Raw genomic sequence first — 62,872 nt, forward strand, 5'->3', positions numbered from 1 at the left:
GTGGCTGATCTTGGTTTACTCTGGAAGAGTAGAGGACCTAAGCGGCAGAAGCAGTTTAGGATGGACATGGACCGAGCCACGAAAGGTAGATCAACCACGAGTAAGGTTGGGACACATTTTGTAGAGGACACCCAAAAGAGCCGTTGCTCTGGTTGCCATAAGACGGGCCACAATAAGAGAAAATGTCCTGAACTTCTTAGACAACAGGTATCCACCAAGCTAGCTACTTGAATTGCTTTGTGTAATAGTGCATTGGTTTACTTTTATTTTTTTTATTGTTATGTTACTTCATACCACATATACATGCTTTAACTTATACTAATGCTTTGGCATTCCTTATGTTGCAGGATGGATCGGTTCCCCCTTCTTGATCCAAGGTTCGATGAGCACCACCAGGCTCGAAGGATCGAGAACAGAGAGGTATATTCAATAATTCGTATGAAACAGTGCATTGTTCATCTTTTGCTCTATATTCCATGCTCTTTATAAAGTGACATGAACTAATACTTTTTCATGCTTGTCTTTTTTTTGCAGGTTTTGAATGTGCTGAGGCCAATGACACATGAGGCCTCTACGACCATGGTCTACGATGAGAGGTACACGCCCCTCCTAAAGCTGGCGAACCTTGCTACCGTTGCTTGTGTTTGTCGTCGAGGCACGCCACCTTTCAACCCAGCGGCGCTGACGGTGTTGATAGATCGGTGGCGTTCGGAGACACACATCTTTCACCTACCGTGCGGGGAGATGACGGTCACTCTCGAGGACGTTGCCATGATCCTTGGAGTCAAAATCCGAGGATTCCCAGTGACAGGAGACACGGAGTCTGAAGGATGGCAGCAGCAGGTTGAGCACTTCTTGGGACATCCCCTAGCGGTAGTTGAGGCTGGCAAGAAACGACGCAGTAGTAGAGTGTCCCTGAGGTGGCTTCGTCAGCAGTTTCGGGAGTGCCCACCCAACGTAGACGCCTAGACCGTGACATACTACTATCGGGCCTACGTCCTGCACATGTTTGGTACAGTTCTCTTCCCTGACGACACTGGAGACACGGCGTCCTGGATGTACATCCCGTGCCTTTGGAACTGGGAGGATGCCGGCAATAGGAGTTGGGGCTCGGCTATACTTGCTTTCTTGTACCGTCAGCTTTGCGAGGCTTGCCGCCGTCCTAGAGGCGCGCACGCTACAATGTTAGGGTGCATCACACTATTGTAGGTAATAAAGCAAAGTTGTACAAGTTTCCACTACAATTCAATGTTTTTTCTTAACAAAAGTGATTAACATTCAAGTTTCCACTCTTTTTTGCAGATTTGGATGTGGGAGAGGCTTCCAGTTGGGAGACCGCATCAGCTTGATCCCCCACAACCTTGGTTTCCTCAAGGAGATGCAGTTGTCGCCCCTACCATGGCACACCTCTACGAGCGAGCCCACGGAACTTACCACGTGTCACGCCACGTGTACATCAGCTTCACCAATGAGCTAGACACCCTTTTGCCACAGCATGTAAGTTTCCCACCCTTTTGGCCTAATTGAGGATATGTGCACAAATTGAGCGTCGACTAGTTGATGATGACGTTGTGTACAGGTTCAATGGCGCCCATATCGGTGGAGGCAAGTCACGGATCTCAACTTGAGCTCCTTGTGCATGGCAGACGAGGACGTCTGGACGATGAGGACCCCCCTTATTTGTTTCTATGCAGTGGAGTACCATCTCCCTCACCGTGTAGCATGGCAGTTTGGTAGGCTGCAGCCTTCTCCGCCCGACGATTTCTCCACCGGTTGGTAGCTCCACAAGTACGTTACATGCAATATTTTGTTCGTTTCACATGAATGAATCATTGAGTAGGCCTTCATATTGCCGCTATGGTGTAAAATTTGTAGGTTCAGCAGACAAAAAAATAAGAATATCACCAACTGGCAGCTGGAGCACCAACGCTACATTGATGATTGGATGTTGATGGAGCAGAACAACATGGGCATCCACGCCGTCCATCGTGACAAGGCATTCGATGATTACCTTGTTTGGTTTGGTCAACGAACAAGGCTTCAATTGAGGCCCGCTTGGATGGAGCAAGACATTGCTGACATTGCGAGCGAGGATGAGGGCAACAACCCATATGACCAAGCTACCCGAGAAGGCAGGCAAGTTGAGATCGCCCCTGCGTTAGCCAGAGCTATAAGTGATACAACTATTTCCATCTCTGAGGTCTTTACTATGATGGAGACTTAAATTCTTGTTTTTGTTGCATAGAGCACGGAGATAATGAGGACAGTGGCCGAGCAAGGAAGGGCATTGATGATTCCTGTGGGCGATTCTGATGAGGCCTCCATGTTACGACAGCACATTCAGGTAGTCTCCTCTCATTCAGTTGATGTTACATCTTTATATAGTTTTACGACCAACCCCACTTACTAATAGTGCTTTCAAAATGTAGCATGCCATGCATCGCCTTTGAAAGGTAGCTGCACGCCTTGGATGTAGACGTTCCCCAGATGTGGTAGTCCCACAACAGCTTGGTGCTGGACCTTCTACTGCACATGTTGGAGGGACTTCATCTTCACATGGTGCACATGTTGGCAGGACTTCTTCTTCACATGGTGCAGCAACTAGTGCAGAGGGTGGTCAAGGACATGGTCATTATGATGATGAAGATGATGAAGGACAGGGAGAGTACTATGATCATGAGTATGATGAGATTGGCATGTCCCAGCTTGGAGATGCACCCCAAGGAACTCAAGGCCCCTCTGGTGGACAGGTACACTCCTGGTACCTATCCGTTTGGGAGGGGAAAGCGTTACGCTCGCCGTCCATGTTAAGGTACAAGGAGCGAGCTAAAAGATCCAAAGACTTCATATTCTATATTTTGTGCATGGACTATGTATGCATTGGACCTTATGTAATGCACTATGTATGGACCTTGTACTATGTTTGGACTATGTTGGTTGATTGATGAAGCATATGTATGGACTATGTTGGATGTTGAATGTGTTGGACTATGTTGGATGTTGAATGTGTTGGACCTTATGTATGTATGGATGTTGAATGAATGTGTATGTCGGTGTGGTCATTTGTTATGTGAAATTCTGTATGCTCATGTATTATGTGTATTATGTGTTATGTGTATGCTCAGTTAACTGTTTTTTGGTGAACCCAGGAGCTCGGCGTCAATTGAACACACGCCGAGGGTGGGCACCTCGGCGTTTAGTCAATTGACGCCGACCCCTGGTGCATACTGGAATCCTTTGCCTCGAAGCGACGAGGTGCCTAAGCTCGGCGTTCTGTAAATTGACGCCGAGCCATTTATCTCGGCGTGGGCCGACTCAGCGCCAAGGTTCGGCCCAAACCTGGCGTGGGCCGTTGTGACCCCTAGGGTTGGCGTGGGCTGACTCTACGTCGAGCCTCAGCCCAACACTTCCCGTAAACGGCCGAGCCAAACCCTAGGGTTGGCGTGGGCCGAATCAACGCCATGGTCATCTACCTCGGCATCGTCCGACTTGACGCCGAGCCTATAAATCATGAAAAAGAAAGAATAAAGTATTAAAGACATGTCTTCTAAACCTTTGGTATAGGTTGAAATCCTATTTGCATGATTCAAATGAAAAATCTTTCTCAACGATTCCTCTTCTACTAACATGAGTTATACTAATAAGAGTAGACATGCTATATTTATGTTTGTATGTTTGTTCCTGTAGGAAAAACCTAAGGTTGGTTCGATTTCAATCCCCTATTTTTAGAGAGAGTCAAATCTTTTTTCAGTTTGGAAATCAACCATAGTACATGAAACTTAGAGATAGGTAAACTGCAATATATGAAATAGCAAATGCACAACGATTACACTCACATCAAAACTAACAATGGCATGTCGCAAACTAAACCTAGCATGCCTTAGGGGATTGAAAGAAACAAGTGATACAGACGTTGCAAAGTGTGGGGGTATTAACCCCTATACCCTTACGGCTAGGCTTGAGCCGGCCCGGATCAGGGGGTCCGGTCCACCAGAAGACGACGCGTGGCCTGGGCAACCTATTCGGAGTCCCGCGCAAGGAGTCAAGGCAGATTTGAAGATCAAGCAAGATCCTGGTCGGTTAGAATAGGAATCCTTATCCGGCTACCTATGGCAATTGTAACTGGCTAGGATTAGTTTCCAGATCTATAACCCTGCCCCCTGGACTATATAAGGTGGGTAGGGGACCCCTCTAAAAAACATCTCATTGACATACAGTAATACAATCAGACGCAGGACATAGGTATTACGCCTTCGTGGCGGCCGAACCTGGATAAAACCTCGTGTCTGTCTTGTGTCACCATCTTGTTTGTGGCTTGCGCATATGTCTACTGACAATCTACTACCTTGGGCATACCCCTAGGTAGACTGCCGACCATATTTCGTTGACAGAGCCAGACATGATGACCATCTTGTTCGCTTGGAGAGCAGTACGCACACCCTCTACCTGGCACCAAGCTGGTTCTCCTTGGAATTTGTAAGCCGTACTACAATCAAGTCTCAGGCACTCATCGATTTCATCGTCGAGTTGATAGACTTAAGCACGCCTACCTCTCAAGGCCCCGATGAGTATTGGAAGATGTACTTTGATGGCTCTCTCAACATCGACGGCGCAGGAGCAGGAGTCCTTTTCGTGTCACCATCCAAGGAGCTGCTCTGGTACATCCTCAGGGTTTATTTCCCAGCATCTAATAACGCCGCCGAGTACGAAGCATACCTACATGGTTTGCGCATTGCGATCGAGCTCGGTGTCAAACGTCTCTATGTCTACGGAGACTCGGCTCTGGTCATCAACCAGCTCAACAAGGACTGGGACACGACCAGCAAAAAGATGGATGCATACTGCAAATCGATCAGAAAGCTAGAAGGCAGGTTCTATGGCATCGAGTACACACACGTGGTCCGGGATAAAAATCAAGCAGCAGATGCACTGTCAAAGTTAGGATCATCCCGAGCTAAAGTCCCACATGGCGTATTCGTTCAAGACCTACTCACGCCTTCCATCGAAGAGGAAGATCCCACGGTCGACAAGCCTCTAGACCAACTATTGGTGGCTATGGTTCCGACGTCAAGCACCACCGAGCCACCTCTGACCACTCATGAGCCCGACTAGAGAGTACCTTTCATTAAGTACCTGACAGATGGCAGCGGTTACACTGATCGAACAAAAAACGAGCGCCTGATGCGTCGCAGTAAGCAGTATCTGCTCGTCGATGGTAAATTATGGCGCAAGAACGCCAAGGAGGAAATCTTGATAAAGTGTATAACCCAGGAGGATGGTGAACATCTCCTGGACCAAATCCACTCTGGCTCTTGTGGCAACCACGCGGCCTCGAGAACGCTGGTTGGCAAGGCTTTCCGAGCAGGGTTCTATTGGCCGTCAGCGGTCGCCGATGCAGAGAAGCTAGTCCGCCACTGTGAGGGTTGTCAGTTCTTCGCCAAGAGAATCCACGTACCAGCACACGAGATCCAGATAATACCAGCCTCTTGGCCCTTCGCATGCTGGGGACTGGATATGATCGGGCCCTTCAAACCGGCTCCTGGGAAATTTACACGTGTCTTTGTGCTGATCGACAAATTTTCTAAGTGGATAGAGTACATACCTCTGGTACAGGCATCCTCAGAAAAGGCTGTCACATTCTATGACCAGGTCATCCACTGCTTTGGCATACCCAACAGCATCATCACTGATCTGGGTACTCAGTTCATCGGGAACGCTTTTTGGGACTTCTACGATGAAAAGAGCATAGTAGTAAAATACATCTTGGTGGCGCACCCTAGAGCTAATGGACAGGTTGAGCAGGCAAACGGTATGATCTTGGACGCACTGAAGAAGAGGATGTACAGAGAAAATGACAAAGCTCTCGGAAGATGGCTCAAAGAGTTACCAGCTGTGGTCTGCGGCCTCAGAACCCAGCCCAGTCGCAATACTGGCGTATCACCATACTTTATGGTTTACGGTGCTGAGGCAGTCCTCCCAGCAGATATAGCTTTCAGATCAGCACGGGTAGAGAATTTTGACGAAGGCAAGATCAATGAAGTGCGGGAGCTAGAAGTGAATAGTGCCGAAGAGAAGCGGCTTGACTCTTGCATACGTACAGCCAAATATCTTGCTGTTTTGCGCAGGTACTACAACAAGAACGTTAAAGAGCGGTTCTTCATGGTCGGGGACCTGGTCCTGAAGTGGAAGACGAATCAGGCTGGTGTCCACAAACTCGCAACTCCATGGGAAGGGCCCTTCATGATCAAGGAAGTCACACGACCAATGTCTTACAAGTTAGCTCACTTGGATAGTACGGACGTACCCAATTCATGGCACATCGACAAGCTTAGGCGTTTCTATGCTTAACTACCAAGATATGTACTCCTCTTATACTTTTGATTTAATTCAATAAAGCTATTATGATTTCTCCGACCACTCTAATGTGTCACTTTGAAGTCTATGGTTATTTTAAATCAACCAGTCAAAAGCGACCATCATTTCTTCCTGGGTTTTCGGAGCAGGCCCTGTCTCCGGTTCCTCCCAACGCGTGCATGGGATTTGCTCTCTACGCTACGGGTGATCGACAGGTCCCCTCTAGTTTGACTTGTCTATGTCTATGTGTGCACAGGCCACGCACCTCACACTCCGACCACATGGCAAACCAGAGCCGTATAAACCTTTCACAATGACGTGTCGACTAAACTAGGACAACTATACAGAACGCTAACATGTTCTCACTTAGTTACACCAACACAAGTTCCAAGCTTAAATACGTTTTATACAAAACAAACAAGCTTATGATGATATACAGTTACGTTATTACAAGCTTGCCTGAAAAGGTACAAGTTTACAATAACACAACTACATCTTCTTCTACAGCTATAGCCTATCCTATTGGCTGGTCGGGGCACGTGGCACCTGCTGCTCGCTGCTCCTAACATCCTGCTCGAGTCTCGGGGACTCTTGTACTGGTCGAGCTGAAGAAGATGGCCTCGCCGATGCCTGGCTGGTCGAGACCGCAGGCTTCGCCGGTTGGCTTAAAACTGATGGTGCTTCCAGCTGACTTGTTGATGGCATACCCTGTATAGGTGCTGTCCTGCCTCCACATAGGTTAATGTCGCCAATTATTTTTGTCGACAAGTCCAGCTGGGTCATCCGAAGCTCCTCAGCCTTGTCTAGATCTACCTCCTTTGGGTATCCAGCCTACAGGCGTTTGAGATCGATCAAGGGGTAGTAAGCACACACCATGCTTAGTACATGTGTGCCTGTGTACTCATCCGCCTCCTTCACGAACTCTTAGAACCATCCCTATGCCTTTCGGCATCTATCGACCAGTTTGAGCTGTGGCATCCTTGGCACGTCCTTTGTAAGCGCTGGATCGATAAGGTTGAGGACGGGCATAATGCCCATTGCCACTTCCTAGCACCATTTCTTCCATGCGTCCTAATCTTTGGTGATCTCTTGGCATTGCGCTTTCTAGCCGTCACATTCTTTTATCACGGCTTCCAGATGTTTCTTGGCATTGACTTTTAAAACTGCAAATCGCATAAGACATTAACATGTCATGCCACGACAAGGTAAGGTGAGCAACAAAAGTGAGCAAGGTGGTCTGGAACACTTACTTTTTAGTTCCTCCTTCATCTTGGTTGTGTGGTCCCGGAGTTGCGACTGGTTGTGCGCCAGTTTCTTGTTGTTCTCCTTTAGGCGATCACACTCTACGACCACACGGCTATTCTCCTCTTGGAGACGGACTACTTCGGCTTCTAAGCCTGCACTACAACTATTACTACCAACAATGCAACAACACGTGTCATGCACTCGTTGTGATAAAGTGATAACTTACTTGTTCTTTCCTACTCTTTGTTACTGAGCTGGACGACCAGGTTCTGGTTCTACGCCTCTTGCTCCGTCCTCTCATGGTTGGCGGCTTCAAGTTGGTGGCGCAAGCGTTCCACTTCGGCCGCTAGCTCTTTATTGCTTGTTGTGATCCCTTCAATCTGGTCGAAGCACTTCTTTCGGTACCTTGCGGTCTTCATTAAGTCCTGCATGAAAAAAGCTAAGTAAGACAGTTTGACTAGATAGCAAGATTAGGTGGTCAAGCAAAGCATACCTGGACTTCCATCACCAGTCGTTTCACCGCTCGTTCAACTTTCATGGTCTCTTTGACCTCTGGGATTTCCTTATGAACAACCCATTGGTCGTTCCACCAGCGCGACACATATACATGTTGTCGTTTGTCCTGTGGACGGCCTAGGACTTCCTCTACTTCGTCCTCTTCAGCCTCTTCTTCGGGTTGCGGTGCTGGTCCGGAGTTTGTAGCTTTTGTGATCACTATGGCCTTCCCACAGGTCGTAGCATTGGCAAACATGCTCTGTGCTATCACCTCCGGCTGCTGCTCCTCGGTCTGGTCTGTTACCCTTGGTGCTGAAGTGTCGCCCTCAGCAGGGTTAGTGCTTAGAGCATTTTTGCTTGGCTTGGATCTTCCCTCGACCCCCTGCTCGGGGACTGTTGTCTGACCGTTTGTGGTCTGAGGCTCCGGTGGACCTTCTGCTATGTTTTCCTCCATGGCCGGTTGCTGGGCAGTCCTATCTACAATTGCCGGCGAAGCCATGCCGCTCTCGGCTAGTTGGTCCAGATTTTCAGTGGACGCCGACCTAGTATATCCGAGATATGGTTCAGAAGGCAACCATAATCAATGAAAATTGCCAGCTTACATCAAAGTTACTAATACTTACATAGTGGAAGCGTGAAATGATGTGGCAAAGGCACGTCTCTTCATCCGTGATTGCTCCACGTGCTGTGCGGGTGACACCTGGTCTCCCTCTACATCCAGCACCGATGCTGGGGCTTGGTGCTCGACCCTTCCACCGCTTGTCCTTTGCACCGCAGTGGTCGGCGATGTGGGTCCCACCAGCATGGAGGAGCCGCCTTGCTCCATCGACTCCAGTTGCCTCCTCTTTCGAGGGACAAGTCAGAAGATGTCTGCGTTCTCTCCCTCCTCTGTGTCATCATCTGATAGAGTGAAGATCACCTGGCGACACTTGCTGGCCACTGGCCGCTTACCAGCAGCCTTGGCCACTGCCTCCTCTCCAACTCCGAGCACCACCCAGTCGATGCCTTCGGTCCTGGTGCTGGTCTGGGCGGTTGGGCCACCAACTTGCGGCCAATCTACACTAGGGGGTGGCGATACGAACACTGTTGCTCTGTCATGACCATTAATCTAGGAAACACAAAGGAGATAACACAGTAAGTTTCTGTTACAACATAAAGCTACGGGTACAAGGCAGAATGATTTACCTTTGGGGGAGGTCGGGCAAGCTTGAAAGCATGCTCGATGTCGCTCAATCTGACATAATTTGGATCAGCTAAGTTAAATAGCTCTCCAATTCTGGCTTTGACTTTGATCTTGTCAAGTGCCTCTTGTCTAGTCCTCGTTGGGTCTACGCTACCTTGGTACTCGTAGCCGGGATGTACCCTCCTCTGGCAGGGCTGGATCCTTCGGCTGATGAAGTTTCCGACCACGCTCAGACCATCCAGTTTCCTCCACGGGATTGTCCCAAGTAGTTCTGGGATCTATTCCAGGTGCTCGGGCTTCTTTGACCAGCTGTTCTTCTTCTCCGGAATGAACCCCACATCATACAGTGTGATCGTGTTTGGCTCTTCATGGATGTAGAACCACTTCTTGTACCAGTCGTCTAGCGACGTGTTCCAAAGGCAGTGCAGGTACTGGGCCTTCATCCCATCACACAGATTGAGGTACACACCTCCGGCTATCTTCGAGCCGCTGCTTCCTTTCTTCCACAGACAGAAAAGATGGCGAAAGAAGTTGAAATGGGGCTGGAAGCCACCATATGCTTCACAAAGATGAATGAAGGTGGAGACAAGAAGAATCGAGTTGGGATGCAGATTGCAAATCCCAATCTCGTAATACAGACAGAGCCCCTGAAGGAAAGGGTGCACTGGAACCCCAAAACCCCGCTTGAAGAAATCTTCGAAAACCACAATCTCACTTGGTTGTGGATCGGGGTACCCCTCGCCCTCCGGCGCGCGCCATCCTGCGAGTTCCTTGTTGTGGAGTACTCCCATGATGACGAGGTCTTCGATGGTCTGCTCGTTGCTTCTTTACTTCCACCACTCCTTTACCATGACTCTGGCTTTCTTCTGGGCGTCACTTTTCACCATGAATCCGCCCTTGCTAATGAAGGTGGATACGGTGGAGGAGTGATTGGTGATGATTTCGGAGGTATTAGGGTTGGCAAGAGGAAGAAGAAGGCTGCGGCGGCAAATGGTAATGGGGTTTGGTAAAAAGTAACTTACCAGTTCTATATTATAAATAACCAAGAGTTCCGTCGTTTCGTCTGCCCGAGATTCTTGTGAGACGTGCGCACACGCCACAGACGGTTGTTTTCACAACCTCGAGATCTATGCCAATATATGCGCCTCTTTGTTATCAGTGTATGCGCCTCTTCGTTGCTAGTGTGAGAGGGCCCACACTGACGCACCTCCATATAGGTGCCAAGTGACTGTTTGCTTGAAAGGACAAGATGGCAGTATGATGTGCTATACCCGTCTACTTTTTTGACCAGACATATCAGATTGGACTTGACAGAGTAAGAAGATAAAAAAATACACCAAATAATAGTACAAGTGGCATTTGTTGCTTCGCCGCATGTCTCATGCTCAGGGATGGTCTAGACCACTATCGTGCTCGGGGACTGCCCAGACCACTATCGTGCTCAGGGACTACCCAGACCACTATCATGCTCAGAGACTGCCCAGACCACTACTGTGCTCAGGGACTGTCTAGACCACTACCGTGCTCGGGGACTATCCAGACCACTATCGTGCTCGGGGACTATCCAGACCACTATCGTGCTCGGGGACTGTTCCGACCACTGCTTGGCGACTGCTCTCCTCAGCTACATGTGATGTGTACACACATACAGTCGAGAGGCATTTTATTTGGACCTTGCTACAAGGCTTATACTTTGCCTTCCAGCAAGCTCGGGGACTACATCGGTACGATGCACCTGCCGATGCATCTCGTATTGCTTGTACGATGATTGGATTCTTAACTTCAGTGGAAATTCTTTTTAGACCCTGGCACCACATGCCTACGTCACCTACTACCAGGCTCGGAGACTAAGTGGGCACACTTCACCTTGCGGTGAATGTGTTTATTTTATCGACCCCTATGCTTTGACTGATTGCCAGGATTACTATTGTCCAAGGGTCACTTACATTTCTTATCAGAAATACAAGTGGGCACACTTGATAAGGAAAGAAATCTTTTTCTTTTTTCTTTAAAAGCACCATGCATTCTTTGGACAACCGGAATCTTCGGCTATAATCGTGGTTTACTGCTCTCTATTCTGACCAGAATACTGGCGCATTCGATTGGTCAATGTTTCAATCAGTTGGAGATGACATGAAGACGAATCACATTAGTCGAAGGAGATCGAATGGCATGTCGCAGCATAATACATGGTGCTCGGGGACTAGCTATGGGGGTATTAACCCCTATACCCTTACGGCTAGGTTTGAGCTGGCCCGGATCAGGGGGTCCGGTCCACCAGAAGACGACGCGCGGCCCAGGCAACCTGTTCGGAGTCTCGCACAAGGAGTCAAGGCAGATTTGGAGATCAAGCAAGATCCTGGTCGGTTAGAATAGGAATCCTTATCCGGCCACCTATGGCAATTGTAACTGGCTAGGATTAGTTTCCAGATCTGTAACCTTGCCCCTCGGACTATATAAGGCGGGCAGGGGACCCCTCTAAAACATCTCACATTGACATACAACAATACAATCAGACACAGGACATAGGTATTACGCCTTCACGGCGGCCAAACCTGGATAAAACCTCGTGTTTGTCTTGCGTCACCATCTTGTTTGTGGCTTGCGCATCTGTCTGCCGACAATCTACTACCTTGGGCATACCCCTAGGTAGACTACCGACCATATTTCGTTGACACAAAGGTACTACGATTACACACTCACATAAAAACTAACAATGGCATGTTGCAAACTAAACCTAGCATGCCTTTAGAGATTGAAAAGAACAACTCATACAAGCATTCCACATTCGGATTGACTAACAAAGGTTTGTCCTAATAATGCTCCCACATATTGAACTGAGTTGCGCCTTCCCCATAGTATCCTCTAGTTGACGGCGGCGGTGGCGGTGGCGGTGGAGAAGGAGGCCCGTCCTTCTTATGGTACGGGCACTCACAGTACGGATTATTGCATAGTGCCTCCTCTGCATCATTGCTGTTGTTGTCGTCCGACTTGTCCCTATTACCACTTCCAGGGCCATACTCTAGGTCAAAGATGCGTCCTTGTAGATATGTGATGTACTGTTGATGGGGATAGATAGGAGGAGGGTCGACCCATCTAGTGAAGCCACAGTTATCTGGATAGCTTGAATCCTGAAAACCCATCTACCAATAAGTACTACTAGAAACCAAATGCAAATCTAAAAAAGGAGAGAGTTCAAAGGAAATACAAATCCTCACGGGCATCTGAAGAAACGATGGCCTCCACCGTCACAGTCGTTGTACATCTGCACAACGCAATCCAAACCGTGGCGGCATTTTGGCCAATCTTCAATGCACTTGTCGTATGATCTAAGAGGTCTCTCACGGGTGAAGTCACTCTTCCTCTCCAAAGGAAATTCCTCTATTGGTTCTTCAAAAGAATCAGGACCCAGAGAACCCTCCCACACAATCGGAGGTCCCTTCCTCACCCCCTTTCCTCTCCCTCCGCTGAAACCCTTTCCACTCGAGGAACCTCCGCTCGACATTTGCTAAAACTAAACCAGAAAACAAGTTGTGTGGATGTGGAGCAAGACATGGACCACTATATATAGAGATGAAGGCAGGTTCACCATGAATGCTATTTGACAAAAAACTTGTGTGCTTACTCATTTATTGAATCTGCAAAGGCTAGATGCTTCATCTGAAAAGCCTACAACCATGACTGGTCATTTCATCTGAAAAGGCTACACCTGTGTTTTGTCACTTCATCTAAATGTAGTACATCACTCTGATATTAATTCATTGCGTATACGGATACAACAGTAAACGAATCTAGGCTTTTCAGCGAGTTTTCAAATAGACTTTTCATTGACTGCAACAGTACTTGTAGCCCTTTCAGTGACTGCAACAGCATAAGTAGCCTTTTTAGTGATACAAACAGTAGCACTACAGTCCTAGGATAGTTAACGAAGTACAGGGCATAAGACCATCTGAAATAAAAGCATAGTGCATTACAACATAATAAAAAAAGTCCAGGGAATAAATTCATTTGAAATAAAAGCAGAGTGCATTACAACATAGTAAAAAAAGTTCAGGGCTACAGGACATTGCTCATGAATAAACCAAATACATACTGAGTGCAACGATGCCACTTTCCCTTCCTCTGGGCATCGGGATTCTCCTCCATCGCTGCCTTCGCTCGGCGCACACGCTCAAGCTTCTTCTCCCTCTCCGCCCTATATGTAGCAACACGCCTCCTTTCCTCCTCTTCCTTATGCTCCTTTTCTATAGCCTCCTATCTGCGTCTCTGCTCAAACCTCTCCTTAACCTCCGCATCCCACTCCTTTAGGCCTTCTAGATGCTGCTTGTCCGACTCCTTGATCTCAGTGTCAATTCACTGCTCAAAGTCACACAGTGGTGGAACGGTCTGCAAGAAAAACAAATTGTTACAAAACAAATAAATAAGCAATACTTAATATCACAAGAAAATTAATTATCACACAATAAAAATTCCTCACAAACGATGCACGTCGCTGTTGCTTTGTAGGTTCCCATGCATAATTGGGACACATCCAGTACCTCTGTCTATATGTTTCCTCATCTTCAGAGATGTCTACCTTGTAAGGATCACCACAAAAGCACATTGGTCGAGGAACACCTTCAGGGAGAGGCTTTAGGTCGTAGGGATTTGCCCTCTAGCGACCATAGCTACAATTGAAAGAATTTAGTCATATTAACGGAGAACCAAACATAAACCTAGGGTTTTCTATTTGTTGCACAAATAATGAATAAACATTGGGATTACCTTAGAATACGAGCTTTACCACGCCTTGGCATCCTAACATTACGTAGAAAAAAAATCAATCCAAAGTACCTTGCAACGAATGTAAAGCTACTAACACTAAATCACCATACCTCCCAAATAAGCTTTTTATTACAAACCCTAAGCAAATTTGAATCCCAACAAACACAAAATTTAACTCAATGATTATAAACCAGAACATATACAACAACAACAACAATCATACATTTGGGTCATTCCATCATTTGAACCACCAAACATTGCACGAATGGCATGAACATGAACCAAACCTATAATGCCAAGTTAAAAAACAACCGAATCTAAATGGATGAAATCAAAGAGGGGAAAGAGGAGTACCTTGGCAAAACGCCTTGGTCATAAAAAATTAAAATCTAATGACCAAGAAATAACTAAAATACATACTAACCCTAATGACCAACAAATAACTAACCCTAATGACACCTACAATAAACAAAGAACCCTAATGACCAAAATAACTAGAAACCAAACTAACCTAACATGTTCAGCACATAACACAGTTAAACAACAATGCACTCAATCATCCTAAGTCATATATTTTGCAAATGCAAACACACATATACCAAAACACCATACACTCATGATTCCACATGATTAGAGACAATGCAAGCACATCTACGCGGATAGATTGGAGGAGAGGAGGGACCATTACCTCGAGGAAGCTTTGGGAGATGAGATCCGGGCACCTAGGGTCGCATTTGGGGGTTAGAGTTTCGTGGGGGCCGTGGGGAGATTTGGGAGACTGAGACCGACGGTCTTCAGAATGGAGGGAGGAAGAAGAAGGGGGCCGCAGCGCGGCTTCAAGGGACCAGACCTCGGCGTTGAGTCGGGCCGCGCCGAGCCTGGTGGCTCGGCGTTAAGTGACCCCGCGTCGAGCTATTGGGCCACGAAGGGTTGTTGGGCCGCCTGGGCCGCGCGCCGGGTGGTGCCAATAGCTCAGCGCGGCGTGACTACGCGCCGAGTTTCGGCCCGTGGCGTTGGCTGACACGACGCCGACGTGTCGGACCCCACGCGCCACCGTGTCTCCGTCGACCGGGGTCGTCCGTGACGTGGCAAGACCTCGGCGTCGTGTCAGTCGACGCCGACCCACATACCTCGGCGTCATGTCCTAAGACGCCTAAAAATGGTCTATTTTCAGCAAACGTTTTGCCGTAGGTCTTTTTATAAAAAATGTTTTCAAAAGGGGCCAAAATACAAAAAAATTCACATAGAACACTAGGAACAACTACAAATAGGACCTAAATAAATCCAAATCTAGCACCGATAGACACATTATATTTTTAGAAAGAAAAAAAATGACACCGGTTTCATATTTTTATGACTTAAAACGTGCTAGTTATGAATTTTTAGAAATAAGTTAGTTTTTGTAATTTCCAGATAATACAAAATCACCTTCCAAACTAGCTAGATGGCCAAACTTATCCAGTATTGATAGTTCAATGGTCAAAGATTTCTGATTTTAGAGTTGCATGGCCAAAATCAAACTTGGGCAATAGTTCAATGGTCAAAAATGGACTTTTCTCTTGAAAAAACTGAATATCGTGTAAGCTAGCTCAAAAAGCAGAGCTGCAGAGACACTAGTGGTATATGTGTATGATGGTTGAGGTAGTCTAATCTGTTCTTGATGAGTAAACCACTGCGGTCGATGTTGATGGGAAATTCACCGAGGGCCGTTTGCCTCCCTTCATTTTGGAGAAACTGAAATCTACTTAACGGTTTAAGCTATTTGGCTTGGAATTTGAGATTCCACAACTTCTCAAAGTTCACATATAAGGCTATATTAAATTTATAGGGTGGGAGATGGAAATGGATTCTACAGATCACTTATAATCTGCATCTTATAGCATGCTCTTCAACTCGCTTCCCTACAGAAGAAATGCAACTTATAAGCATCTTCCTTGCATAGCTAACAATTATACGCAAATATATTCTATATACAACAATATTAGCTTGACTAATATGTGCCTAAATTATAATTTATTAGAATGAAACGAGTAGGAATTATTTGTAAGTTGAAGAATTCTTTTCCATATATACTTTTATGACGGTACTGATGCTGTACGTGGAGAGAATCCATCTTCTGTTTCTCAGCTTCTAGCTGGACTTTCTGTAGCATACTCTCTCTGTCCCTAAATAACTGTCGGCGTTGGTGTACGTACCGTAAGTTTAACTCGATTTGTAGAAAATGCGTGCAACATTTGTATCTCCAAATAAATTTATTAAAAACTAGATTCAAAGATCTTTTCAATGATACTAATTATATACCATAAATATTAATATTTTTTAACATATATTTAGGGGGTGTTTGGTTCTTTAGTCGCTCCTAAAATTTATGTCACATCGAATGTTTAGATGCTAATAAGGAGCATTAAATATAGATTAATTATAAAACCAATTACATAGATGGAGGCTAATTTCCGAGATGATTTTTTTAAGCCTAATTAATCTATCATTAGCACATGTTTACTGTAGCATCACGTTGTCAAATCATGGCCTAATTAGGCTTAAAAGATTCGTCTCGCAAATTAGTCGCAAGTTGTGCAATTAGTTTCGTAATTAGTCTATATTTAATACTCCATGCATGTGTCCAAACATTCGATGTGACAGGAATTTTAGGAGGGAGGGAAGGAACCAAACGGGGCCTTAGTCAAAGTCGTTTCTCTGGAAGCGTCACATCTTTCAATGTTACTACCCAGGTAGACTCTGGCTCACTCTGTGTTGCTGTGCTGCCGACAGCCTTGTAATCTGTGTGTATATCCTGGAGCTCGGAGAGATCTCTTTTTACACCGGCTGGTTATGGCAGCAAACTCGGTGGCTAACAGTGCAACTAGCTTGTCACCTGCAACCTTCAACACTGAAGATGCTAAAGCAGCCTCCATCCCACTCATTATGTCAAAGAAACTCTTGCCTAAACCGCTGCGGATGAAATTGAAAAGCAAGCGGTTACATTGAGTTTCGCAATTCCAAAACTAGTTAGGTGGCAGCAGTAATGTATTTTTAGGAAAATATTTTTTTAGGAAAGCGGCAGAAATGTTCCAATAATAATTCTCAACTCTGGAATAAATTAACAGCCTACAAAATATCTGAGAATTACCGATTAACATGCGTCACAGCCCGTAATAGCCGTGACGGCCCCCTAAGATGTTGGGCCCAAAATGGGCCAAACGGGCCCATCATGAACAGTACCCATGGGTAGTGTAGCACGGGCTGTAGTGCATTGCAAAACGGAAATTGTTCGTCCATAAGAACAACCCTCCTCTAACGAATAAGAAAGAACCCTTTTCTATCGAGTCCACCATTGATAACTTCAAATTTTCACTTGTTCAACACTGGATTTCTATCCCTTATAATGGGAACATCAGCTCTCACAATCCCGTATCTGTCTAACAAAACAAGACAAAAAGTTTGAGGGTACGCACATGCATTCCCTTCTAAATCTCTCAAGATAGGATGTCCTAACCACCCGGACAACTATGAAATCTCCGTTGTCCATTGATCCCGCTCGGAAGAATCCTCCATTCACTGGATTATTAGCGATGCGAAAAAACTTGTTTCTCGGTTTAGAAGTTAGGATTACTTGTGAATCAAGTCAAGTCAGGCTAGGTCCTCCCTATAAATATAAGGGGATATGTATCCTTTAAGATTAAGCAACAATAGTTCGGAGCAAAACCCTAACTTGATTTGCGACTAAGGATCGGACATGCTTTGCTTTGTGAGTTGGGGTGGTGGACCCCGGTCCCCGGCGGCCACTGAGAGCATGATTGCTTTTAGAAATCGCGTGGCAAGAGCATCTACTACGGTGGATCCAGAAAATTCATCCTCTTTTCCTAGAAAGTGTTATAGATGGGATTAATCAAGGAAGAAAAATAAGCTCCAATAGATCCCCAAACTTTTTTTTCTCAATCTCCCAAAATCTTCCTCTCCCCTAAACAAAACAAAGTGGATTGCCCACCCATCCCCTCTCCTAGATTTTTTTATTTTTAACACTTTTTTAAAACTATTTTTAAAACTGACACCGTTTAATTTTTTCAAATCTAACACTTTTGGACGCGCCATTTAGCACGTCGCGGTGAAACAACTCTGCCGCACCATGCATGGCGGCGCGGCAGGGGTGCCAACGTGGCAGCGACCAGGGCCGCTGACCGGTGACGTGGCAGGCCTTGCCGCGCCACCGATCAGGGCGCGGCAGAGTCAAATATAGGCCCACGGCCCAGTCCCTTTCCTCCCTCTCTGTTTCACTCTGCGCCGCACAGCAGCCGCCTCCGTGCCGCCCAGCCCCCACCGTCGTGCCTCCCAGCCCGCACCGCCGCACCATTGCCTCCCAGCTCCCCACGGCCGCCCGCCGAATTTCCCTCCCTTGCCGTTTCCCTCCCTACCTTCCCTGAAGCTCCTCCTCGGCCTTGTCAAGGTAATGAAGCTCCTCCTCGGCCTCCACGGTGGATCGTAGGATTTGAATGAGTAGTTAGGGTATGGAGGAAAATATGAGTTCATTAGAACGTTGGATTGAAGGATTAGGATTAGGATTGCCAATGTTAAGGTTAATTGGTTAGTTAGAATTATGATTACCATGTATTTTGCTTGTTTGAGTTTGCATCTCAACTTTTATATGTGAATAAATATATGGACACACTGTTGATGTACCAAATTTTATTTTTTACTGACCAAAGTATAGTTTTTATTTAGTTTTCATGTTTGCATCTAAGATAAAGTTTGCACCAAAGTATAGGTTATATTTTATTTGTTGTAATGCAAATGGTTCTCATTGACATTAATTTGTGATGTTTTGATTTTTGTTTGTTAAATTACAGCCATTTTGTTAGATGCAAGAAATATATCGGGAGGAGTTTTAGCGAAAACGGGGTCGTCCTCGAGAATTATACCCCGACGCGTCTAGCAAAGATGCCCCCGTCCCTCCTTAGCTCCCTGTCCGTAACTATGATTGTGGTTTCCCGGCCGACGTGTTTCAATCGAGACATCCAGACACAGCGGCACGTTGCTTCTACACATGCAGTCTTTTTAATGTAAGTAATTGTTTTCACTATCTGTTTTTCTTTATTTGTGTAAGTAGGCTACTAATATTTTGTTGAAATCTTGTTGTGTAGGACCATGAGAGGTGCTTTTTCTTTCAGTGGATCGACGGTGCAGAAAAGTTTGACCCTAGGTACCTCCTTTTCGATGATTGGTGTAGAGGGAGACATCCACGTGAGCACTTCCAGCAGTAGGTTCCACCCCCCCGCCAATGATGGCTAAGGAGAAGCACCTAGCCGCAGTTAGACGACTCAAGTAACCTCCTCTGTGCGACAGGCAGATCAGAGCAATGCAGGTGAGCCTAGCCACAGCAACAAGGTTGTGGTAGAGGACTGGTACTCAGATGACGAGTTGCTTACTTAGTATGTTTCAGACTGAGGATTGGTACAGGTGTGCTAGTTCAATATTTTAGATTTGGTATTTGTATCGTAGTAGAACTTTCTCGGTGCTGCATTGTGTTTCATTTGAACTATTTATGTATTGTACCCATGTAACAAACACTGTTTAATTTTTGTAACGGACACTGTGTTATATCATAAAACTTTCGCCACAAAAAATGATATTACAATACTAACTTGTACATGTCCCAAGTTTATCATAAGTTCGACATAAGTTCAGCAAGTCATAACTACGACACAAGTTCATCAATACATAAGTTTGATATTACTCGACATACTACATGTTCCATCAGTATATGGGTGTTCGAGTACAAGTGCATCATGTCATCCTAAAGAACTCCTATGACCCAGGAGTATATGTGTACCGCAGACGTCACTGCCTCTTCGGACGTGAAGGCAGCACGTTAGGGGTGAACCCAACGTCGGTACGGTCCGACAGGCGGTGCACCCAACGGTACTACTAACTGTAACTAGGACCCTGCAATTACAATATAGGCATCATTACTTATAATATTTAAGTAAGTGTGACGTATATGGCGAAGGGTTGTTCCAAGTACATGTTCATCGAACTGTGTAGGAAATGATGCATCACCAAGCCGACACATCACAATCTCATCATAGTCCTCCTCCTCGTCCTCCTCCTCGTCCTCCTCATCCTCGTCCTCCACAACATCGCGCTCCACAGGACCCTTGCCTCGATTGCCGAGAGTACGAACATAAGAGGCCCCATCAGCCGTCATGTCGGAGGAACCTGCTCGTGTAGGCATAGTGCTCGAGCGTAAAGAACTAGACAGGTCCGGGTCATAGGGCATCTCCCATGGAGTATCCACGCAGCTGAGCTTCTATGCCAGCTTCTTGCAGCTCCTCCTCACTTTCTACAAAAAAAAGAAAACACGGATGAATGAGTCATGTAAACCATTTAACCACTGTCATGGCTTTGAGAATAGAACGTACATCGACAAAGACGTGTAGAATGTCGTGCGGCTCCCCTCTGGTCTCGTGAAGTCGCACGGTTGCTTCACTGGACAGACTTGTCAACTATGATGCCTGCATACACAAGCAAGCTAAGTTCGTATCACTACAATTCATAGGAACGCCGATGTGCAGTTGTATTGAAATTCAAATTTCTTACCACGTATCTCTGTAGCGGGGCTCTCTGAAGCTGTGTCTCCATCCTTGTCGCCTCGTCGTATGCATCAACGATGTCATCCTCGTCTTCGTCCTCATCAATTGGCCTGTTAGTGTAGGGGGGCCTGTATATGTGTGCGGGTACTCCTATGCAACCATTGGAGGTAGCTGTTGAAGTTGCGTTGGTCGTGCGACGGTATCTTAGCGATCAAGACCCTTTGCCGACTGGGCCATTTGTGGATGAACGGGGCATGCGTCACGACCCAATTCTTCTCCTTGTACCTGTTCCTTTGATTGTACCTACAAGTTTAACGTAAGTTAGTGGTTGTATGTATGCATATGACTGCTAAATTATTATGTTTTAGTTGTGTACAGCGGCGGTGGGCATGACTGCAATCTTTTGAACTGCCTATACACCCTTATAGGGTAGTGCATCTCGACCACGTGGAAGAAAATTAGTGGCCCGTTAAAAAGCCACTCATCTAACTCTTCCTCAGTGCGAGGACTCATGTACCCCTCTAGCTCGAATCTGGACCAAGGACATCAATTCACCTAAAAGTTAGGTAACTACAGTTAGGTTTTTTGAATAATAAAAAAGCAACAACACCGACTGGCCATCCTCATAGTTATACCCATGAACCCTGCAGGCCGTGATCATATGAGAGCAAGGGGCATGCATGATCTGAGGGACGTTGCAATTGCACTCTACTTTTTCAAGATCAACTCGATAGTTTCGTCCACCATAATGTTCGCCGCCCAAGCTTGTGCCACCCTTGCCCCGTACACTAAAGATATGGCGGCGGGGTCCATATGGCTCGGCGGTGTGCTGCTTGGCCAATTCCTCGGCATCCTTCAAACATTCTGCTCCGGCCTTTCCAAAACGCCCCTGCTCAGCTATATTTCTCTGTGCAAGTTTCCACCTCTTGATAAAATATTCGTTGCACTTATGAAAGGAGAACTCAACAATTCTAGACACAGGCAACGATCGAACTCTGGTGAATACACGGTTGAAATACTCCGAGGAGTTAGTGATCATGATGCCATACCTGAAACCCCCCTCGTCATGTGCTAACGCTCATTGAGTCTTCTGTTCCATCTACGCCTCTAACCAGGCATTTTCCGCTTCATTTACCATCTTGTCTAGTTCTCTCTTTGTCTCCTTGAACTGGTGTTCTGTACATACACAACATAAAGCCTTTACCTTGTCACATACCTCCTTCTTCCTCTGACGCCGCTAGAAATTAGTGGCAAAGTGTCTCATGCACCATCTGTGCACTAGAGGCGGGAACCCATCTATATGCTCAGCTGCAGCATTAAGAAGCCTTGGGTGACGGTCCGAGATCAAACATATAGTGCGAGATGGGCCAAGCACTTGTACGCGTAGAAGCCGCATGAACCATGACCACGATTCATTGTTCTCTCCCTCTGCCAAAGCAAAAGCCATGGGTACTATCTGGTCCTCAGGATCAACAACAACAGCCATCATCAAGGTGCCCCTATACTTTCCTGTCAGGAAAGTGCCATCAACAAGTACGACTGGATGACAAAACTGGAATGCATGTTTCGTTTATGCGAACGACCAGAACACCCTATAGAGGACATGCCTTAACGGGTCCTGAAAATACATCCCTCCGGTATCCACAAACCATTTCAAGCCAGGGTTGTAGTAATGCATTGCACATAAGATGTGGGGCACCCTGTTGTACGCTTCCTCCCAACTACCCCAACGAATTGCTAGGGCAATTTGCTTAGCACGCCAAGCCTTTCCGTACTTCACATCATACTTAACGAATCCAGATATAGACTGTTATAAAGAAGACACCGAAATGTCGTTATTGTCATCAATGAGCCCCAATATATGACGGGCAAGGTAACATGCAGTGAGCTGCTGATGATTTTTCTTCCCACTATTTGTTAGGCAAGTGTGGGGTTCGACTACTTTACTTATCCTCCACTTGCCATCACTCTGTCTCTTTCGTGCATTTAACCTCCACATACAACCGTTTTTGCATATCACGTGGTACCTCAACTCCTGGTCCGAATGAGTGACGTTGTACGGCCTATGATGATACACAGCATAGTCCTAAAGGAAGAGCTTCATCTCTGACATTGTATTGAATATCATCCCCTTCCTAAGGATTTCTTTCTCATGGTCATACAATGATTTCCTACACATCTAGAGACCGGTGTTACAAACTGCCATATCCGTCATGCTGACATCCCTATAGTTTGGAACGCCCCTGAAAGGTACGTTCATCGACCTTAGTTGCTCAAGCTCAGTCGTAGTGTAAGGTGGTGGTGTTACATACTGCTGTGCTTCGCTAATTCTGCCCCATTAATCATAGGGGATATCATATGCTTGCAAAACTGTGACTAGTCTACCCTGAGGCTGGATAGCATGCATACCATGAACAGGTACTGGCATGGCATCAACCGGTGTGGGCATATCATGTCTATCTCCCTGGTCATCATTTGAATCGTTTGAATCACTGCTAACTACATCACCGATCCTGTCCTCCTCCTCTTGCTCTTCTCTTTCAGTTCGAACTCGTTCACATCGAAGTCATTGCTTATGTAGCCTACTTGACTTGAATGAAACTGCTCCTGCATCAACTGACTGTCCAAATCCATGTTACCCTGAGTTGCTTCCCCTTCGACCCCCAATTCTTGCTCATTGCCTCCAACACCGTTAATGGACGGACTGTCCAAGACACCCTGTATCCTGTACCCATTTTCCACCACCACCTCAGCCATGGGCACATTGGAACCTTGGAGCACCCTAATATAGCGGGACCGGTGAGCAGGGTCGCGCAAGGGCATCAGGACAGAGTGTGTCATAGTCTTCCCAGTATCAAACCTCCCCTTCAGTGTGAAATCATCGCCAAACTTTGCATTCAAACGGACACAAAGGTCGTTGAAGCTTGGAGGTTCATCAAACCATTCCAATTCTTCTACCATATCCTCAAACATACCATCTTCTCTCCTAACACTTTCTCCGTAAAAAAACTCTAACACAACAATCCATCTATAAAAGCATTTCAAAAAACTTCATCAAGTCATTTATGTACTATCCATAATAATATTAATACCTATTATAACTATAACTATACTAACTAATCTAATATTAACACCTATACAAGACTAACTACAACAACTAATTATACTAAATACAATAACTAACTAGACTCACTAACTGTACTAACTAAACTAACTAACTTTACTAACTATACTAACTTTACTTATTGTACTAACTTACTATACTAACAATGTCGATTCAATCAACAAATACACAAGGGGAGTACCTTGCGGCAGCAGCGTGCTCTCGTCCTCGCAGCGGCGACGCTTGTCCTCGTGACAGCGGCGGCGCTTGTCCTCGTGGTAGCAGCGTGTGCTCGTCCTCGCGGCCGGCGGGCGTGACGCGGCGGCGCTCGTCCTCGCGGCAGCAGCGTGTGCTCGTCCTCGTCCTCGCGGCCGGCGGGCGTGGCGTGGCCGGCACAGCGGCGGCGCCGGGAGCGTGCCGGCGCGGCGGGCAGGGCGGTGGAGTGGTGCAGCGACGGGCAGGGCGGTAGAGTGGCGCGGCGGCAGCTCTGCTTGAAACGGCTCTCGTGAGAGAGAGATGGGAGCGAGGCCGGGGGGCCGCAGGCCTGAACAAGGGGTTGCCGCGCCATGATGCATGGCGCGGCAGTCCCGACGTGCCCTGATCGGCGGCGCGGCAAAGCTCGCCACGTCACCGGTCAGCGGCCCTGGTCGCTGCCACGTTGGCGCCCCTGCCGCGCCGCCATGCATGGCGCGGAAGAGTTGTTTCGCCGCGCCGTGCTAAATGGCGCGTCCAAAAGTGTTAGATTTAAAAAAAATTAAATAGTATCAGTTTTAAAAATAGTTTAAAAAAATATTAAAAATAAAAATAATTCCTCTCCTGCCTACCACAGGCCTTTTTTCTACCACACGTCGTTGGTCAGTCACCAGGCCTCAGCCACCGCCCGTTGCGCTCCAGTGCCAGCTGTTCGCCGTCTGCCGCGCTGCTTTCCTCTCACATCGCCTCGCTGTTGGCCGTGCTCGTCCTCCACGTACACGCATCGTCAGGCTGCACTCGCGCTGTCGCATCGTTGTCAGAGAAGAGTGGAGAGAAGGAAAAGAGAGAGACTACTAACCTGCTGACATGTAGGTCCCATGTTTCAGGAGAGGAATAAAGAGGAACTGATACAACACCCAATTCCTATATTTTGAGATTCCTTTATCTCAAAATTTTAGGAAAACGAGATGTTCAGTCTGTTGGAGATACTCTAACAAAGTAAAAGGTGTCAGTTATGTATATGTCGAACATATGGGTACGGTTTAGTTATAAATTAATTGGTTTTGAGTTGTAATTGAGAGTTAGGGATAGAGTTTAAGTCATACTTTTATATCCCTTGGTGGTAGGTTGCCATGGCCTCTGACAGTATCTACATAATAAATTTGGCCTATTTGTACCGTTGGGTTAATTTTTTATTCTGGACTAAATATCTAGGCTACAGTCAAGTTGTACTGCACCTTTTGAAAAACTGAATATCGTGTAAGCTAGGCTCGGAAAGCAGAGGTGCAGAGACACTGGTATGTGTGTGATGGTTGAGGTAGTCTAATCTGTTCTTAATGAGTAAACCACGGCAGTCGACTTGATGGGAAATTCACTTAGGAATTATTTGTAGGTTGAAGAATTTTTTTTCATATATATTTTTATGACGGTACTGATACTGTATTTGGAGAGAATCCTTCTGTTAATTAAACCATTAGTCTCTCTGCCTCTGCAAGTGAATCCAGAGAGCGAAACAAGGGGCGCAGACATAACCCGGACTATAAAAGCCTGAATATCTCACATTTAGTCTTTATTGAGTTTCTGGACATTTCTGTAGTCTGCATTCTACATTCAGTCATGATTGAATGACTGAAATGACGACAAAAATCTGATTTTGTTACTGAAGATTCACTTCATACTAGAAAACAGGCGCAGCTTTGCTGCGCCGCTGCTATAGTAAAGCAGCCTGTGGATGTCTGTAGCTGTCCAAAATGCTCACTGATGTCTTTTTGAGGCTATTATTGGTATGCGAAAAATATGGAGTAATTTTTGGAGCGAGGTACCATCTTTTGTTCTTGTAGTGATGACTACATAAATTGAAATGCTAGAGCTCAATAAAGTACTACATATAAAAATATTAGAATAGTTCATTTAGGAAAGGGTAACATGGATCACTGCTGCTAACTGCTATGAATATTCACTGTGGCAGTCCATGATGCGTGGCCCAGGGCGCTCACGTCCTTATGACCTTATCCCTTCGCTGGTGTTTGCCTCTCTCCTTTCTGTTTCGGATTTATAACTCCGTGGCGATCTGTATTGAGTATCAATTGAGCAAGACAAGGCAGTCATCTACTCATCTTAATAGACCAAATGTTCTGAGCCACCCTCATATTTTCCTACGACACAACGGTGCTATGATAAATGGCAATTTGAACAAAACTTTAAAAACATATAAACAGGAATGTTGGCTCCTTTCTAACCTGCACCATCTCCTATGAAGTTTATAATGTCCTACTGCAGGTAGCTTCATTGGCTGTGAGGCTACAGGGTATTGCCGTGCATCTTCACCCTGAGCCACACATATCAGACAAAGATATGTAATGGAACAGGTTAGACCTAAAGGAGGCATGAAACATTGTCTTGAGCTGAATTTCGGGCTCTGTAATCTGTTCTTTTAGCAAGCATCAATGTTTTGTTATTAACAAAGTATGTTAGACAGTAGCGTGTTATGCGTTTGTGTGGGTCCAGCGTTAGGCTGTTATAGCCGGCCGGCCCTTGATTGATTTGGTTAGAGATTTGAGGAGATCTTGATTGGTGTTGTTTCTATAAACCTCAAGATCTCCTCTCCCTATATATATGTAAAGCATCCCTCTCGATCAATCAATCTACTATTCCACGCAATCTTGTTTGCTTTCAAAGTAGAAAGGTTCAACATAATGATATAGGCTGTATGTACATATTGATGAAATGTAGATAAAAATAAATTTATTTATTTCAAAATTTAGATGTAACAGTTTGAACGCCTAAGTATATGGAAAAGTAAAAACAATATGTCCGTAGTTTCTTAGATCGATAGTTTAAACCATAAAATTTAGAGCTGGCATCAATGAAGAGGTTTGTTGATAGTAGTACAGAAGAACTAATATTATGGAAAGAACTAAAACTTACCTCATGCATTGAACAGGTACCATCAGGGAAAATATTCAATAGTCCATAACCTTTAATCATATCAGTATATTTCATGAAGCTGCTAAATGAATAAAATCTGAGGCCAATTTTGAAATAGGATAATTATAATAGCTTGATGGGAGCATAATGATTTATTTATTCACATAGATCAAACTGAGGGTCTGAGTTTTGGCTTTCATGAAAATACTGGAGCTTTGAGTTTGTGCTGTAGAGAAGAGTATTTGGAAGAACCATATAACCTTGGTTTTGTGACATTACCAAAAGCAGTAAATTCTTGTACACAAATAGGCAAGAGGATGGATCGTTTTTTACAAAAAAAAGAAATATTTAACTTTCTAATTGTTTGTTTCATTGATGACATAATCTTCCAACGGATTTGATCAACTATTTTATGAAAAAATGAGTAGCGGATGAGAAATATAATCTAGGATCAAAAGAGATTATTTTTCTGCTGCAATAAGCTTATAAGCATATGGCCATTTTAACTCCAAATTCAATCTTACAACATTTTCCATAGATATGGAGAGGGATGGATTAATTTGACTTTTACCATACCAATGCATGATAGCAAAGATGCTGAACAGGAGCAGTGCACAGCAGAATCATTGGCATTTGGTAAAGTAGTTGCTATCTGAGGCACTCGACAGCCTTATGTTTTGCCTCTTGCTGATTATCGACATATTTTACAAACAAATGTATTTAAACAAAGCATGCTAGATTTATGCTAGTATTGGAAAATAAGGAAGCTGATACTATGGGCTGTTGAGAGCACTAAAGCTAGGCATAAAAGGATTGCCAAATCCCACGCAAAATTTCTTTGAAGGGACCTGTTGTCCTGTTCTATTAACTGAATAAAGTGATGCCCAAGTTTTTTGCAATCATCCTATATCTTCAAAAGATACTTATAGTGTTGTGCAGACTCTAGAAACATCGTAAAAAGAAAACTGAGCTGCACTGCCACTATATATGGATTTTTTTCGTTCTGAAGCCATTGTAATATGATCTGACAGCACAAATAGTTGCAAAGTAAATGTGGAGACAAAGTGCTAGATTTCTCTGGATTAGCTAACTGATTGATTTAGCTATAAGAAAACTGAACCTTGCATTAAACAGTAAAATCTTTTTTTCTGAAAATTGTGCCCTCAGCTATTCCATTTGCAGTATACTTTTGGACAATGTGTTAGGGATCAGCTATGGCTGGGCCGTCACGTGGGCCTGGACTTGCTATGGTTAGGCCGTCGCATGAGCCCAGTTCAAACTCTGCCTGGATGGAAGCCTACAAAGGCAAGAGAGCAGGAGAAGGTAGAAGGAGGAAGCCTACAAAGGCAAGAGAGCAGGAGCAGAGTAGGCGTCGAAGAATTATTCAGAAGACTTCCATCTCCTTCTACCTTCTACTGTTCTTCTTCCTTTCGAAGCCTCTCACTCTTGTACCTGGATTTCCTACTTCCAGTACCTTCTAGAACCTTTTAGGATCTTCCTCCTAGCATCGATTCCCCTGTTTGCTACCTTCTCCCAGATTCTATCTCATATTGTATGGGATCATAGTACCTGTGCTTATTGTGATTGTGTTGGATCGATCTGTGTTCTATCATCCAGAGTGTGTGCTGCTAACAATTGGTATCAGAGACAGTCGATTCTCGGTCTAGCACCATGAATCCCCCTACCGAGATCTCTCCTTCTACCCAGTTCCTCCTCGACGCGATCTGCAGGAGGTTCGACGAGTCCGATGCTCGTTTCGACCGGCTATTCGCCAGGCTGCAGCAGCCCGCACGCGGACGCGCTCCCTCCTCCTGCGACGACGACTCGGGCGCCAGACCCGTGGACGCGCTCGTCACCCCGACCGACCCCGACGCGCCGCTCGACGCCCCGCCCGACGCCGTCCAGAAGGTCACCATCGCGCTACCCCGCGGCTCCAAGTCATCGAGCCTCGGTTCCGTGCGCGATTCCGACCTCGCCTGCCCGGAGCAGCTCGCCGTCGACGTTGGAGCATCCGTGTGCACCATCACCGACGATGCTGAAGTCGCCGACATCTCCCTCGAGCTCGCGTCCGACGCCGAGGTGGTCCCGGACAACTGGGGAGGGCTGTTCGAGCAGCCTGCCCACGACCCGGAGGAGCGCGACCTCGACCTCTCCGCCATCGATGTCTTCGGCTCCGCCCAGATCCGCAACGAACACGGCCTTACCTCCACCGTCCCCGTCGCGCTACTCGACATCGTCCACGAGCCCGCTCCAATGCTCGACGCCGCGGAGAGACCTCACCGCCTAGCCACCGCGCTCGATGACATCGTCGACCTCGACCGCCTCAGCCTCCTTCCAGATGTGCTCCTCCGCGACATTGTCTCTCGCCTCCCCATTAAGGATGCCGCGCGCACGGCGGTGTTGTCCCGCCGCTGGCGGCCTCTCTGCGCCTCCCTATCCGTGTCGCTGGTGCAGATGGAGACGCAGCCCTTCTTCCTTGTCGCATGCACCAAGCAGGAGCGGCGCCCCATCATCCGCGCCAAGGAGATGGGTGCCAGCAGCCGCGTCTTCGTCGGCGTGAACATACAGCGGCTCCACGATGACTTCGCGCCCTATGACCCCGGCCTTCTCCACTTTGTCTGCCTCGGCCCCGTCATGTGTGTGCTCCGTGCCACCCCACTCGGTGGCTATGATGGCTCCCTCGACGACGACCCGGAGTCCGGCGTCACCCACTTCGACGCGCCGTTCGACCGAGCCGTCGGTCGTGATGGCCAGGCACCCCCCGCGGCTGCCACGCTCCGTGCCGATGCTGTGGGGGCTGCAGGTGGTGGGCTGCTGGCTTGGGTGTTGGCTGCGAGGATAGCGCAGGCCATATGTTCGACGATTTACCCGACCGACGACAGCAGCTTCGTCGACGTCCCCATCGGAGCGCTCTGGGAGGAGGAGATGCTCCGCTGGAGCGACAACAACCATGGGAAGGGGAGAGTGCTTCGTCCCCTGGCAGAGCTCCAGAAGCCACGGCCTGCTGTTACCCAGGTTGTTCCTGGCGAGCTCGCACAAAAATCGCCCTCATGGTGTTCGACACCAGGTCACAACCATGCCGGGTGCGCCCCTGAGTCAGTGACAACTGCACCGGCTCCTTCGTCGATCCTTGCTGCGGCGCTGGCGTTCCCTTCCATACCTGAGCTAGTGGAAGCAGCAGAAGAGTTTACCTTTGTCATCGACTTACGCTCCACCCTTGGGCCTGCTATTGTGGTATTCCAGGACGTTGCAAAGCATAACCAGCCAAGGTATTTCATTGCTAATCTCGCCCATGCATACTCAGTTGATGGTGCTGCTGTTCCGCTTCATGTTGTTCAGAGGGTGTTTGGGAAATTGATCATTCAGTGCCCGGTGCCGTTCTCAGCTCCAGTGGTAGTCAAAGCGCCATGGTCGCCATTTATGTTGTTTGAGATCAAGGGTGATGCAGCCCATCTCAGTCCAATCCCTTGGCCATTTTTCTGTGGTTATGCAGCCCCTGTGCACTTGAAGACATCACTCTCAGTTAATACCATGCTTGCGGACTCCACACAGCTTTGTTTTGGTTTATGGTCGCCGTTCTATTTCTGTTGGTTTGCTGTGCAAAGTAGCGGAAGCGTGGTGCAAATCCTTGTGTGGCCAATCCTTATGCATGAGAATTCTGCTGCTGATATGGAGCATTTTCCGGTTTCAGTTCAGCATCAGGGCAAATTGTTAAATCCTCGTGCAGTTTTTCACATGCCGTTACGTGTCCTTTATGTGGTACCAAATTTCTATGGATGCAGCCAGGAGAAGGTGCTTTCTGTTTTGCTGGTGATGTCCAAGCGTACTCTATCATACATGGTCCATAATGAGCTATGGCTGCGAGATTATGTTTCTATCTTTGCTTCTGGTTGCATGTCTTTGTGGCCATCGTGGGTGCAGAGAGACTATCAACACCAACCATGGCCACCACCTGCAGAACTGAGGTTGACAATTTATGCTGTTGAGCTAGGGCATGTACAATGGCCGTTGTTTGATATGCTTGAGAGGTTCTCTGTCATGTGCCAGCCTGGTCAGATCTAGAAGCCCCCATGGCATGTACCACTTCAACAAGAAACCATGAAGCTGCAGCCCTCTCAGATAGTGGATGTCTTTGGTCAGAAGATACCTGAAACATCAGCCTGGCATCTGGAATCGGCATGGCTAGTATGCATATTCCCACTAGAGTCAAGGCAACAAAAATGGGCTGGTGCTTCCACAGAGCATATCTGCAGTTTAAGAGCTCTATGCATTGGTCAGAGTCTGTATACAGAACACGAGTTTCTGCAGTTTGCTTGGGATCCCAGTGCTTCCATACTTCTCCATCGGCTTGGGGGCAAGCCGAATCTCAAGTAGAGGGGAATGTTAGGGATCAGCTATGGCTGGGCCGTCACGTGGGCCTGGACTTGCTATGGTTAGGCCGTCGCATGAGCCCAGTTCAAACTCTGCCTGGATGGAAGCCTACAAAGGCAAGAGAGCAGGAGCAGAGTAGGCATCGAAGAATTATTCAGAAGACTTCCATCTCCTTCTACCTTCTACTGTTCTTCTTCCTTTCGAAGCCTCTCACTCTTGTACCTAGATTTCCTACTTCCAGTACCTTCTAGAACCTTTTAGGATCTTCCTCCTAGCATCGATTCCCCTGTTTGCTACCTTCTCCCAGATTCTATCTCATATTGTATGGGATCATAGTACCTGTGCTTATTGTGATTGTGTTGGATCGATCTGTGTTCTATCATCCAGAGTGTGTGCTGCTAACACAATGCATCTTGTCCAGTCCAAGCCTCTGAAAATCTGACCGTATAGCCTCCAAAAAGAGGTTATGTACTTATGTACATCTACTACTACTATCCAGCGTAAAGCAGTCAAGCATTAAACTAATAGCTAGATATAAATAAAGGAAAGGAAATAGAAACCCAGTAATTACGAACTTGCAAGTAAGAATCGGCAAAAGAAACAAAATGGTTATGTGCAATAGAAGTAAAGAACTATATAGAGCTTCTAAGATTCGTGCTTGGCACTCCATCGAGCACCTTGTGGGCGCATGAGGAGCTTGGGCTGCATCTACAAGACAGTGGCGTGGAGAAGCTCGGGCTTCATCACGTGTGTAGCTCAGGCTGCAGGGCCTTCATTCCGTTAAGGTCAGGCTGCAGCTCAGGGATGGGATTGTGCGCACCTCTTGAAAATGAGCCGGCGAAGGTCCACCGCAGCCGGGCATCTCACCAGAAAGGAGAGCGGAGGCGGTGGCACTGGAGCCCGCGCACTACTCCGCTCGCCATGCCAGTTGTCGTCGTGGTTGGTTGGAGCGGCCCTGTGCTTGGCTGCGCGCAGTGCTGCGTTGCCGGTGGATTGGACGGGAGGGAGCTGCGTCGTCTCGTCGCCTAGCTGCCTTGACGACTCTCACCGGTGAGCCGCGCCGCCTCGCTAGCGGATCGGGCATTTCCCGAGGGAGCGCAACGAGTCGATGCGGCGATGCCTGTGAAGGTTCGCGAGCTATCCATTCGACACCCGCACATACCCGCGATCGGACGGCTCACATGGCTTTGTCGCCGTATCGAACGGTCAACAGGTTATCGGGCGACGTCGCCCGATCCACGGGCCCGCTTTTGGAAGCCGGATTCCTATATAGATATATACACGCTAGTACTAGTTCCCAGCCTTGGGCCCGAGCCGGCTAAAAGGGTCCTTAATTACCTCAATGGATCTTACCGAAGACTCGCCTCAACTTTGAATTTAACCAATGCTATTTCAGAGTAATAGCAGTATTGTATTCCTGATGTTTACTGACAAGGAAATCATAGGCTTTCATTTTTTTTTGGCTACATTTTACTGGCAATCAGAGAAGAAATTGTTATGACAAAACTTCTTTTATTTCATTGCAGGGGATGTTTCAAAGCACAAGGTTGAGCATGCCGTAAGTCATATCTCCACAACCTTTGTATTCTGGCTTCAGACCCTTTTTCACTTGGATGTATCTTAAATATCACGGTCCATTGTCCAATCACCTAGGCATTGCCAGTTAGGTGATTCTACGCTTGCAGTTCCTAAATGTGGACCGCTAAATGTGGACCGTGATTTACTTGACATTCCAAAAACACATGCCATGGCTTATGAATACTGTGGATCTCTGGTCAGAGTCCCAATCCAGTGTACTGTCATCTCAGGAATTCTATGTTACTGGAAATGCTGAACTAAAACCCTGCACCTCTTTTGTGTCTTGCATCATGCTTGTGTATCCCTGAAAAATCAGTGAGCAACTTCTGGTTTATACATCAAACTGATACACTTTCTCAATATTAAAGGGATGGCTAAGGTTACAGTCAACAATGGGAAATCTTGCTTCTTCTGGAAAGACCTTTGGGGAGAGGATCTGTTAGAAAATAAAATGCCCGAACTTTCCTCATTTGCTAAGAAGAAACACATTACTTTTGCAGAGGGGAAAATGCAAATCCCCCTTCATGGCTGGTTCCATTTACCTCTATCCCAACAAGCTCATATACAGCTGTTGCAACTTCAGGAGGAGCTAGAGAGAGTTCAGCTGTCTGACTTGCCAGATAAATGGACACACATACGGAACTCAAACCAGTTTTCAGTAAGTAAGGCATACAAGCGCATGAGTGGGCATCTAGTGTTACATCCAGTCTACAAATGGATTTGGAGGAGCTCTTGTCAGAATAAACATAAAGTTTTCTTCTGGTTATTGATCAAGGACAGGCTAAGTACAAGAGAATTACTAAAGCGAAAGAACATGACGCTGCAGGATTACAGTTGCATCTTATGTCAAGGGACAAGGCAATATTGAAGAATCTCTGGCACATCTGTTCCTCACATGCCCCTTTGCTATACAATGCTGGGCCTGGCTGAACATTCAGGTTGACCCGAGCTTGGATCCCTTCCAGAACCTTAAGAGTTTCAAGGATCAGCTCCAAGTTCCTTTCTTCATGGAGATAACCATTCTGATGAGCTGGACAATTTGGAGGGCAAGAAATGACTTCATCTTTCGTCAGATTAACCCAACTTTTCAGCAGTCCAAAGAACATTTCAGTCAAGAGCTCCAGATGCTGCTTCTGAGAGCCAAGAAAAGTTACTCTCCTAGGTTAAATCAATGGATAGCCAATCTTATTTGGGTTGTTGTAGCTTTTCTTTTCTTTCTATCTTTCTTTGTCTCCTGAGCTCCCCCTTCCCTGATTTGTATTTGTACTCTTTCTTGCACTTTGATGCTTTTATTTAATTTCTAGTAGGGGCTTGCCCCTCCTGTTTCCCTCAAAAAAAATATGTATGCAGCTGAAGAAGATGTGCAAGGAGGGTGCATATTGGGGTAACTAATTGACCAATTTGTGCTTTTTTTTATTCAAACTCAAATAATTTGTGTTGGCTTCTCTCCCTTATTCATTTATACTCTGGCTAATTCAGATGTTTATTTGTCTAACATGCAGGTAATATTGCTGGAGTTTATGTGGGCATGGTGTATGGTGTGGAAAGGGTCCGTGGTCGCAGCGACTGGGTAAGAATTACATGAGTATAAATCTTTCAGTTTTATGGTTATTAATTGAACATCATCTCAGGGGAATTTTTTTTCTGCTTGCCTGTTGGTGAAAAGTAACATGACATTCGAAATCTAAACTTTTTACTGTTAGGACACATTTTTGTTCTAGGAATAGTATGAATAAAAGTTGAAGCCCTGTATGGCACTGGCACCTCATACATCAAGGTTCTTGTAACATCTTATCTTCCCCTCTTTGACTTTGTCCAAACATCAGATAATCCGTGCGTCAACTTAGATTGTTAGAAATCCTACTGATGCCCATCTATCTATAAGACTAGGACAAGATAGGTCTTCAGTCTTCATACAGTTCTGTTGTGGTCTGGAGCCATTAATCACTGCATCATGATTCATAAAAATTGTTGAATCTGTAACCAGTTCATTCCACCCATGTTTTGAGTCATCTTTCGGTGTTCATTAACACCCCCCCCCCCCCCCCCCCCCTTCTGTTCTCACGACCCTGCAGAAGAATGCGATGATCGGGGGCGCCTTATCTGGTGCCCTGATCTCCGGCGCCAGCAACAACCACAGAAACAAGATCGATCATCAAGGATGCCATTACCGCCGGCGCAGTCGCAACAGCCGTCGAGTTCATCAACTGTCTTACCTAGTTTAGCAAGAGCAACTGCATTTGCAGTGCCATTGTCGTACAATAAGAATAAGCACTTCTTCGGTGGAGCCATGTCCAGTTCATAAACCTGCATCTTCAGTCTTCGTTTCTGACCGGCTGTTTTTGCTTCATGTGGAAAATATGATATCAGATAAATTGGGCCATGTCAGTCAAGCGTAGTCTCCCGTGCTCCCCGAAGCCAGTGAAGCTGTGAATACCTGAAGCGGCTGGAAGGTCACCGCTGCTTGGACGGAAGCAGACGCGCAGCGAGGATGAGTCAGTCATGTGGGCCCGTAGAAAAGGGAAAATATGACGCTTCGGTGGGGCTGCTGGAGTGCTGGGCTACACGGAAGTGGGCTGTTTCCATTTTCTTGTGCCGTTTGAATAAAAAAAGACCAATTTAACTCCCTCAAAAAAAAAAAAATACTATCGCGATAGTCCTATTTTTCTCCTTGATGTACAAAACCAGTTTTTTTTAACTCCCTTATTAATTTTTTTTGAAAAATGTTCACTTTTGCACCCTAAACGGCTTTTATGGTGTGTTTTTTCCTCATGTGGTGCCACGTTAGAAGGGGATAAATGGGACTAAATTTAAAGTTTAAGAGGGTAAATCAGACTAGAAATATTTTTGTAAAAAATATCTAAAAAATAAAAAGACATCCATAATTTTACATTAAAATAATACAATTAAAAATCCTTAAACTTTGGTTTAATCTTTAATTTATTTCAAAAAATTATGAAAGTGGTTTTAGATTTTTTCCCTAAAATTATGCTCTATGTTTGGTAAAGCATGCTCTAAAATCATAAAGTAGTTTCATAATTTTTCTAAACAAATTTTCTAAGATTAAACAAGGTTTTAGACTTTTTATTGCATTATTTTTCCATGTAGATATATTGTTGGATAAATTTTAATTTTTTATGAATTTTTAGATATTTTTTTATAAAAAAACATTTGTAGTATGATTTAACTCCTTGAACTTTAAACTTAGTTCATTTTACTAACTTTGATGTGGCATCGTATCAGCAAAACCACCATCAAAACTGCCCAGAATACAAAAGTGAACGTTTTTTCAAAGTTAAGGCGGTTAAAAAAGTGGTTTTCCACGATAGTTGAGGGAGCTAAATTGGACTTTTTCTGTTTTTCGTCGAGCTGCAGAATTTTTGTTATTTAGTAGGGCCGCCCGGTTGGTCCATGGGCCAAAAATAAGGCCCACCCTTGACCCTTATTTTTTCTTCAGGAATTGACTGTCCACGCCCACTCGACGTGTCAGCTAGGTTTGGCACAGCTTAGCTTCACCATTTAAGCTATTTTTTACAAAATAGCTTCATGAGCAACTTTTTTGTTGAAGCTGAACTGTTTTGGAACAAGTGTTTGGCAAAACAGTTTCACATGATGGAACAATGAATAAAATGACTATATTATGGGAGATGAAGCTGGGATAAGCTACTTTTTCTAGCTTTGTCCTAACTCATCCCTTTATGAGAGGAGAAGAAAAACAACTTCACCCATGAAACTGTTTTGGAAATGGGTGTTTGACAAAAAAAATCTGAGTTGTGCCAAACAGGCCCTTAGTTTCAAAAAAGAAAGTTAGGGTTTTTTGCATGCGGGTCGGCCAGCCCATAATCAGGTCTAATGCAATACGTAGTATATTGTTAACGAGAACACGGTGTAGTGTACTTGGTCATACATAGTCCATGAAATAGGCGATGAACTAAACTTTATTTTCGACTACTAAAACTAGTTGTTACTCATCACACAACTAAACTTTAGGTGACTAATAAACTTAATTAATAATCCAACTAGAGTTTAAAGTTTAGGTGGTCTAGAAGACCCTCGGTCTGATTCAGGAACTGAAACCGCACTATAACACAATATACCTTTGCCGACACTTTCTAAAGTGGGCAAAGGGTACCTTTCCCGACAGATAGCCTCCCACTAAAAGTTTTGCCTACAGTTTAAAAATAGTCGTGGTAGAAGCAGTCGGTGAAAGTTTTGCCGAGAGTTAAAAGAATCGCCGACAGTTTTGGTGTAGCCAAATGGTACACCTACGCCGACAGTTAAAATCTTTGTCGACAGTTAAACTTACACCGACAGTTAAGACCTACGCCGACAGTTAAAACCTTTCCCGACAATTTATATGTTGGCAAAGCCATTTCCACAGCATGTTTAGAAAGATGCCCTCTGTGGCAATTTAATGTCGGCAAACTAATTGATAAATAATAATACTAATACAATACAAATAATTTCACAAATCAACTTTATTTTACAGAGAAGACATCACATCTTCAAATTCACTATATTTCATAAATAAAATATATTAAATTTTCAATACAGACTGGTCACAAGCATGGAGCCAAATACATGTCCAAAATATAGATGAGTTACTAGCAAACATAGACATCTAAATGGTCACAAGCTGTAGTGTAACTATTCAAATCAAAAAGCAAAAGTGTTGAGCAACACTGCTTTGGATTGATTATATCTTTCTCAAAGATGTTAGCTCCTGCTAGGAAGTACGTTCTCAGTGTGCTTTCTGGAGCCACTCCGAACACTCTGAGGTCGTTCCTGTCATACCACCTGCAAATCACACATTACACAATTAGCATTTGTAAGTAACATCTACGTACTATAGAAGTTCAGATGACATTGACATGTCAAGATAGCAAACTGAACCAGAAGAGGAGGCTCACTTCCTGAGGCTGTGCCACTCAAGCTGACTTTGCATCTGGAAATCCCTGAAGTCAGCTTGCGCCGTCTCAAGGTACATGTCATTGTTCACGAGAGGCATCCTGCAATGTTCAGAGGCAAATGGTCTGACGCTGAGAGTGAGCATGCGCCCACCGCGTCGGCCCGGCTCCGGCGCCGGATGTCCGGAGTTCAACGCTCTATCCACCCGATGTGGAAGGCCACCCTTGCCAGCTGCAACACGCTGTTGACGGCTCTCCGAGCTCTGGAGCTGGCATGGAGTGGAGGGGAAGGAGGGAAGTGGCTGCCGGGCACGAGGAGGGAAGGATGGAGGGAGCCGAAGCAGAGGGGTTGTGCTTTGGGCTGGCGGGCGAGAGCTGGGTGGGGAGGGGCCACCACCGAAGGCGCCGGAGCCGGGATGGTCGCCGGCGAGCGGTGCTTGGGGTGGGGGAAGGGAGCGGGGAGGGGGAGGACGCGCGGTGCCCATCGAAAACTAAAGAATTTACGCACACTAATCATTATGGGGACAAAGCTTTGTGTGCAAAAGAACGCTTTTGCTAGTGGATCATCACATCTCCATGAGAAGCAAGTGTCTGAAGTTCTCTTCAGTGTTGAAATAAGATGACGATGATGCCCCTGCAATTTCTTATCTTCAACTTGCATCAGATAATTTGTGTTTACTCGTTGGGGGGAGAAAAGAGACACTAGCTCTAGTGTCCACATCATGTCCTTGGACAGCTTGGCCATTCCAAACAACGACGGTGTTAAACTTCATTTGTGAAGCCCGGCACACGTAGCTTCTCAGAGATGCATACGTGGCTCTAGACACATCCAAAGTGATTGCGCTGCTCTTGGATGCATATTCAAGCTTGACATCGACGCATTGATCCATCACTACAACTATTTTGTTGCAACCGAAAGAAATGTCCAATTTAATTAAACATCGTCCTCCCGTAGTCCCATATATTGCCAGTTTCTCATCCCAGCACTACAATCTGCAAGCACAACCAGAACAACACAATGGCTGAAACATCGCGATCCTCCTTCCATGGAGCTGCAATGTCCCTGTGCCTCCTGCTCTTTTCCCTCCTAGCACCAACAACAACCGTCGCCACATCTCAGCCTGTCTCCAGTGAAGAGACGTCCAACAGTAGCTGCATCGCGGCCGAGAGGGACGCGCTGCTCTCCTTCAAAGCCGACATCACCGGCGACCCCAGCGGGCGGCTGAGATCGTGGCGTGGCCAAGACTGCTGCCGGTGGCGCGGCATCAGCTGCAGAACCAGGACAGGCCACGTCGTGAAGCTTGACCTCCGCAACGACTTCTTCGTACACGATCTTCTCGCTGAGGACCATGCTGTTCATTGGCTACGTGGGCGGATAAGCTCATCTCTTGCTGTCCTGCGCCATCTCAAGCATCTGGACCTCAGCGGAAACGATCTCGGTGGCAACATGCCGATGCCGGAATTCATGGTTTCTCTGAAGAGCTTGGCGTATCTCGACCTATCCAACATGAATTTCAGCGGTCGAGTGCCTCCTAAGCTAGGCAACCTCACCAAGTCGGTATATCTCGACATTCACAATGATTTCATATATGGATATGCATACAGATTTGCACATGCGTATGCGTACACATACGCGCATTCAATGAATGTTTCTTGGTTATCAAGTCTTCACTCATTGGAGCATCTTCACTCATTGGTTATTGTTAACAGACTAGATCGGAGAGGTAGGATTGAGGAAGAACTAAGAAGCAAGAAGAACAAGCATGCAACGTAGGCGATAACAGAGGAAGGCTTAGTATTCAGTTTTGTTTTGATAATTGTTGTTGTCCTTCCCGTTCTCTCATTCTCCCTTAATACAAGGCGTTGCCGCAGCGTGAACAACACAGGTGCAGCTGTGTCTAGCCTATGGTTCACGCCCACTCGGGTCCACTGATCAGCAGGTTCGCACGCCGGGCTCGGACGCTTCGCCTTGGTTCTAGTGTGCCTGGTTTCCTTGACGCCGAGTCGCTCTCCGGTTCAGCATCAGGTGTTGGGCCTTCAGTGTTGCTGACATCCCCTCCCTGTTGATGACCTGCTTGTCCCCAAGCAGGAGCCCAAGGAAACCGTTGCTTCAGAGCCTCCAGGTCTTCCCAGGTGGCCAGCGAGCGAGGAAGATTGGACAACTGGATGAGTAATTGCGGAACGACGGCGTTGTCGGAAGTGCAGACGCATCGTTGCAGCACTTTCAGCGGAATCTGAAGACCATCCAAAGCTTGAGGTAGTGCAGATACTGAGTGTGAAGCTAGAACCGCCGTCTTGAGTTGCGAGACGTGGAAGACGGGGTGGATTGATGTAGTAGCCGGTAACTGCAGCTTGTAGGCGACGTCGCCAATGCGGGACAGCACCTGAAAGGGACCAAAGAACTTGAAGGCAAGCTTTTGGTTAGCACGCGGTGCAAGTGAAGCTTGGACATAGGGCTGAAGCTTCAAATACACCCAATCACCAACAGAGAAGTGGCGTTCAGATCGAGACTTGTCGGCTTGAGTCTTCATTCGTGTCTGGGCACGGACAAGATGCTGCTGAATCAGCGACTTCTCCTGTATCCAATCAGCTAAAGGTACTGAGTGAGCGGCAGCTTCATCAGTTAAGCCGAAGTGTCGGGGATGCTGGCCATATAAGACAGAATGGGGAATAACCCAAGGATGAGTGCCATGTCGTGTTATACCAGTACTCTGCTAAGTAAATCCAGTCAAGCCACTTGGATAAGCAAGCACTGACGAAGCAACGCAAGAACGTCTCCATGCACTGGTTGACACGCTCAATTTGTCCATCCGTATGCGGATGATATGCAGAGGACATCTTCAGTGTGACTCCAGCCAAACGAAAGAGCTCTTGCCATAATTGACTTGTGAACACTTGGTCTCGATTAGAGACAATGGAAGTTGGAAGACCATGGAGCCAGTACACATGGGTGAGAAAGAGCTTGGCCACTGTAAGAGCAGAAAAGGGGTGAGCCAAAGGGATGAAGTGTCCATACTTGGAGAACCGATCAACAACGGCCAAGATACAGTTCTTACCACCCGAAGCTGGAAGCCCTTCCACAAAGTCCATCAAGATGCTTTGCCAAGCCATGGTTGGAACAGGTAGAGGTTGGAGGAGGCCTGGATATCGAGCTCAATCCGGTTTTGCCTGTTGACAGGATGGGCATGCTGTCACAAAGTGATGTACTGAAGATTTGAGGCCAGTCCAAGAAAACAGTTGCTTGATGCGGTGGTAAGTGGCAGGGAACCCAGAATGGCCGCCAACCACTGAAGAATGGAAGGCTTCGATGATCTTATGCTGGAGGTTCAAATCGGTGCCAACCCAAATGCGGCCCTTATGCCGAAGGAGCCCTTGATGTAGTGTAAACTGTGGTTCAGATTGTTATGTGGCTGCTAGGATTGAGAGGAGAGAGTCGAGGGGAGCGACGGCGGCTACCGCGCTACAGCACCCGCGGCGCTACAGTACTGTGGGTACTGTTCATGGCTAGGGCTGCGAGGGTGAGAGAGAGCCGGCCGTGGGGCGTTTGCCCACGGCCGGGCAAGAGGGAAGGGTTTTCCTTCTTAATTCTTGCTTGATTAGATTGATACATCTCCTCTCCTTATATAGAGAGGTTTACTTGACTCCTAAGCAAGCGACCCTTATCTCTAATTAACCCTAACACTAATGGGCTATACATCCAGCCCAGGCCTAATAGGCCCCTGCCATACTCAACTAATTTGTTGCAATGTAATCTTTGTTTCTGTTAGAGTCCAGCGTCAGTTAGAATAGGGGCAAGGCATGGTCGATGACATGCTCGATCATGATCTAGCCTGTCTGGTTCGATCGAGCCACGCCGTGGTGTGGACGGCGCATGTGGCGCGCATCGCGGTGAAACGGTGCAGCGCACTTGTGCGGCATGGCGTGGGGAGTTTGTGTAAACTCGAGTCTATAAATATAAGAATAGAGGGGCCGAAATAAGCTGCGTTTTAGGCAGCGTCATAATCCACCTTTTCTCGTTTTATTGTTATTGTGTTTCCATCTACTCGCAAGGCTCGTCGCGGTCACCGCCCTGTCGCCATTCGTCGACGTTCCGGGCGACTCAGCAGATCGGGTTCCAACAATTGGTATCGGAGCCGAGGGGGTGACGTTCGTCGGTGGTGAGAAGGAGTAGAGGAAGTCTGGTGGTGCAATCCATCAAGTCGAAGAAGAGGGAGACGTAAACGCCAAAGCAGTCGCCATGGGAGAGGAGAGCAACAAGGCGGAGAAGAAGACGATGGAGCGGGCATTTAATCAGGCCGCTGGAAACTTGACGTGGCCGATGTTGACTCGCACCAACTACCAGGGTTGGTCGTCCCATATCCAGTGCAATCTCGAGGGGATGTATCTCTGGGATGCGATCGAGGATGAAAAAGTCGAAAGACGCCGAGACCGGCTGGCACTGGGAGCGATGCTCCGGGGAGTGCCGCAGGAGATGCATTCCATGCTCTTGAACAAGAAGACGGCGAAGGAGGCTTGGGAAGCAATCAAGACGATGCGTCTTGGAGCAGATCACGTCAAGGAAGTTAACGCTCAAAAGCTCCTGGCCGAGTTCGAGGCGATCGCGTTCAAGCCGTGAGAAACAATTGATGACTTCGTAATCCAGATCACCAAGCTTGTCATGGATCTGCGCAGCCTCGGGGAGGAAACTGTAACCGATGCACGCGTGGTGAAGAAATTCCTTCGTGTGGTGCCATCTCGCTACAGCCAGGTGGCAGTAGCAATCGAGATGTTCAAGGATCTGAAAAACTTGACTATCGAGGAGCTGATCGGCCATCTACGGGCGGCCGAGGAAAGATTTGAGCCCTCGATGGAGCAGGTCACGGAGAAAGCCAAAAAACTCCTGTTAACGGAGGAAAAATGGGCTGAGAAGAACAAGAGTCGCATGGTGTCAGAATCATCCACATCTACTGCAAAGGGTGGTGGAGGCGGTGGACACTTGTTGAAGAAGGAGAAGCACTGGAGGCGCAAGAACAATGGCGGCGGTGAAGGGCATGAGCCCGAACTTACGTCGATGGGAACACCACGACAGAAAAGAAAATGCTGCAAGTGCGGCGTCTATGGGCATTGGGGAAAGGAGTGCAAGAAAGCACCTCCAAAGGAGCGGCAGGAGGCCGCGCACCATGCCAATGCTGACGGAGATAATGGAGCACTATTGGTGGCGTAGGTGTGTAATGTGGTTCGATCCACGGCAGCAGCTACACAGCAGGTGTTCCTGAATCAGGAACGCGTGTTCCCGGCATCATACGACCAGGGGGCGTGGGTACTCGACACTAGCGCCACAAATCATATGACAGGGTGCCATGAATCGCTGGCGTCGCTCGATGAGACAGTCAAGGGGGCGGTGCGGTTCGGAGATGGATCGAAGGTTGAGATCTGTGGGATCGGTGCAGTCACGATCACCGGGAAGAACCAAGATCATCGAGTACTCACTGAGGTATATTGCATACCATCACTCCATTGCAACATTGTTAGCCTTGGGCAACTGGAGGAAGCTAGCTGTCGTGTGGAGATAGATCACGGGGTCATGCAGGTGTTTGAGCGCTCATAAGGGAAGATGAGTGTTCTGATAAAGGCGGAGAGGAAGAAATGACTTTACGTCATGCAGGTCAACCTCACCGTACCTGTGTGCCTGATGACGAAGATGGACGAGGCGGTGTGGCTCTGGCATGCACGATATGGCCATTTAAATTTCAGGTCACTTCGTGATCTGGGGGCAAAGGAGATGGTGGATGGCATCCCGCTGATCCACCGTGTCGAGCAAGTTTGTGATGGCTGCGCACTCGGCAAGCAGCACCGCGCGCCTTTTCCCTGGGCATCGGCGTATCGAGCAAACACCGAACTCGAGCTGGTGCATGGAGACCTATGCGGTCCAGTCACACCAGCCACACCAGGAGGCAAGCTGTACTTCCTGTTAATCGTTGATGACTTCAGCCGTTATATGTGGCTGGAGCTGTTGAGGTCGAAGGATGAAGCTTTTGCAAGTTTCAAGAAGGTGAAGGCAGCAGCTGAAGCTGAATCTGGAAAGCGACTGAAGGCATTCAGAACTGACAGAGGAGGCAAATTCAATTCAGGTGTGTTTACAGTTTACTGTAATGAAAATGGTATTAAACGCAATACAACTGCACCATATTCCCCGCAGCAAAATGGCGTAGTAGAGCGGAGAAACCAATCGTTGTGGAGATGGCTCGCTGCTTGCTCAAGAGTATGCAGGTTCCTGGCCGGTTCTGGGGGGAGGCAGTAATGGTGGCGGTGTACTTGCTTAATCGAGCACCGACGAAGTGCCTGGATGGCAAGACGCCTTACGAGGCGTGGTTTGGCAAGAAACCTGGAGTTCGTCACCTGCGAACGTTTGGGTGTTTGGCTTATGCCAAGCGGATTGGTCTGGGTATATCAAAACTGACGGACAGGGCCATTCCAGGAGTTTTTCTCGGTTATGAACCGGGATCGAAGGCTTATAGGATCTATGATCCGGTGAATAAGAAGCTCATGATCTCAAGGGATGTCGTATTCAATGAGAAGAAGGGCTGGAATTGGGGGGAGAAAGGAACAGGTGTTACTGAAGCAGACACTGACACTGAACCAAGTTTCAGTGTGTTCTATCCTGATGAACAGGTTACTGCAGCGGGTCCGACAATAGGGGACACCGCTGAAGATCTCGATGCCTTGGGCGATTCAGGGGAGGCGATTGAGCCAGCCTCACCTGTTCAGTCAATTCCATCCCTTGGGGGTGCAGGTGGTGAGTCACCGTACACTCCGGAGCACTCCATTGGCGGATCAAATGGAGGAAATCAAATACAGTGGGCAATGCCCCCTACTGATGGTGCTGTGGATTCAGAGGGAGCGCCACTGCGGTATAGGACAATACCGAACCTGCTGGATACAACAAATGAAGTCCAGTTGGAATACAGTGGGGTATGCCTGGTTGCAGCAGAGGAACCAAGTTCAGTTGATCAAGCTCTAACAGAACTCTGCTGGAGGAATGCTATGAAAGCTGAAATGCAGGCAATTGAGGCTAATAAAACTTGGGAAGTTTGTGATCTCCCGAGGAATCAAAATGCTATTGGTCTCAAATGGGTTTTTAAAGTGAAGAAGGATCCTGATGGTAACATTGTCAAGCATAAAGCTAGGCTAGTGCAAAGGGTTATGCTTAAGTGCAGGGAGTTGATTTTGATGAAGTTTTTGCACCAGTTGCTAGGATTGAAACAGTGAGGGTTTTGCTGGCTTTAGCAGCGCAGGGTGGATGGCAAGTACACCATATGGATGTAAAAAGTGCATTCCTGAATGGAGATTTGTCTGAAATGGTTTATGTGAAGCAGCCCCCTGGTTTCATAGTAAGCAATGGTGACAAAGTGTTGAAGTTAAGAAAGGCTCTGTATGGCTTGAGGCAGGCACCTAGGGCCTGGAATGCTAAGCTTGACAAGGAGCTTTTGGCTCTAGGCTTTGTGAAAAGCAACATGGATCACGCTGTGTACAAGAGGAACAACAAGGCCTCTTTTCTCATTGTGGGGGTATATGTTGATGACTTGATCATCTCAGGGCCCTGTGTGGGTGACATTGAGAAGTTTAAAGCAGAGATGAAAAGGAAGTTCAGCATGAGTGACCTCGGGCTCCTTAGTTATTACTTGGGGATTGAAGTGAAACAAGGAGAGAAAGGGATCACCTTGAGTTAAGGTTCAATGCGGTGAAGATATTGGAAAGTGCAGGCATGACAAATTGCAATGCATGTGACACCCCAATGGAACCAAGACTGAAGCTCTACAAGAGTAAAGAGGGAGAGGCTATGGAACCAACACCGTATAGAAGTATTATCGGAAGTCTCATATACATAGTAAACACCAGGCCCGATCTAGCCTATTCGGTAGGGGTGGTGAGCAGATACATGGAGGCTCCGGGAAAAGACCATTGGATTGCTGTCAAACGCATTCTAAGGTACTTGAAGGGCACCATGGGCTACGGCTGCAAGTATGAGAAAGGCACTGGGCTAAAACCTATCTTGCTCGGGTATAGCGACAGTGATTTTGCAGGAGATGCTGAGGACAGGAAGAGCACTACGGGTGTTGTGTATTTTCTCGGCAGTAGCTTGGTGACTTGGGCTTCGCAGAAGCAGAAGATCGTTGCATTGTCTTCATGCGAAGCAGAGTATGTGGCGGCGGCGGCAGCAGCCTGTCAAGGCGTGTGGTTGAGCCGGCTGATAGCTGATGTATTGGGAACAAAGGAGGCGCTAGTGAAATTGCTGATGGACAACATGTCCGCGATAGCCCTGAGCAGGAATCATGTGCATCATGATCGCAGTAAGCATATTGATACGAAGTTTCATTTCATTCGTGAATGCATAGAAGAAGGAAAGGTGAAGGTGGAGCATGTCGGGACTGCAGACCAACTTGCAGACATTTTCACGAAGTCGCTCGGGCGGGTCAGGTTTGTGGAGCTGAGGAGCGCTATTGGCGTCGTTGAGGTGCAACAAGTTAGGGGGAGATTTGTTAGCTAATTTGTTGCAATGTAATCTTTGTTTCTGTTGGAGTCCAGCGTCAGTTAGAATAGGGGCAAGGCATGGTCGATGACATGCTCGATCATGATCTAGCCTGTCTGGTTCGGTCGAGCCACGCCGTGGCGTGGACGGCGCATGTGGCGCGCATCGCGGTGAAACGGTGCAGCGCACCTGTGCGGCACGGCGTGGGGAGTTTGTGTAAACTCGAGTCTATAAATATAAGAATAGAGGGGCCGAAATAAGCTGCGTTTTAGGCAGCGTCATAATCCACCTTTTCTCGTTTTATTGTTATTGTGTTTCCATCTACTCGCAAGGCTCGTCGCGGTCACCGCCCCGCCGCCGTTCGTCGACGTTCCGGGCGACTCAGCAGATCGGGTTCCAACAGCAGACACAGCCAATTTTGCCAACAACTCCTGGGCTATAGGATCAGTGGCGTAACTGGCCTTGACATCATCAAGCCAAGAGGGCACTGGTGCAGAGATTGCTAACAATTCAGCAGCTTGGCTACGGCGTGAAAGAGCATCCGCGACCCTATTGCCAGTGCCAGGCTTATAGACTATGCGGTACTGCAGACCGAGAAGTTTAGTGAAAACTTTCTGTTGCCACGCTGTGTGGAGACGCTGATCACTTAAGTGGATGAGACTCTTTTGATCAGTGAAGATGATGAACTTGCCTAACTGTAGGTAGGAGCGCCGCTGGTCCACAGCAATGAGGATGGCCATGTATTCCAGCTCGTAGGCCGACAGGCCTTGATTCTTGGGGCCGAGAGCGCGACTAAGAAAGGCCAATGGGTGGCCATCCTGTAGGAGCACAACACCGACCCCCATGTTGGACGCATCCGTCTCAATGCAGAACTGCCGAGTGAAATCTGGCAAGGCGAGGATGGGTGCTGAGCACAGACACTTCTTCAGAGTAGTGAAAGCCTTCTCATGTTCAGATGTCCAGAGGAACAAGCAATGTTTTTTCAACAGAGATGTCAAGGGCTTGGACACAACAGCGTAGTGGCGAACAAATCGGCGATAGAAACCAGCTAAACCTAAGAAACTTTGGAGCTCTTTGACATTGGTAGGCGTCGGCCAAGAGAGCACAGCCTCAATTTTAGCTGGGTCAGTAGCCACACCACGCTCACTGATGATATGACCCAGGTAAGAGATTTCTGTTTGAGCAAACTTGCACTTTGACAGTTTGATATGCCACTGATCCTGGGCTAACAGAGAGAAGACTTGGCGCAGATGATCAATGTGTTCTTCAAATGTCTTGCTGTAAACTAAGATGTCGTCGAAAAAGACAATTGCACGGCGACAAAGGAGAGGCTTCAATGTAGTGTTCATGGCGCCTTGAAAGGTGCCAGGTGCGCCAGATAACCCAAAGGCAACCACTCTGAATTCGTAATGGCCGACATGAGTTGAGAAGGCAGTTTTGTATTCCTCACCTTCGCGCAACCTTATCTGATGATAGCCTGAGAGCAGGTCAAGAGTAGAAAACCATCGAGCACCAGCTAACTCATCCATCAGTTGATCAAATACCGGAATTGGGAAGAGTGTCTTGACAGTGAGAGCGTTGAGGTACCGGTAATCGATGCAAAAACACCATGTACCGTCTTTCTTACGAACCAACAGCACGGGAGAGTTAAATGGAGATGTGCTCAGTTGGATGATACCTTGCTGCAACATAGCATCTACTTGAGCCTCAATTTCATCCTTGAGAGCCGGTGGATATCTGTACGGCCTGACCGTGACTGGACGAGCTCCATCAACTAGAGGTATTTCATGATCACAGTCTCGTTTTGGAGGCAACTCCGCAGGTGGGTTAACCACAGATGGGAACTCCGTTAGTAATTGACTGATGGCCGGTGGCAGCTGTGGTTCAGGTTGTGATGACAGATCTGACAGACGGAACAACTGTACCAACAATTCCTCAGCACTGTCGGCACCAGTTGGAGAAATGCCCTGAATCCAAACAGTAGCACCAATGTATGGTATAGCCAGCCAGCGCTGACGCCAATCAACCTTCATGGGACTAAAAAGCTGAAGCCAATCCATTCCGAGAATGATGTCATAGTTGTTGAGTGGCAGAATCTTCAGGTCGTGTGTAAACTGATATTGATGTATAGTCTACACTGCACCTGGATGGAGAGCTGAACACTGCATAACATCGCCATTGGCAACTCTGACAGTCATAGCCTGACACTGAACTGAAACAATAGATAGCTGAGAGACCAACTGTTGACTGATAAAAGAGGTAGAGCTGCCAGAATCCAGCAAAATTAAGACAGGTTGATGCTGGAAAAGTCCCTAGAACTGCAAAGTTTTTACCCTGGACACCAGCCCCGAACCTTTAGCCGATAGGCAGCAACTGCATCCTCTTCTGTTGTTGGACTGTGTACAATGTCATCAGCAGAAAAGAGAGCATAGAGTTCATCCAACACATGGAGACCGACTTGAGCTGCACATTTGTAGATCGAGGAAGAATCGGTGGTTCTGAGTACCAGGTGTTAACAGACTAGATCGGAGAGGTAGGATTGAGGAAGAAGTAAGAAGCAAGAAGAACAAGCACGCAAGGTAGGCGATAACAGAGGAAGGCTTAGTATTCAGTTTTGTTCTGATAATTGTTGTTGTCCTTCCCCTTCTCTCGTTCTCCCTTAATACAAGGTGTTGCCGCGGCGTGAACCGCACAGGCGCAGCTGTGTCTAGCCTATGGTTCACGCCCACTCGGATCCACTGATCAGCAGGTTCGCGCGCCAGGCTCGGACGCTTCGCCTTGGTTCTGGTGTGCCCGGTTTCCTTGACGCCGAGTCGCTCTCCGGTTCAGCATCAGGTGTTGGGCCTTCAGTGTTGCTGACAGTTATCAACTTCACTTTGTTAGAGACTCTTCACATGGGATCCACAACACTGAAAAGCCTTTGTAGTTTACAGACAATAGACCTCATGTACAATAGTATTGGTGGGGATATAACAAATATGTTAGAGAGGCTGCCAAATTGTTCCTGGAATAAATTGCAGGATCTATATTTGATGGAGACCAACATCACTGGCATGACATTGAAATCATTGCTCAACCTCACTAACTTAAGCAAGCTTGACATCTCCGACAACTACTTGAGCGGTTCTGTGCCTGTGGAGATTGGAACATTCGGTCTGTTCGCTGGTTAGTTTATGGACTGATTTGAGCTGGCTGGTGCTGGTTTGTTGTGCGAGAAAAACACTGTTGGCTGGTTGATAAGCCCTGACTGAAACCAACAAACGAACAGGGTGATTAAAACAATTGACTGAGTTGTACATTGCCAGTAACAACTTAAGTGGGGTGATGTCAGAATATCACTTCTCTGGTTTGACGAATTTGAAGTACATTGACTTGTCCTATACTCACCTTCAAGTCATGGTGGACTCGGACTGGAAACCTCCGTTCAACCTGGACACGGCATATTTTTCGTCGTGTCATTTGGGACCCCAGGTTCCTAATTGGCTTCGATGGCAAAAGAGCATTTTACATCTTGGCATTTCAGATACCGGTCTCGTTGGTACTCCCAGATTGGTTTTGGAATACATTTTCTAATGCCACACTTTTGGACCTCTCTTATAATAGTATTAGCGGTGAGTTACCGCATAATTTAGAGTTCATGGCCGTGACTGAGCTTTATCACCAATCAAATAATTTAAGTGGTCCCTTACCACAGTTACCATGCAAGGAGCATTGTGTTATTGGACATCTCCAAAAATTCTTTAAATGGACATCTACCATCAGATTTTGGAGCTCCATATTTACAGATTCTAATTCTGTTCTCCAATTGTAGAACAGGGATTACTCCAAACTCAATTTGCCAGTGTCCTCAACTACGGGTCTTAGATCTTTCAAACAACTTGCTTACAGGGGGACTACCTAATTGCAGCGCAAAGGAGTTGAGACAACGGAACCGATCTAGCAACAGCTCTTCCAGGGTCCGTGCCACAAATTCTTATTGTTTAGAAATCCATACTCTCCTTCTAAATAACAATAACCTTTAGGGTCAGTTTCCTTTTATGCCTAAACAATGCCAAAATCTTATGTTCCTCGACCTAACTCTAAACAGATTTAGTGGAAAGTTGCCTAAGTGAGGTTATGCCTAGATTGGTAATGTTACGGTTAAGAAGTAACAACTTTTATGGTCATATTCCGATTGAAACAACAAAGCTTTATTCTCTTCGTATTCTGATCTAGCAAATAACATTTTTTCTCGGGGCATACCACAACCTCTTGTGAACTTGAAGGCTCTGACTACCACTGTTGTGGCCTCGATAGAAAATCCTTTCCAAGAAGTTTACCAATCTGGGTATATGTTCTCTGAAGTTGGTCTGTCTAACGATACCTTGTCGCTAGTAATTAAAGGGCAAGTGCTTGAGTACAGTAAGAATACCATCTTTTTTATGAGCATTGATCTATCTTGCAACAGATTAGTCGGGCAAATTCCAGAAGAAATATATTCACTTATTGGATTGATAAATTTAGATTTGTCATCAAATTTATTGAGTGGAAATATCTCATATAAGATTGGCAATTTGCGATTATTGGAGTCTCTTGACTTGTCCAACAACCAACTTGCTGGCCAAATTCCTTTGAGCATATCGAATTTGACTTCGCTGAGCTATCTAAATTTGTCCTACAATAACCTATCAGGAAGAATACCCTCAGGACATCAGCTAGACACTCTCAAGGCACATGATCCTGCTTCAGTGTACATTGGCAATCCTAGTCTTTGTGGGTACCCACTTCCAAAGGTTTGTCCCGGAGATCGGCCAATACAAAAAAATCCCTTAAAATGGAAAGAAGATGACATGACTCAAATGGACTTTCATCTCGGTTTAATCGTGGGATTCTTGGTAGGCGTTTGGATAATATTTGTTGGCTTTCTGTTTAAGAAGACCTGGAGATTCACCTATTTCAGCCTATTTGACAAATTGTATGACAAGGTGCAGATCTTCTTTGTAGTCACTTGGCAACAATGGTTCAAAAACACAAATACAAACTGAGCAAGCACTATTATATAGGTATATATGGGAAAATAACGCACCACATACTGAATTGATTGATACCTTTAATTGTGGAGCTTTGATTGTAAGTAATGGATTGTATTAAAGTTCTGGATGTATAATAGTACAAAATGTGATATTGTTGTGATGTAATGTAAGATGCGATTAATCATAATACACTGTGATGTGTGATATCATCATATGCAATAAGATTGTTGTACGTGGCAACATAGAAAGTAACAAACCCAATCACAAAAAAAATGCTAATTATTTATTTTCTAACTCAATCATGTAATACCACATTAGTTTTAGTTTGATCTTACTTTGCATGTCATTTTTAGTAGGAAAAAAGTGGATACAGTGAATGCTCACTTTGAACTTGCTAGGTACGAGTACCATGTGTACGAATCTTTCAGTTTTATGGTGATTAATTGAACATCATCTTAGGGGGGTGGGAATTCCGCTTGTCTATTGGTGAAAAGTAACATGCCCGTTCGAAATCTAGACCTTTTTACTATTAGGCAACATTTTTTTTTCTACGAATAGTATGAATGAAGGCTGAAGCTGTGTATGGCACTGGTGCCTCATACATCAAGTAGGTTTTTGCAACATCTGATGCTTATTAGAAATTTTACTGATGTCCGTCTATGTCGATGACTAGGACAAGATAGGTCTTCAATCTTGATACAGTATTGTTGTTTGAAACCATTAAGCACCTCATCATAAAAATTGTTCAATCTGTAACCAGTTCATTTTCTTTCCACCCATGTTTTTAGTCATCTTTTGGTGTTCATTAACCCCTTGTGCTCTCATGACCCTGCAGAAGAATGCGATGATCGAGGGCGCCTTATCTGGTGCCCTGATCTCCGGTGCCAGCAACAACCACAAAGACAAGATCATCAAGGATGCCATTACCGCTAGCGCAGTCGCAACAGCCGTCGAGTTCATCAACTACCTTACCTAGTTGAGCAAGAGCAACTGCATTTGCAGTGCCATTGTCGTACAATAAGAATAAGTCACTACAAGAAATGTGCCATCTTATGACGATTATGGCATGGCATCTGATCAAAAGGTCACTAAATCAATCAGTTTATGACATTTATTTCAGAGCCACCTCAACTTAGTGACATAAGTAAATGCATGTCATAAAAAGTGTCTTAAAGCTAGTCCAATTGTATGTTACGACAATATTTGTCATGTCATAAACACCAATTTGCAAATGCCATAAATCTATGACAAGGCTGGTGTGTCACAAAATATTTTATTGAATTTTTTAAACATTCTTATCCAAGTTGAAATGTGGAGCCAAATGCCAAGACCGAGTAGACCACATATGCATTTTTTTTCTTCATTTTTTGGCTCTCAACGTGTCCCAGCAACCCTTCTACCTATGATGCATGGATACTTCTGCAGGGTGGCGTATCGCGTATTCGATACGTATAACACGCATATTCCATACGTGTCCAAAAAATCAAACACGTATTGACTCTGTTACACATATTTTTTTGAATTTTCTGATACGCGTACTGGACATGGCTTGTCGGATATAGACCGTCAAATGGACTCCCGGCCAGGCCCCACGCGTGACCAGGCAGGGCGCACAGCTAGCTGCCTACTAGTCACATTTTGCTTCACGTTTGAAGCTACGTTCATACACCTAGCTTGATCAAGAGATGTCCAATTATAATTAAGGCAACATATAGAACATTCGCACAGATATTTCTTTAATCTTATTAAATCATTCGTACAAACTTTTTATTTTTGTCTACTAATGAGCATCATCTCTTAGTTTTATTTCTTATCTTTTTACATTCATATCCTGTAACTTAAATTGAACCCGCTAAATATATATGTATTGAACTCACTAAACTTGCAATTAGTTTGTTATTTAGTTACTAAAATTATGGGCAACATAGCCTCCTACGTCCTCCTATTTTAAAATACATCAAATATTTTGTTCCCATGCCAGCCTATCTTGTCTATCTCATAGAAAAAGTAAAAAAAAAAAAGTTAACTTCAACTAGGATCTCTAGACTAAACAACCAAACCAATGGGCTATCAAGACATTATTAGTGTTATTAGAATGAGTGTAGGCCGTGTACGTAGAAAACACATGTTTCGTACACATACAAAGGCAAATTTTAGTGCAACACATCCATGAATGAGCCGCAACTGTTACATTATATTTCAAAATCGATAATGAGTCCTCCATCTTGACAGCAAGAGATAGGCAACCAACTGACAGTAATCGTTGCATCCAAGGATTATTGTGTTATAACAACAAGGACAACTAAAATAGAAAAAACATCCATAAATGACAGACCAACTGGACACAGTAAGCAGCTAACACCAACGTACATGGTCAGATTTGTACTGGGAGATCATAAAGGAGAGAGTGGTCCAAAGTTGTAGTATGAATGGACCTGCAGCAACATTTGTTTCTGACGGGCCATGTCCAGTTCATAAACCACCATCTTCAGTCTTCGTTTCTGACGGGCTGTTTTGCTTTGTGTGAATGTCCTGAGAGCAAATATATATTACAAGCACACCTCGTCTGTTCCCCAGCCTCCTGCTCTGCTTCTGCCCCAAATTCCGATTCCTCTATTCTTCCCGTTCCTTTGCTGTTAACAGCTTAACATTCTTATATAATCTTTGACAGGAAGCCTGAAATATGGCACACAGAATTTCTGAAACAATTGAACCTAAGAACCAAAAGGTTGGCAGAAATATGGAGATCCGAGTATATCAGTTATCTTTCATAGAAATTGCAATGAGTCACAGTTCATGAGGAACCAATTATATGTGAAGTCTCAAGTTCCTCCTTCCCTGGATCAAGAAATAAAATGTATGGAAAAAATTAACTGCGAAGTGAGAATTGAAGTAGCGTAATTGGAATTGACTCAAAGGGCCTTTTTTGTTTGGGACAATGAAAGGACAAACTTGAGGTGCAGGATTGGTACATGCAGTAAGAACAACCCCAAATTCAGAATGGTCAAAATCGCTGAAGCCCATAGACATAGACTTGTATATCATTTTTATTATAATATGGTGGCACATACAGGGGAAGGTTCACATAAATCTATGAGGTAAGAAGAACTATAGGCCATGGTAACTCAAATTAGATAATGATGGGAGCAACTGATACGAAATCATAGAAGCTCACTCAATGAACAATTCTTAGGATGGCCATGACCATGGGGAAAATCCTTCATGTAAGTAGATAATGACGTGACAATTAATAACAAAGGCAATCAATGCGCATCATGTAAAATGGAACTTATGGACGAAACATCAAGTTTGGTAGCATAAAACAATCGTTTTGCTCATCCTTGGAAACAACTGATGTTAAGAGTAATTAACACACCACCTTTTTGGCTTTTTTTGGCAGGAATAATAACTTTGTAAACCCCTGTGCAAGTCTGTTGCATTAACCGGTAAGTGGTAACTAACCCTGGCTACAACCATGGAAACTGCCTTTGGCTTGGACCATCAAAACTGCTTTTCTGGCAGTCCATAATATCACTGAGTGCTTAAAAGGATTTATGTGCCTAATACTTTGGTGCCTGTCTGTGCACATCAAAAAAAAAAAAGGAATGTTGCACAGTCAGGAAATGGTAAACGCGTCCATAAATCTGAGCCTAGTTATCCTCAAGGCTTAAAATTGGCTTCGAACCACATTATAGCAATGTTTAAGGTGATCCCATTGCATTAGCAGGAAGTACTGAATATTAACCGCGTGTATATCGCACGAAATAATCTAATGGGCTTAAAACAAACACATGGTCAGTGGTCAAGACGTAAGAAACTGGATATTTTACAAATGTATGATAATCCTAGGGCGATGTGGTTTTCTAAACTGGGACTGGGAGTCATGCTGTGGATGACGGGGGCGGCGCTGGTAGTGGGAGGGGCGTTCACGTGGCGGGCATCCGTTGCCAGCATCTTTCAGCCTATTCGGTTGGCTGGTTCGTATCGTTGCTGGTTCGTGAAGGAGTACTGCTGGCTGTTTTGTGTGAGAGAAAAATATTGTTCTGGCTAAAAATTTACGATCGTTTACGACAAGCCACAGCCAAACGAACAGGCTGTTTGAACGGACGGTCACAAAAGGTTCGCTGTGGATGAACAGGGAAATGAGGCAAGGGAGCGGAGGTGGCAGTGTGTAACTACACTGCGTGCACCAGAAACAACATCATCATCATCGTCATCGTCATTATAGATACAAACTCTGTACACATGTGCTCCTCATCCCTCCAAATCAAATTACTCCCTACAGTACACCCTAGGAATGTGACTGACAAGGTGGCAGTCGGGCCCTGCCCCTCGCTTGTAACGTCCCGCCAAATCAGGGCAACTATAAATGTGCAATTCCTCAAGAGCAGTTAGGCGTTGTATGGATTGGGGCAAGTATCGAAGGGCAGGGGAATGCTCGATACGAAGCTCACGAAGCGCAGAGAGTTGTCCAATCCACTCCGGCAGCACCGTCAGTGCAGGACCTGATATAATGCGGAGATGTTCAAGCGAGGTGAGGTGCTGAATCGCCTCTGGGAACTGCTTCAAATCGTCCGTACTCAGTTCAAGGCGTCGCAGAGAATGCAGTTCTCCAAGCCAGTCAGGCAACGTGCCGACGGCGGGGCATCCGCAGATGATGAGACGCTCGAGAGAGGTGAGGTTCCGCATGCTCTCTGGTAACTGTGTCAGGTCATTGCAACAGTAAATTACCAACTCTTTCAGCTTAGTGAGGTGCTGCAGCAGTTCCCAGCCAGATGATGATCCTGTAACTTCCATTAGCACTAGACTCTTGAGGCGATGCATGCTGGGCAGCTGACGGGAGAACCTTCCTGTGGATAGCAGCTGCGCATTGATTCTGGATAAAGACATATGGTCCAACGATGGTGGAAAGTAGGGGCTCACATTTAATTTCGGGCAGCCACGTATTTCTAGCCTGAACAGGACAGGGAAAAGAAATTGTGCTGCCAATTCCTTCTCCCCAGTTTCAAAACCACTTGATGTAGTCCACAGCTCCTCTAAATTAGGCATTTCGTCCAGCTCAAGGGTCTTCAGTGAAGGCAACTCAACAAATCCTCTCATATGCCTCAAGTTTGGAAATCCTTTTAGCGTTAACCTAGTTAAACAAAGAAAATGGGATGCAATAGTTTGCTTCAGCATTATGCCATCTTCATTATATGAAGAATCATTTTGCTTCATCATCCATCCTGGCAAGCAGGGGCCTCTGTAACCAAAGATTTCCAAGCGCTCAATTTGCGATGGTGGTTCAAGAGCGTTCAGCACACCCCAATCATGTTCCATATCTGATACCAACTCTTCTTCGGTATCACTGAAAGACCAGTTCAGCACCAAGTCTCGTATGTTACTCTTCCGCTTCAAGCAAGCCTTCTCTGCATCACTTGGATTCTTCAAATACTTAAGGTTGGTAATTTCCAAGCGACCACCTATCATATCAAGGTTTTCTAGCTCTGAGATCCTCGCATCATCTGCACCACACCCAACAACAAACAATCCCAGCTCTCTTAAATGGGTCAGCTGTCCCAACCCTGATGGTAAGTAGCACAGTTTACTACAACCCCCTATGTTCAAAACTTCAAGCCTTTTCAAGTTTGCTATGCCCTTAGGCAACTCCCGTAGCTCCTTGCATGCCCCGAGGCAAATACATTCTAGAGTATCAATCGATGTAACCCATTGAGGTAGCATGGTAACTTTGGTGACAGAAAGGTTCAGAGTTCGCAAGTTTTTGAACTCCCCAATGATGTCTGACGGTAGTTGTTGCAGAGATGAACAAAACTTTATATCAAGTACACATAGGTTTCCAATTCTACCTAAAGAGCTTGGTATCTCTCGGAGCTTGCTGCAGTCATATAGTTGCAAGGACTGAAGAACATAAAAGTCACCAATGGACTGAGGCAAACTCTCAAGATCAGTAACCCGACGCAACTCTAGAGTCCTTAGCTTCCGAAGCTTTCCAACGGACTCAGGTAATGTCACAAAACCTTTGCAGTTAACAAAATGGAGTGACTGCAAGTTCCAACACCTTGAGATAGCTTCTGGAACTGTTGTACAACTAACATTGTGGATTTCAAGATACCCAAGATACTCAAACTGTAATATGAATAGTGAAAACGGAGTATCAATTGCATAGTCCAAAACAACACTGCGCATACAACAACTATTCTTCACTGTGGTATCAAAAGATGGCTTACTTTCAGAGATATATAGAGCACGGACCTTGTCAAATAATCCCTTGTCAACATTCTCAGGGAATGAAGTCAAAGATAAATATCTATTATGAGTAAATTTTTCTGTTGTATGAATTGGTACACAAGTCACCAGTTCATCCTTTAGTATCTGTCGAGTGAGATCATGGATCAAATCATGCATGTTGTATATATCAGTATCCCAGCTCTCATAAGGTTTCTGAAGAAACCTGACTTTTACAAGAGAATCTAAGTAGTCTCTTCCGATATCTTCGGGTTGCTCTCCATTCATTGCATTGATGAATCCATGAGCTATCCATTGGGCAATCAAACGATCTTTCTGGATTCCATAGCCCTTCGGGAATATGGAGCAAAACGTAAAGCACTGCTTCAGTTCATCTGCCAAGTGAATATAGCTCAACTTCAAGGATGCAAACACTCTGTCATTTATACTCTGAACATTCCATAAATTATTATCTCTTATGGCCCTCCACGTACTTTTTTGCTTCTTGTCACGAAGGACTGCTCCAAGAGTTTGAATTGCTAGCGGCACCCCACCACATCCCTTGATAATCTCTTTTCCGACTTGTACATCATCGGAGCTCAAATCTTGCTCTGCCCACCCAGAACCCTTCAGGAATAAGTTCCAACTCTCAGACTCTGGTAAGAATGCCAACTCAAATGTATATCCTGATTCCACAGCTTCTGCAACCTTTCGATCACGAGTGGTTAACATAATCCTTGTTTCAGGTGTGCCACATTTTAGCTGCACCATGAACTGTTCCCAGTCATGTCTGTCCTCATGCCAAGCATCATCAAGGATAAGAAGAAACTTCTTATTGTTCAACTTCTCGGAGATTTTTTGGACCATTTGCTGCGGGGGATGACGATCTGAATTATCTCCAACAATTGTTTGAAATAGCTTGCCGATGAGCTTCTGAACATCAAACTCTTGAGACACATGGACCCAGAATATTTCATCTCCAAAGTGCTCCTTTATCTTGACGTCATGGCAAATGTGTTTGGCCAAAGTAGTTTTGCCTGACCCCCCTAATCCGACGATAGAAACTATCATGCTGTTCTCTCCAGCATTACATTCTACAAGCTTAGATATGATTTCATCCTTTTCTTGATCCCTAAGGGCTATTTTGGACTCTGGAACCTTGCTCAACCAGGACATCTCTCCAACTGTCCTGTACCCAGTACCAACATGTTCATCCCTTGGAAATAAAGTATTGACATCACTTCTTTGCTTGACGATTGCAGCAAATCTCACCTTGATTGCCTTGATCTTATGAGCCATCTTGTATCGGAATGCAAATGTCTTTGGTTTTGCACAGAAGCAGCCAGCTATACCACTCTTGTCATCATCTCTTTCCATCTTCTGTTTCTCAGCTTCTAGCTGGACTTCTTGTAGTACATCGTCAATGTCATAAGCCACATCTTTCAATTTTACAACCCAGAGAGACTGTGGCTCACTCTGTATTGCTCTGTCACATGCTGCCGACAGCCAGCCTGTAATCTCTGCGTGTATAACCTTGAGCTCGGAGAGATCTCTTTGTACACCGGTTATGGCAGCAAACTCAGTGGCTAACAGTGAAACTAGCTTGTCACCTGCAACCTTCAACACTCCAGATGCTAAAGCAGTCTCCATCCCACTCATTATGTCAAAGAAACTCTTGCCTAAACCCCTGCGGATAAAATTGAGAAGCAAGCGGTTACAATTGAGTTTCGCAAGTCCAAAACTAGTTAGGTGGCAGCAGTAATGTTTTTTTAGGAAAATAATTTTTTAGGAAATGTGGGGGCAGAAATGTTCCAATAATAATTCTCAACTCTGGAATAAATGAACGGCCGACAAAATATCTGAGAGTTTGTCACCCCCAGATCGGACGTGTGACAACATTAGTGGTTTGCAGATTATATTTCGTATATGTTTCGAACTGTATCCGCTTTTCTGGGAGTCAAATATCTTATATGGGTAACACAGAAAGTCGTTTGGATGCAGGAAAATAGATCTACTAGACCGATCGGCGTGAAAATAGAATGGGAAATTAATTTGCATACCAGGTGAAGGACACACACAGTAGCAGCAGTAGAGCAACGACAGGATGACACTTTGATGCCGCCAGATGAGGGAGGGCTTTTTGTTCTTCTTCTTGTGAAAGAGGTGAAGGAGGCCTTTGATCAGTATGCTTGACGCTCACTGGGATTGACACCAAAAAGTGTGAGTTGGTCATCGAAGAAATTCTAGGATTGACAGCAAAAACGTGAGGAGATCTGACCAGGGGAGAAAGCGGGAGGAGATGTGAGGAATTAGATTGTGCGTGTTGTGTTGGGCTTAAACCAAAGCAGATTAAGTACCTAAACTCAACTGCGCTTGATTTGCGACTGGGGACCGGACGATGCTTTGCTTTGTGAGTTGGGGTGGTGGACCCCGGTCCCCGGCGGCCACTGAGAGCATGATTGCTTTTCGCCTCAGAAATCGCGTGGCAAGAGCATCTACTACGGTGGATCCGGAAAATCCATCCTCTTTTCCTACAAACTGTTATAGAAAGGATTAATTAAGCAAGAAAAATAAACTCCAATAGATCCCCAAACTTTTAAAAACCATTTGGAATCTAAGCGACTTCAGTAGTTAATTTTTAGCTGTCTGCATCTAAGCGACTTCAGTAGTCAACACCTACAGCCACCTTTGCGATTGCATGCGAGCAGTATACTATTTCTATTAGTCGGCGGCTAAAGACAGGGGTTAGTAGCATCATTGACGACGAACACAGACGAGCTCGTCAGACAGACTAGCTATATAGTAGGATTAGTCCGCGAGCGGCCGGGTGCATGCAATGCAATCACAGCGCTAGAGCTGCTGGCTGGCTTTAATAAAGCTACCTGCATGCCTCATCAGCCGGCCGGCCCGAGGACCAAAACCAAAACCAAAAGGGTAGAGCTGCGCGTGCCCCACGGATAGACTCGCGGCCGCCTGCGTGCGTGCCTTTTGTTTGTTGCATTGTTTCCCGAGTAGCTAGCTTCAGCGGCCCACACACGCACTACTACACTAGTCTCTAGTCTCAGCAACATCAAGCGTAATCCATAGATTCATCATTAGTTAAAGTGGCCAACCACAAGCTTGCTTTAGCCTACAGGTACCTTTAATCCTTCCTGCTAATCATGCATCTCTCTCTCTCTCTCTCTCTCTCTCTGTGACGGTTTGAGAGAGAGAGTGTGAGAGAGTATAAAGTGGGAAAGTTGGAAAGGTGTAGCGGCTGGCTAGCAGGCAAGGAGGAGTGCCAATGTAATGACGGTGAGGGAAATATAACTATCAGTGCCCAAATCTTCTGCTTTAGAGGTTCTTAAGATTCGGCTGCATCGGCGTGCGCGTGGCCTCCGACCCCTTTTGCGCCTGTGTGTTTTTAACAATATTATTAATTAATTAATTATATATACTACACAGGTATATATGTACGTATATGGTTTCTCTACTCTGCATGTTGATATGGGGCACCCCGCACCCTACGTACACGCACATTTGATCGAGTAGTCATTGACATCTTTGCCTCTTTGATTCTTGACACGAATTGGATGGATAACTTGTTGAATATGTGATATATATTCACAAAAGCTCTCGAATAACAAATTTGCTACAGAAGTCGCTTAGATGCCAAATGGTTTTTAAAAGATTTAGGGAACCTTTGGAACACAGTTTGCGGATGAAATTAGATGCCATAGTTTTGTTTATTCACAATGGGACCCACTAGTTTATTTAAGCGCAGAAATCGACTCATTCGTAATCTGACGTGGCTGTCCTTTTTTCCGGATAGAATCGACTCAACCGATGCTAATGCTCTAAAGCTAGGGATAGAGTTTAAATCATACTTTAATTTATATATAATGTATTCTTCGGTGGGAGGTTTGAGCGTCTGGATGTCATGGCCTCTGACAGTATCTACATAATAAATTATGTGTGTGATGGCTGAGGTAGTCTAATCTATTCTTGATGAGTAAACCACTGCGGTCGACGTTGATGGGAAATTCACCTAGGGCCGTTTGCATCCCTTCATTTTAGAGGAGCTCGAATCTACTTAGTGGTTTAGCTTACTTGGTTTGGAATTTGAGATTCCACAACTTCCCAAAGTTCACATATAAGCCTATATCAAATTCATATGGTGGGAGATGAAAATGCATTCTATAGATCACTTATAATATGTATCTTATAGCACGCTCTTCACCTCGCTTCCCTACAGAAGAAATGCAACTTATAAGCATCTTCCTTGCATAGCTAACAATTATACGCAAATATATTCTATATACAACAATATTAGCTCGACTAATATGTGCCTAAATTATAATTTATTAGAATAAATTCAATTCTAAGGATCCAAACGGGTAGGAATTATTTGTAAGTTGAAGAATTCTTTTCCATATATACTTTTATGACGGTACTGATGCTGTACGTGGAGAGAATCCATCTTGTGTTTCTCAGCTTACTTCTTGTAGCATACTCTCTCTGTCCCTAAATAATTGTCGGTGTTGGTGTGCGTGCCGCAAGTTTAACTCGATTTGTAGAAAATGCGTGCAACATTTACATCTCCAAATAAATTTATTAAAAAACTAGATTCAAAGATCTTTTCAATAATACTAATTATTTACCACAAATATAAATATTTTTTAACATATATTTAGTCAAAGTTGTTTCAGGAAGCTTCACATCTTTCAATTTTACTACCCAGGTAGACTCTGGCTCACTCTGTATTGCTCTGTCATGTGCTGCCGACAGCCTTGTAATCTGTGTGTATATCCTGGAGCTCGGAGAGATCTCTTTTTACACCGGTTATGGCAGCAAACTCGGTAGCTAACAGTGCAACTAGCTTGTCACCTGCAACCTTCAACACTGAAGATGCTAAAGCAGCCTCCATCCCACTCATTATGTCAAAGAAACTCTTGCCTAAAACCCTGCGGATGAAATTAGTTCACGTTTAGTTCTTCTAATTAGTACCTAAACATAGTGTTAATTTTTAGCCGTCAGTATCAAACACCGATAGTTATAAATGGGTTTGAGTTGTAAGAGCTTCTATAGTGGTGAGCTAATGAATCGACCCATCACCATTGCAGAAGTCGACTCATCCGAAGAGAGAATGAATCGATTCGTCTGCGGAATCGACTCACACGGATAAAAAAAAAGGAGGCTGGACCGCACCTTTGCTTGTGAGATGAGCGATAGCAAAAGAAAAATGATTTTTTATTTGGCAATGGGAAGGAATAGCTGCGGACACAGGCCAGCCATAGTTTTGTTTATTCACAATGGGACCCACTAGTTTATTTAAGCGCAGAAATCGACTCATTCGTAACCTGACCTAGCTGTCCTTTTTTCCGGATAGAATCGACTCAACCGATGCTGATGCTCTAAAGTTAGGGATAGACTTTAAATC

General features: G+C 45.7%; 2 protein-coding genes and 1 long non-coding RNA gene across 6 annotated transcripts; 1 reads left to right on the plus strand and 2 right to left on the minus strand.

Moving 5' to 3' along the window:
* Positions 1-19,715: 19,715 nt before the first annotated feature.
* On the minus strand, positions 19,716-32,326 carry LOC136514132 (uncharacterized). Of its 3 annotated transcripts, none has more exons than XR_010773542.1 (6): positions 32,043-32,326; positions 26,164-26,252; positions 23,934-25,994; positions 20,636-20,931; positions 20,458-20,550; positions 19,716-20,378 (listed from the first exon to the last, which is right to left on the minus strand). It is a non-coding gene; the product is annotated as an uncharacterized lncRNA (long non-coding RNA). The 3 variants fall into 3 exon arrangements; XR_010773543.1 differs by having other exon boundaries at positions 23,934-26,079; XR_010773541.1 differs by having other exon boundaries at positions 23,934-26,252.
* A 12-nt stretch (positions 32,327-32,338) lies between these two features.
* Positions 32,339-52,346, plus strand: LOC136510302 (outer envelope pore protein 16, chloroplastic-like). The gene is made up of 6 exons (XM_066504803.1): positions 32,339-32,350; positions 32,619-32,628; positions 32,749-32,780; positions 34,151-34,184; positions 34,303-34,370; positions 52,064-52,346. Exons 1-6 carry the CDS (start codon positions 32,339-32,341, stop codon positions 52,202-52,204), a joined length of 297 nt encoding a protein of 98 aa, XP_066360900.1. The 3' UTR covers positions 52,205-52,346.
* Positions 52,347-53,402: 1,056 nt separating this feature from the next.
* Positions 53,403-59,751, minus strand: LOC136513674 (putative disease resistance protein RGA3). 2 transcript variants are annotated; one of them, XM_066507638.1, is made up of 3 exons: positions 59,514-59,751; positions 56,152-59,140; positions 53,403-53,904 (listed from the first exon to the last, which is right to left on the minus strand). In XM_066507638.1, exons 1-3 carry the CDS (start codon positions 59,684-59,686, stop codon positions 53,842-53,844), a joined length of 3,225 nt encoding a protein of 1,074 aa, XP_066363735.1. In that variant the 5' UTR covers positions 59,687-59,751; the 3' UTR covers positions 53,403-53,841. The 2 variants fall into 2 exon arrangements, with proteins under 2 accessions (XP_066363735.1, XP_066363734.1); XM_066507637.1 differs by lacking the exon at positions 53,403-53,904 and having other exon boundaries at positions 55,444-59,140.
* Between the last annotated feature and the right edge of the window lie 3,121 nt (positions 59,752-62,872).

The sequence above is a fragment of the Miscanthus floridulus genome, chromosome 16 (assembly GCF_019320115.1).
Source record: "Miscanthus floridulus cultivar M001 chromosome 16, ASM1932011v1, whole genome shotgun sequence".
Taxonomy (NCBI): Eukaryota; Viridiplantae; Streptophyta; class Magnoliopsida; order Poales; family Poaceae; genus Miscanthus; species Miscanthus floridulus.

Bases quoted from the DNA above. Each gene is read 5' to 3' on its own strand.
- LOC136510302 (XM_066504803.1), top strand. The intron at 32,781-34,150 runs GTAAGTCATATC...ATATGTATGCAG, and splicing joins AGCACAAGGTTGAGCATGCC to CTGAAGAAGATGTGCAAGGA. The intron at 34,185-34,302 runs GTAACTAATTGA...TCTAACATGCAG, and splicing joins CAAGGAGGGTGCATATTGGG to GTAATATTGCTGGAGTTTAT.
- LOC136513674 (XM_066507637.1), bottom strand. From the start codon at position 59,686: ATGACCAACTCACACTTTTTGGTGTCAATCCCAGTGAGCGTCAAGCAT. The intron at 59,141-59,513 runs GTATGCAAATTA...TTTTATCCGCAG, and splicing joins CTGTGTGTGTCCTTCACCTG to GGGTTTAGGCAAGAGTTTCT.